Raw genomic sequence first — 72,089 nt, forward strand, 5'->3', positions numbered from 1 at the left:
CCCTGCCACAGAAATTGGATGACCATGCGGGCTGACAGCTCCCTTGTGTTATAAAATAATGCAAACAATATTTTTTCACCCCAAACAAAATTGGTTAAAATTACATTTTCCCAAGTCATATGGAAATGCACTAATTTGTAGCTTTCTAAAGCCAACACATTTATGCTTCAGAGATACATAATTTAGTAACAAACAGCAGACTGAATTTTGATCAGGTTTTAGAAATGGGTACAGTAGCTTTCTCAGACTTCAAATGAGCTCAGAAAGCTCTCTTGGCATTCACTCCCTCATGAAACCGTAGGGGTAATATTCCCTTGAATTTTTTAGCGGTGTGCAGTGAGAAAAAGTGAAATGGTCTTGCATATTTGTATAATATGTAAAGGCTCCTATGATTAAAACAGCCTTCAGACTTGATAGCAAGCATTTTACTTTAAAAGCAATACTTCTCCAAGAACCTGGAGAAAAACATTATTGTGGTTGGCTTTTTGGGAATTGATGGCTACATTATCTAAGGTAGGGGAGGTAATGCATGATAACAAGCAATTCAGAGAGAAAAAAAATAATAGAAAATTTTTTTTCTTCTTTATGTTTTTTTTTAAATATATCTGGATTTGTAGCATAAAAAAAAGAATCACCACATAATGTGCTAGTCCTCCAACTAATAGCACAATATACACATTGATTTTTGTAGTAAAGGTGACCTTGCTAGAGAATTTTGTATCAGCTCTGTAAATTATTTTATAGGATGTACACAGATTGACAAGGCAGGAGTCAACTACAACCCAAGATATTATTTACATGATTCAAACAATAGGCAGAAACAAAGCAACTGCTTAAGGAATTTCTTGTGAATTGTGGGCCCCTGTATTCCTCTGTCCCTTTTCCTTACAGATTTCGTTTATCTTTAAAGTGCTTGCTATTGAAGAAGAAAAACGTATCTGGGTATAATTTATAATTTTAATGTTTCTATACCAGTTAATTTTTTTTTTAAATTGTAATGACTGTTTTGGCTCTTGGAAAAAATCTATTGGTCAAAAAAAAAAATCAATCCATACTCTGTGCAACATTCTATTTTATATGTAGATTTCATAAGTCTTGAAGTTTTATTTCCTTGTTAGATTTTAAAATACTAAATTAAGCAAATTCTATGAAAGCATTATTCTTTTCATTATTGCTCATGAGACTTCTGCAGGATTTGTGCTGTTTCATTTAATTATTAACTGGTAAGGAGTGATTGCAAAGCTCCCACATGAATTGTCCTCTGCTTCCTCCCTGATTCTCATTTTAAATGTGTAAATCTATTTAATGACAGGATTGCAATATTGGTTAACTATTATTTTGATTCAGTAATTGTGCAGAAATTTTTTATTTGCATATCTTCTAAAAAAGCCAATTTGAAGTTCTGAGATGCTGACTGAAGTTGGCCCGGCTCTGTATGGAAAAAATGAGAAAAAAAAACAAAACAAAAAACCTATACATCGGGCACTTTCATCTTCCAATTATCTATCCATCACCCATTTGTGTAGCCAACACACCTAAAGTAGCATATGCATTGGGGATAAGCATATATGCAATGACTTCCAAAGGAAAATTGAGAACTTCTTATCACTTTACTTAATCTGATATAAAATTATGAAATAATATATTTTTTATATGTAGCACAGACATAGAACTGCATATTCAAGGCATTCAGATTCCATGTTACATTTATTCTTGGCAATTTAGAAAGCTTTCCGGATGAGGTCGTGTATTTTCACAATAACTCTGTTAATCCGGACAGTTGTAGAAACCACCTCAAACATGGCCTCCCCACAATGAAGACTTTTTGGTTCACCTCGGAAACTTAAGGATAGTGCTGGCTTTGGGGTTAGCTGTGCCCTGATATGCTAATGTCATCAGAATTCTACCCCTTCCTACCATTCTGCTTTGTTTGTTTGTTTTAGTATACATTTTAAGACAGACCTCATCCAAGTTTGTCACAATCAACTCAGAGCTGGAATCTGGAAGACTAAAGACTACTGTTTTTTTGAAGTCTTGATATTTGTTCTAACTAGTCTTAAAGAAAACAAAAAAGCCCACACGGCAAACCATGATTCTCTAAGTTGACTTAAATAGTGTGGGCGCATGGCAGAAGTGCATTCTGGACATGTCGGGGGGATTTTCTGGTTGCCAGAACTGGGGGAAGGTGACCACTACAGCTAGTCAGTAAAGCTCAGAAGTCAGAGATACTACTAAACACCCTGTATGTCACAAAACAGCCCCACGCGCCAAAACAAAGAATTATGCCCCCTCCCCGAAATATCGAGAGCATCAAGGTTGAGAAATCCTGCCCTAGAAGTTGCATCCGTTCCCGCTGACCCATGATGGATTAGAGAAAGGCAGGAGTTAAGGCACACTTCTCCAAGGAATCTATTCTGTAATTAGAAAAGAAAGGGCGCCCTGGCCGGTTGGCTCAGCGGTAGAGCGTCGGCCTAGCGTGTGGAGGACCCGGGTTCGATTCCCGGCCAGGGCACACAGGAGAAGTGCCCATTTGCTTCTCCACCCCTCCGCCGCGCTTTCCTCTCTGTCTCTTTCTTCCCCTCCCGCAGCCAAGGCTCCATTGGAGCAAAGATGGCCCGGGCGCTGGGGATGGCTCTGTGGCCTCTGCCTCAGGCGCTAGAGTGGCTCTGGTCGCAACATAGCGACGCCCAGGATGGGCAGAGCATCGCCCCCTGGTGGGCAGAGCGTCGCCCCATGGTGGGCGTGCCGGGTGGATCCCGGTCGGGCGCATGCGAGAGTCTGTCTGACTGTCTCTCCCTGTTTCCAGCTTCAGAAAAAAATAAAATAAAATAGAAAAGAAAGGGCAGTAAATGTTGGTTAGGTAGCAACTCATGTCAGTCAGAGGGAGTACTTTTTGCCTCTAAAGTATAGGTAAGAAAATGATAATCATGTAAGAATAAAAATGTATTCAATAATAAATGTTTGCCTAAAACAGAATTGCAAGTTAATTTTTCTGTTTGTTTTCTTTGGGGTGGGGTGGGGTGGGGTGGGGTGGGGTGGGGTATGGGGGTGCACATGATTTGTCCCTGGTCTTGGTTGCATTCCTCGGTGTTCAATCAATCATTTTCATTTTGCTGTGTTGATTTGTGTTAGATATTCTGTGCTATTAACTCATTCGTTTATATCCTGACTTTTATATTTTGAAAAAAATACAAGCTATATTTGAGTTTTTCTATCCATAGATATTTTATTGGCATGCCAAGTATTTTTGCTGAAAAGCATTTTATTATCAGAAGGGGATATATTTCATTCAACTGGCAAATTCTAGTTGTCTTCTTTCTTTTAGTTTTTTTACCCTGAGGACGGCATGCTACTTGATTTTGCTATTATAGTAATTAAATTTAAAATGTTTACATGTCTATAAAATAGGTAATTGGAGTTAAGAGGTGAGAAAAGTTTATAGAGCGTTGCCTTTTTTTGTTTAAATGAACTAAATAGTTTCTTTTGCAAATATACTTTGACTTGAAATATTCTTATCCAAATATTTCCAAAACAAATGTGTTTTTAGATCCATTAATAGTTGTTTAAGGTATTTTCTTTAAGGAAAACAACACCGATGGTGAAGATTGTCTGAACTGTTTCTTCTGTGCGGTGTGTGTGTTCAAGAAAATCATTAGCCCTGGCCGGTTGGCTCAGCGGTAGAGCGTCGGCCTAGCGTGCGGAGGACCCGGGTTCGATTCCCGGCCAGGGCACACAGGAGAAGCGCCCATTTCCTTCTCCACCCCTCCGCCACGCTTTCCTCTCTGTCTCTGTCTTCCCCTCCCGCAGCCAAGGCTCCATTGGAGCAAAGATGGCCCGGGCGCTGGGGATGGCTCTGTGGCCTCTGCCTCAGGCGCTAGAGTGGCTCTGGTCGCAACATGGTGACGTCCAGGATGGGCAGAGCATCGCCCCCTGGTGGGCAGAGCATCGCCCCCTGGTGGGCGTGCCGGGTGGATCCCGGTCAGGCGCATGCGGGAGTCTGTCTGACTGTCTCTCCCCGTTTCCAGCTTCAGAAAAAAAAAAAAACAACAACAACAAAAAGAAAATCATTAAGTCTTTTCATATTACAGGAAAGGTTTGATCCCAAGATTCAGGAACAAAAAGCAGAAAGAACACACCTGCCAAAATTAAATGCTAAATTACTATCTGTTTTACGGTCAGATGTGTGCGCACATAGATGTGCATAGATGTGCACACACATCTGACCATCCATCAAACCCTTAAGCTCCCCGCCAGGAAAGTTGAAAGACTGCATCTCACAGGAGAGGAAAATGCATTTAAAATTACTGCAGCCATAAAATAAACTGACATAACCCAAAGCAACAAATAATAGAGGGGGGAAATCCTTCTGGGGATCTTGCTCTCTTTCAGCAAAGAGTTTGGCTTTCTGTTTTTATTTCCTGTCAGTGATCCTGGGCGAGTTTATGCCCCCGGATTCCAACTGCTTCAGCCCTCCTTGCGCATTCCTCAGTAACATGCAGACTTCTGGAATAGAACAGAGGAAGGAGAAGCAGAATGACAGCCCTTGTGGCATGCTTGGTGGCTTAGAAAAAAAAAATCTCCCAGCAATTTTCTTTATTGCATCATGCCTGAAAAACAGCTTAATTCCTCTGTTATGATTAAAGTTGATTGATTGAATTGATCTGTGCTGTATGCTGTTTCCCTAGTCTACAAAGCTGCTCAGGAAGACTGAGGAAGCTGTCTGAACAGAATCCAAGCGCTTAATATATACTGGGGTTTCACTTAGCATTTATTATGTTATCGGAGGGAGGAGAAAAACATGTAAGTCATACGGATGTCTCTGAGTCAAGGAAAGGGAAAGATAAATACGCAGACGCTCAGTGATTTTCATCAAGCACTTTCTAAAACATACCCTATCTTTTTGTAGAGGTACCAGTAACTTTGGAAGAAGCTTTTCCATTGCTAGGAAGTTAACCTGTTTTTATGTTACTGTTTCTTATTCTAGGAGTATGAAAAATGTCCACCCTGACTCTCAAGGTTGCTCAGTAAGTGTCATTACAATAAATGTAATTCTACCGCCGACTCCAATGGAAGTTAATAATAAAATTTAGGACCCTCTGAAATCTGGGTTCTTTAAAACTATTACCCTCATGAGTTCCCCCCTCCGCAAACTGTAAAAATAAAAAGTAGAAAATCATCAGCAGATAATTCAGCTGCTTAAGGCTAGAATTTCCAGTGTCTATGAAAAATACATGCCTGTGAGGTACAGAATTTACATGGAATCTGTCACTAAATACACTGAAATTTTCTGAAATACACTATTTTTAATACGCATGGGAAAAATGTCAGATTAAAGCAATCTATGAATTAGAATGTGATAACTTAAATCTATTTGAGGAGCTATCTTCTCTTGAACTTACTTAGAGACCCACTGCCAATTATTTTACTAGTTCTTTCCAGTGACGATATATTTATTTATATGGAGGTCTAACATAAAAATAAAATTAGCAAGGAATTTGTAAAGGACAGAAAGTTTTTAAATTTTCTTTACTATTAGGAAGCTCTTGAGGGAGCTGGCTCGTAGAGTCATATATCTCCATAGTTGCTCTTTCTTATTCTCACAGAATCAAAAAACCTGTGTTAAAGAAAGAGCCAGACTTCCAGGTTTTAATCTCAGTGACAGCTATGGCACCTGTAAATGAGATATAGGTGAACATGTTGTAACAATACTAATTAAAATAATGATGACAATTACAAAAAATATCAGTACAACAGCTAACACCTGTGAGCTTTTTGTGTGCCAGTCACTGTCTCAAACCCATTGTAATTGTTAACTTATTTAATCTTATAACAACATAAGGATGGTACCATCAGCATCTCATTTCATAAATGAGAAAAGTAAGTCATATTGAAGTTAACTATTTTCCCAATTCGAGAAGAGTGTTCTCTCTCTCTCTTTCTCTCTCTCTCTCTCTAAGGTTTTTATTGGAACATTTCTTGACTTCCACAGCATGTGGGATGTTATGTGGCCAAGAAGAACAACAACAACGATTTCATTATTTTATTTTAACCTGCTTAAGGTTTGCAAAGAGAAATGAATGCCAAAAAGATGGACCTCTTTTTAAAAAATTCAGCCTTTTGTCAACAACTCCCCTTCCCATTTTATCTTTTCTGATGCAAATTCAAAAGTTTCATATTTGGAATTAAATTAATCTTTGAACTTAAGTAGCTACTATTTTTCTAAAACCTAACACTGTTATAGAAAATATTTTTTTTTTAAAAAAAAGCATTTAGGGTCTCCAGATATAAAACAGTCAATTTGAATTTCAGCAAAAAACAGACAAAATTAATATAACATGTTCCATGCAATATTTTGGCCATACTTATACTATAAAATTGTTTTTTTAATTTAAAATTCAAATTGAGCCATCCTATACTTTTAATTGCTACTTAATGATATTTTATATGCTGACCCGGCAGTACTGTTTAATGGCATTATAAGTTTCCATTTCAGGAACAGCAATTTTCATTGTCATGAATATATTCCCCCTGATATTAAGCATGTATTTGTTTACATAAAACTTACAGAATTGTTTATTTACATGATAGATAATAGCCTAATGTCATCTAATACATGAACCCTTTTCACTGTCTGATAGTTCTTTCTTTCTGCCTCTATGTATTCCTCCCTTCTCTCCTAAATGTAATGCTTTTCTTTATTCTTCACAATACAATTCTGCATTTTATCTAATTTTTTTTTTTTTTTTTTTAGTGGTAAACAATCCTAATTCTTTTCCGCCTCCCAAAGAAATATGTTTAATGGTTTATTTGGGGGATATCTCTCTTAAAATTCCTCAGCTTTTCCCAATATGAGACAGTGATTTCTGCCTTATTTTTTTTAAAGGAAGGCTAAGGAAGTTTTGGCTTACTCCGTTTTCTTCATAGTCCATTATTGGCAATGTCTGTCCATCGTGTGCGCCAGGAGTCACTGCTTTTACCTCAGACACTTACCTTGGTGTATGATACCTGCATTTTATAAATAAATCAGCTTCCTTTCTTGAAAATTGTATCAGCAAAGGTTAGTAGAAGGTCAGATTCTACTACTGACATCCATGGATGATATCAATGAGCAAACACGATTCTATTTCCCAAAAAACAACATTGATACCCTTCCCAATAAATTTCCCGAAAGCTACTATCATTCAGGTGTCTATATGACATTCTGTTGCTCTCCTCAAATGGAAAAGGGCTTTCAGCAAGTGGGACTGATAGGATGGAGCATCCAGGGATCATTTTTGCAATGTAACTATGAGGACGAGTTAAGGAAATATGATAACCTGTCCATTGAGAGAAGCCGATGAGCAGACGATCATGGACCAATTATACCCTCACAAATGTGTTGAAGTGACATGTTGTTAATTCTTCTGGCTACAAGTAGAAAAAAAAATAATAAAAAAAGAAGAAGAAGGAATATAGATTCAGTGGGTTTAAACAATAAGAATGTGTTATATATAATGAGGAACTGAGGAGTGATTAATTCAGTAGCTCAACCATATAACCAAATATCTTTTTTTTCTTTCCTGTGTGCAAAATCTCAACTTTAAAATGGAAATATATTTCTCAGAAGTGTCTCAACTGACACCCTTCATCTGTAATTGGTAAAAAAAAAATGCTTATTATCTTTGTTTAAATCATACATTTAAGGGTAACGGATTAAGCTGACTGGTTTAGATCAATCAGGACATGGATGGCAATTCTATCTGTGTTGACCATGTGAAGGCAGTTACCTAGAAAAATTAGCATTCTCTTATCAAGTAAATTAGTATTCACTCAACAAGAAATGTGGGGGTATGCATTCATGTAAAGTATTACTATATATGGTGCTTCAGGGAAAAGAGAATATGGTTAGTTTTCTAGAAGAGTTTATTGATAATGGTGAAAAAAAAATCCCATGATTGCTTGGCCATCAATTTGTTTACCTATAGAACACAAGGAAAACTTCCTCTGGCTTACCTGTAAATTAAGTAGAACTCCTAATTTTTATTTTCTAAAGAAACTCAGAAGTGAAGCAGTTCTGTGACATTTTGCTCCTGGCAGAGTAGACTATCCCATGGTCGCTGAGTGCCCCATTTATTAAGCAACGTGAAGTTTTCTATGTCTCCAGAATGTGAGTTCATTGCCCAGCTGGCCTAAGGGCTTTGGACTAAATTCCAGCACTCTTGTTTTATAGGAACTACAGCTCTTACTTGGTCACTTTCTAAGTCAGGACTTTTTATTTTCCTTCTCAAATCAGTGACAGGTTTTATTAACATCAAATATGAGCTCTGTGAGCTCTTAAAATAAGCAGCATTGAAGCCATTAGATACTGTTGAACTGTCAAAAGTGTTTCACTGAAAACATATGGAACAAATGGTCATTGGTCATTTAAACACATTTTTAATGAAAGAATTAGGCCTGTCTTATTGATTCTGGAACTTTTGCTACTCCTTGCCCGTCTCTGTTTCTAGGGTATATAGGATTTACATCATCTCAACATGCTATTTTTATTCTTCTAATATGACTTTTTGATGTGTACTTGTCTTTAGTAATATATATGTGGAAAGTGCTTAGCCTGGATTTCTTCCTAATTATTGTTTTATTGTCATTATCTTCATATCTGGGTGGGATGAGAGGATTTCTAATGTGTTTTTCAATAGAGTGAATTTGAAACTCATAGAATACATATTGTAATTTAATTTAATGACTACTTAATTCTCTAACACCCTTTCCTTTTAGGTTACAGTGTTTAAGATTGAGTATATCTTAAACACAAAAGAACTGGCTCTTTCTTTTTTCCTTCATTTCTTTTGGGTTAGCTTTATTGAGATATAATTTATGAACCAAGCAATTCAGTCATTTAAAGGGTAAAAATAAATTATAAATTATTTTTAATATATGCACAGAGTTCTGTAATCATAATTATAACCCATTTTAGAACATTGTTTTTGTTAACCATAAAAGCATCTTTCTAGTACCTATTGATAGTCACATTCCATTTGTCCCATACAGCCCAAGTCCTAGGCAACCGCTAACCTACTTTCTGTCTTTATAGATTATCCTGTTCTGGATATTTTATGTCAATGGAATTTTCCAAGCTATGGCTAGTGGCTATTCCTTTGTGACTAGCTTTTCTCATGTAACATAATGTTTTCAAGATTATTTCATGGTAGAGTACCAACACTTCATTTTTTTGTTGCCAAATAATATGTATATTTCATTTTGTAGACACGATTTGACTCTTTTAAACACTTGCCTTTGAAAGTGATTTAATTATATTTTAACATCAGGATGACTAAATACAAATTTAAAATAAAGTGTGGAAAGTTTGAAGTAATTCTGGCAATCTAGATTGATATCTACCCACTCACACATCCCACCTCTTTGAAAAAAAATGTGGCTGGAAATACATATGCCAGAAATAAGGAGTATACAGATAGTATATAATGGAGTTAAAGTTTATTTTATTAGAATCATTCACTTCATCTATTTTTATCTTATTACTTGCAATCTACTGCCCATAAGTGATTCTTATCACTGGGTTTTTAAAAATGTATTTCACTTCTCAATTTTCTAAATTCTTATTAGAATAGAAAACAGTTTCTCAGTCCCATTCTCTCTTCTAGCTAACCAGACAATATTCATAAGGTCATGTCTTTATGACAAACATATTTAGTAAAGTTCTATTTTTGAGTAATTGAATCTCTGTTGTTTAGACGAATTCTGTAGATAATAAGGTAATTCTTCATCCCACTATCATATATGTGTGTGTTGTTTAGCTACCAATTTCTGTCTCCAAATTTATGGATATATATGTGTTTGGTAAATCTTAATGCCTAACGTGAGGGCATTAGGTAGTGGGGCCTTTGGGAGGTGCTTAGATCATGAGGGTGGAGTCCTCCTGAATGGGGTTAGTGCCCTTATAGGAGAAACCCAGAGAGTTCCCTCAAGCCTTTCAACATGTGAGGACACAACCAGGAGATGGCTGTATATGAACCAGGAAGCAGACTTGTTTAGACATTGAACCTTCTGTCTCCTTCACCATAAATGTCCCAGGTTCCAGAACAGTGAGAGATGAATTTTTCTTATTTATTATATAAGCCACTTGGTCTATGTATGGCATTCAGTTTTAACAGCCTGAGCAGACTAAGGCAATATATGAACAAAATAGATAATGTCCCCCCATTTATTTAAAACAAAACAGAAGGTTATGTGTGTGTGTTTTTTTAATGGAGTGAGCCTATATATTCTTTTCTCTGAATGACATGAAATGTGAAAAGATATAGTATGCCTGTCACATCTATGGTATTTATTGTCCATGTCCCTTCATCTTGCTTTTGTAGAATAATTGTTCTCTCTCCTTGGGACTAATATTTCACAAATGTAGTTTAGAACATGAAATCCAACAACATTTGTTCACAATGAACAAAAGCCTACTTGTGAATGCTTGTCTCAGAAGCTAATTTAATTTGTGAATTTCAACTACTACTCTTTATTAATGGCTAAATATGCATTAAAAATCAAACTTTCAAACTTGTAATTAACATTAGTTTTAGACTCCTGGCAGTGAAATGATTATATTTTAATATATGGGTTAGTAAACAAAGTTCATCTAACATAGGAACGAACAGCAAATATAACTTAGATTTACTCTTTCTCTGCAAATTGAGACAAGGTGTGTTACAAAGTGTGGGAAACAGTGAATGTCAAAGACAATGTGTAGAGATGGCAGTTACAACACCTAAACCTCAATGGACCAAACAGAATCTGAGCTATTTCAACAAGCATTACTTTTCCAGTAAGAAATTTAAAAAAAGTTTTTAGCTTGCCTTGTTACCCTTTTACAGTTTCCTCTATTATTTAATTTTTATATCTGATTTTATTGTGTTCTTAACTGATTACTCTATAAATATCCCTAAATAATGAATTAATATGCTAACATCTTGTTCCTACTCATAGCACACCATATGGTCTGAATGCACTTGCCTGGGATTATTATATTATGTTTATATTGAGAAAAACTGTTTTTGTAATAACACATCACCTGCATGAGGAAAATGATTTTTTATTGAGCAATATTTTATGGACTTTTCCAGCATATTTTTAAAAAAATATCCGTGTTTAGAATGGCGCAAAGTCTGAACAACTGAGGGTGCTAATTGTGATACTTGAACATTTTACAGCACTTCACAGTTTCAGGTGCACAAACATAGGGAAACAACGTAACTCCTTTCTCAGGGGGGTTGATTGTTCAGAGCTTCAAAATGCATAGGTGGCTTTGATATATCCAAATGCACACACTGTAGGGTTATGATATACTAGGATGGCTTCTGATCCAACTCACAGAACTAAAATGAGATAACCGAAAATATGGATTAAATACCTAGTCTAATCTCAGATGTCAGACTACAGAGCTAAAAAAAAGGTCAGATATTAATCATTATGAGGACAAGGTCAAAGTCACCTACAGTTTTTGAAATCTGTCTTCTTTGCCTTTTGGCAGTGGGTAGAATTCTATATTGAATTTGGGGTTAAAGAAGAAACTGATTAGGCACTCAATACAGAGGTGGGTGAAAGTAGGTAAATTACCAGCCATTGGTGCCTAAAAGATAAATCACAAGCAAGGATACAAAATAATAGCAATAATAATAAGAAGAAGACAAACAATACTAATAAGTAATACAAGAATTACTAATACAAGAATAAACTGTGTTTCACATATTTACAATTGCAAACCTGTTTTGCCCACCTCTAGATTGCTCAGAGGCTTGATGGGGACTTTATCAAAGATAATTTAACTCAGTCCTAAACTTATAAATACCTTCTATTCCAAGCAAAAGAAAAAAAAACACACCAAGTTTCAGAGAAGTTAAATGATTTGCCCCTATAACAGAGGCAGGGCCTGAGCTATTATTTTATTGTTGTTGCAAATCAAGTTTTCTATGATACCACACATATTTTTCAAAGGCTAAAAGAAATTGCACATGGTATATAAGGATCTATGTATCTATTTCCTATATGCCCGTTGCCCTTCTAAATGCTTTCTGTGGGTAATCATTTTTTTCAAATGAGGATTCCAAAGTCTAGAGGTTAACCCACTGAGCTCTCACAGCTAGAAAAGAGATTGAGGACATATGTGTCTGACTCTGGCGTGTATTGTGTGTATTGTTATTAACTGTACTTTTTTACTTTCCACCTGTAAAACATTTGGAGCAGGGACAGCAAGTACAATCTTAATTTCCTTTAAATATATGGTTATTATGATGTCTAAAGTCATGATCGAGGCATAATTAGAGTCTTCCTTCTTCATCCCAAAATTATATTAAGTGTGCGCTAGAATTGACTAAGTTGGTTTCCTCTTTTTATTCTTTGTTTTGATTTCATATTATTCTAGTTATTATGATTGCATATCCGTAATCCAGTATTATACATTTTTACATTTACTATTCGTTAAGTGTCAGATTGATCTCTTTTATTAACTTTCAAGATAATCAAGCAGATGGCATTAAGAATACATTAATTAAATTAGGACTTATAATAAAGATATACAATATTATTTTTAATCCCCAGGAAGGCTTAATCTTTTCTTCCTTTCTACTATTTGTGTTCAGTGATCCCAAATGTCATGAATAATTACATGCAGTTATTTAAAAATGAATCCTCTGTTGAAATAAAAATTATATCCGATGCTATTATAATTATTGTTTCTTGTACTTTAACTTTTAGGCAATGGTTTGAAGATAAATTAAAAGAAAATGGACAGTTTTTGTATTGAAGCTACATGTTCTGGGTTATATTTGTGTTCAGATATCTAGCGTTATGTGCCAACTGTTTTTCTTTGATCTTCATATGTGGTGACTGGCAATAATTTTAAACAAAATTAATTTTTGTTGTTAGTCTTGATGACTAACCAGAAGCATTTAAAATGTTTGACGAGACCTTGGCATGAAAATGCTATGTCTCATCATAGTGAAAGTATTCTTTCACAGCTGAAGTAATATATTGATTTCATGAACAAAACAATCAAAATAACTTATCATGTGACATTTCTATCATAAGCTCTCTTACCTAGGTCTGGAAATTGCCATAATAATGACTGAGTTGCCAAGTGCTAATTCTTCAACCTAGATTCAGAGATTCTTATGCTTTATAGTATCTCAGACTTACCTGGAGATGGTGTTAAAAATAATAACCCTCAGGTTTCACTCCCAGAGAGTCTAAATTAGTAGCAGCGAAGTAGGGCCTCTTATTTTTAACAAGCACCTCCACCCTGTACTCCTGACCCTGTTGCTTTTTCTAAAGCAGAAAACCCACAGCTCTTATTTTGAAAAATACAGTAGACCCTGCCTCCATGGGTTTCACATCTGCACACTCAACCAATCATGGATCCAAACGGTATTTTCAATCCGCATTTTGGAATTCACAAACGCAGAGGGCGAATTGCATGCCTTGTTCTGTGTGTAAGGCACTCGAACACCCGAGGATTTTGGTACGGACTGAGGTCTCGGAACCGGTGCCACATGGATACTGATCCTGCGTACTACACAGGATCATGAGGCTAGCCGCTGTGCATCAGAGTTACACGGGCTGATTTGATTATTTGCATGCCCAAGCTCATGGATACTTCATGGAGTTCCAGAGTAGATTTCTGCAGCACCTCTCTGAGTGAGAACCACTGATCCACAAAATTGAAATCACTCATGGCCGTCCAGAGGGACAAACTTTCTCTTTGTCCGGTTCTTTCCCCTTTCTCTCTCTCTCTCTCTTTTTATTTAGCTCTGTCTTGTTTAACAGTACCTTACTACTGGGTGTGTGTGTGTGTGTGTGTGTGTGTGTGTGTGTGTGTGTGTGTGGTTTAAGAGAACACAGTAACATCCCCATGTTTAACTAAACAGTGATTGAAGGTAAAATTGATTGAAGGTAAAATCGGCAGGATCTTAAACACTTTTTTTTGGGGGGGGGGGGTTGGCACAATTCCAATTACTTATAGAAGACAAAGGGCCTTTCCTCTATCATTAATTCAGAGAATAGTCAGTGCAGGATTAATATTCAGGATACTCAATTCATGGAATGAATTTTTCAGGCAGCAAAGATTATCACAAAATTATGAATCCAGTCTCCAGCTCCTCCCCTCCCGACCAGTGAAACCACAGTGTGAATAGAAAGGGGCACCTGTTCTCATTATGATCTTTAGCCTGTCATCATCGGGGCTAATCCTAATGTCACACCATGGATGATGAGTAGTCGAAATCCAATTTGAATGCATAATACCACATTTAATTTGCACTACTCCCTGTCAATAAAAAATAGACCGAGAAAGGCATATCTTCTGAGCTATCCATAGGGAATATTCAATTATAATTACTCTTCCTATTTTTGTTAAATCTTTGTCCTGAAATGGATTGTTTGTGCCATTTCGTAGTCTGGTAACAATCTGTCACTAGAAAGAATCTGAATTTTAATCTAATAGTTGCCGAGAAATACAATAGAGGATGTTTCTTTTCATCTCCTCAGTCCTGCTAGTGCTTGTCTTTTTCACTTATTTTCCATAGGTTAATTATGACTAAGGTTAAAATCTCAGCGCAGGTGTAGGAGACTTCGTCAGACTGAAGAAAATGATGTGTTATAAACCATATTGAATGCAAAACGGATGGCAAATGAGAAATTTCATTCTTTCTAACTTAATATTAATGGGAGGAAAAATAATTTTAGTTCAACTGATGCAATCGAGAGCATCTGAATTCATGCTCTCCTGTGGATAGCTCTATAAAATGACTTTCAAGCAATAATTGACTTCTATATATCATTAAAAACTCTACAAATTATTTAGATGTGATCTCTAAATAATAATAAGTACAAAGGAGAAAAATAGCTTTTGCAGAACATCAGGTACTTGATTTAGGAATGTATCTTCTATTAGGTCAACTGATTGACAGTTGAAAAGTGTTACTTCTATTTCTTTCCTCTCTTTCCCATGACAATTTATAAAATTAAGAGACTGCAGCACTTGCCTAGCCTACTTATTGTAGAGAGACATAAAATTGTATCATGGCGCTTCACTCATGAGGGAGCAGGCCGGTGAGAGCAGAGACTCTGTTTACATCTTAAGAAGCACTCTCTTCACAGGTACAATGCAGGAGGTCAATGTCAATCAACTGTTTTGCAGGCAGTTAGCTGGGCTTTGCAAGCAGCCAGGTTTTACAGACACAGGCATGACAATATCCTTCCTCTGGCACTGTGTGCACTTGAACAAGCCACTAGACTTTTCTGAGTCTTATTTGTATTGATTTCTTAAAAGGAAAGTAAGAAGAATACCAAGCACAGAGAATGGTGTAAGGTTTAAGTATGGTTATGGACTTAGCACCAAGTTCCTTTCTTGAGGAAGCCCTCAAAAAAGGGGATCTAATATTTTACTTCTGTATCATAAACATTCTAATTCTAATTCCATAACATGATTGAATCGGTCTTTTAAGTCTTCTTGAAGGAGAAAGAGGAAGAAAAAGAGAAATCTTTCCACTTCTGATTTCAATGTGCCACACAGTCTTTTCTGTTTTTAAAAAATTTTTATTAACTTTAACTTATTGTGTTAACATGGATTCAAGTGTCCCACTGAATATAACTCCCTCACCCCCACCCCTATGTCCCCCATTACACCTTCTTTCTCCCCTCCCCCTAACATCCTCCCCCCTTCTCTCTGGGATTTGCTGTCCTGTTATCTGTATCTCTGTGTTATATATATATAGTTTCACTAATCCCTTCACCTTCTCTGATCCTATGCCCTCATCCCCCTTCCCTCTGACAGCTGTCCCTCTGCTCCCTGTAACCCCGCCTCTGCCTCTGTTTCATTCCTCAATTCACTTTGTTCATTATATTCCACATATAAGTGAGATCATATGATATTTGTCTTTCTCTGACTGGCTTATTTCACTTAGCATAATACTCTCCAGGTCCATCCATGCTGTCACAAAAGGTAAGAGTTCCTTCTTTTTCATGGCGTGTCGTATTCCATGTGTATGAGCCACACATATCCTTTTCTTTTCTTTCTTTTTAAAATCTAATTCAGTTCACACAATCCTAGGATGAAAAACCCAGCATAAAGCTGAGTGAGAAGAAAGGATCCAGATCTGAATTCACCCAAATTCTTTCAAGAAGTGTAGAATTGACCACCAAAAAATAATTGGTGCTGATTGTGTATTTGAAGTAAAACCGATTATGTAAAATATTCACTAAAACAGCCCCTACAACATAGTATACCACTAAATACTTGGGAACTCGATATGGTTATTTTAAAATATACTTTTGAAAAAGTGAGTCTTTAAAATGCAAATTTAACTCTGTTTAGGGAAAATTATGCCCAAGTATGAAGGAGACAACTGATGATCTCTGTTTTCTTCTCAGAAGAAAGACTGGTATTGTCATGATTTTAGTTATTTGCTTTAAGTGTATTCTTATACAAAGAATTAGAATGGTACAGTACTTTTATATAAGTGAATGAATGAATGAGTGAATGTATAGCATGTAATACTCCAATGACAAAGTCTTTCTAGGAGAAATTGGAAATTTTTGGTACCGAAAAAAGAGAATAACAGAGTATATGTAGCTTCGGTACATGCTACCGGGCCAGCTGGCTTATTGTTTGCATGCGGGCTCCACCTCTTGCAGGTAACTCCCGTGCCTCAGTTTCCTGATCTGTAAAATTGAAAAAGAAAACACTTCTTTATGCATAGATTTATTATGATGATTTAAGTTCTTATTTATGAATGTTTAAGGCAGCAACTGGTACGTAATAAGTGCTATGTTGGTAACTATGAAATGAAAGAAATATACTACCCTTTCTGTTGCAATTTCCTTCAACAGAAACAGATCTTGTCTTTCCCCCCATAATGCAAACCTATTCCTTTATATACAAAGAGTAAAAATTATCATTTGAGTCTATTTCAAGAAGTAACAAGTGACCACTTAGGACTCTGTGTGTACTTTGTCTTTTAAGATTCATGAAAACACTGTGAGGCATGGACTCTGACCCCCATTGTAAGGAATTAGTGACTGATGAGTATTTTGTTGTAGACACTGCCTTGTCACCCTAGTCAAGCAAGTTGTTACCTTCTGCCATGAATTTTAGGTGCATTCTTACCCCAAGATTTAGCATCTTGTGGATTAAGATCATGAAAGGGAGCTTCATTTCTATAGGAGAAGTTAATTCACCTGGTGCATCTCCTGGGATGGCAGGTGCGACTTCACACCACTATCTGCAGTGGCTGTGGTGGTCACACACAAACCGTGTCAATGTTATTTCCATGGAAGCTCAAACTAAAGTTTTCACCTTTTATTCACATAATGGAAATGAAATATAAGGCAGATTAATTGTTAGATATGGCCTGACCGGTGGTGGCACAGTAGATAGAGCACTGACCTGGGATACTGAGGTCTCAGCTTTTGAAGCCCTTAGTCACCAGCTTGAGCATGGGCTCATTCAGCTTGAGCGTGGGCTCACCAGCTTGAGGCTGGGATCATAGACATGACCCCATGGTCACTGTTGTGAAGCCCAAAATTATTGGCTTAAGCCCAGGTCACTGGCTTGAGTAAGGGGTCACTTGCTTGGCTTGAGCCCTCTACCCTCATCAAGGCATGTATGAGAGACAATAAACAAATAAAGTATTGCAACTATGAGTTAATGCTTCTCATCTCTCTCCCTTCCTGTCCTCTCTCTCTCTCACTTAAAAAGAAAAAAAGATATAAATAATAAATTCATCAGAGACATACATGTGTCAATTTTCTGCCAGTAACAATCAAAGCAGATAAAAATAAAAGATGTTTTTGGTTTTGTTTCGAGTTCTTTAAGGACTTGAGTATGATTCTTTATTTTTAAATCTTAGAAAGAGGTTTGAATTTTTCCTTTTGCATCGTTTTATTCTGAGTTTTTGTGACATATTAACCTTCCTTCTTCAAGCAGAGTGCTTCTTTAAGGGAGCGCGTGATTCTTATTTGAATAGCTAATTTATTTATCAGTGTTACCTGTAGATAACTTGTGACAGACACAAGCTGCACATCCAAGAAGGCAGACCCTGCTGTTCCCAAGGTGATTCATATTTATCAAAGCTAAGCTGTTTCTATCTGTATTCACTTTCTTAAACCTGCTACACAGCACAGGAAGACACCCTGCTCTTTTAGATTTTGTCTCTTTTATTTTAAGAACTAGTAGGAACATTTTACCTTCTTAACAGCAAAACAAAACACCAATATAAACTACTGACAATATGTGTTTCTTGATGAAGTAAGTTAGCAATACAGGAAAAGCCAACACATATTCTGCACATAAAAAAACAGATTTCAGGACAATTTAACTCAGTTATTCTGTAGCTGATAAGTCAGAATACATTTTAATGTCCATACATAGCATGTAACATGCATTTAAAGAATCAGTGATTGATAATAATGAAGGGCCTAATAACAAACAGGAATTAAGCTTCACAACGATTGCATCGTCTAAGTGTTAATGATTATTAACTTCTTTTTCAGGCATGGGATGTTTTGAGATTTATGGCTTTATCTATAATCTGCTGTTAAAGAAGTTCTGTCTTTGAGCTACTTTTCATGCAATTTGCCTTCGCTTGAGAACGTAGGTTAAACTTTTTAAATTAACTTTTAAATACTCAATAATTTTATACAAATATATCTACATCAGATAAGTTTTTAATAGAACCTCTTTAAGTATCTTAAGTACTTGAGAAATTGATTTTGTGATCTTTTTCTATAATTCAATAGAGGTTCCAAATGAACATTTGATATAGAATAGCCAGCAATAATTTTTAAAGTTCTATAACTGAAAAGAAAAATCAAAAAGAAAGAATAGTGAATTACTGTGTCGTAATTATAATGGGAAATTACTTTCAGTATTGTAAAACTCAACGACTCCTCAATACTGCTTCAAGATGAAAGTTGATCACAAACAGACCTTGATCCTCTGTTGACAGAAAGCTTTTTTTATAAATCTAATCCATGAATCAAATCACTAAAATTACACTTCTGTTAGGGGATTATACATGGTCTTCTATAATTTTAAACCAAATATGACATTTTAGATATAAAAATATAAAGTTAGTTACTAGCCTCCAATTTATCAGTCAGATCTGGGCAGTTTTCCAGCCTTTTCATCTTAGAAAATGGTATCACCATTTGCCAGTTTGCTCAGAGCAAAAAATATAGATTAACCTTGATTTTTTTCTCACTCTCATATTATTAGTGTGCTCTACAGATTCTCATTCAAAATATGTATAAGCTAGATCTTACTACCTCTCACCATAACCACAGCTGTAATGCTAGTTTCACCGATCATCACCACTAGCCAGGTTAATAATGCAGTCACATTCAAACTCATCTTCTTTCCTTTAGTCTTAAATCCCAGTATCTCTTTCCCATGGAGCAGCTCAAAGGATGCTTAAAACAAGTAAAACAAGTCATGGTTCTTCCCGACTTTGTACCACACCCACCCGTTCCTGTTCCACTACACCCACCTTTCGAGGTCGTTCCTGTGTCGGGGCCTCGGCACTGGCGGTGCCATCCTGCCCGGAATGCCTTTCCCGTCATCTCGGCCTAGCTTACTTCTTCGGTATGTTCAAATCTCTGTTCAAACATCATCTCTGCAGAACGACTTTTCCCGCCCACCATTGCAGAGGTATGCTGGACAGTTGGCTCCCAGAAAAGGGGAGGGGGCTCTCATTTGTACCCTGTGCCTATTTCTAAGGCATACATATTTCCCTCACCGCCATAGCTGATTCAAGTTACCAATGGTTTAAAAGCCAATTCCTGAGTATTCCCGCTGGCTGCAGAGTAACACTGGATCTGAAATAGACAGCTCCCTTACCATCTTTATTTATCCTCTGCCCGCTACCTTGCATATGTGTTCTCTTATTTGTACTGCATAAAATTATGAGCGTTGGGCCCTGGCCAGTTGGCTCAGTGGTGGAGCGTCGGCCTGGCGTGCGGGGGACCCGGGTTCGATTCCCGGCCAGGGCACACAGGAGAAGCGCCCATTTGCTTCTCCAGTGGCTCTGGTCGCGACAGAGCGACGCCCGGGAGGGGCAGAGCATCGCCCCCTGGTGGGCAGAGCGTCGCCCCTGGTGGGCGTGCCGGGTGGATCCCGGTCGGGCGCATGCGGGAGTCTGTCTGGCTGTCTCTCCCTGTTTCCAGCTTCGGAGAGGTGCAGAGGAAGAGAAAAAAAAAATTATGAGCGTTGTTTCTTGTTTGTTTGCTTTGCCTGTTTTCTGATTCTTTCAAGACCATAAATACCATTAGAGTAGGGAGCTTAACATCCCAAACAGTCCCTGGACCATGGTAGACAGTTTATAATAATTAGGTGAAATAATGAATAAATAAATGAACAAGTCTATTTATGACCCCTCAGTGCCCCTGTAAAAACCTAGAATCTAGAGCTCATCCGTTTTAATTCTTCATGACAATGTTTTGTTTTTTTTCTTTTTGTCCTTCACTGCAAGGGAGAGATAATCTGGGGAAAAGATATTCTATGTTTTAAGAGTGTAGAAAACTAAAGGAAGTTCCAATCCTTTATACGTCCTAAAATAAGCTCATGGGAAAGCTCTTTGTTATATAGAAAATATTACCCCAACTTGCTTACAAAATATTATTCCATATGGTTAAAACCACTAATATGTCTGGGTGTTTAGATTTACATGCTCTGGCCCAGTTCTCATTACTTAAAGTCTATCAATGGTTTATACTTGTTCACTTAGATCTGATGATAATTAGCCTATTACATCCATAATCATCCTCCCTGTTGTAGTTAGATTGAAAGAAAGTCTCCTTAACAAAATAAAGGACATTTTGAAATCATTTTCTGCAAAGCCAGCTCCAGTTTTGACAATAGGGTTTATTGCCTTTGAATAACTTCTCCTGTAATAAAGCCAAATGGATTTTCCATTATTGCATAGTACTCACATAATACCAGCAGGGTAAAATAGTGACTCTAAACGGAGGTTATGTAATCAATGACTCAATGTCCCCATTTAAATTAAGAAATAAAACAATTATATTTTTCATCCTTCCCTTCCTGAGGCCAAGGAACAGAATGATCTACTTGATATGTCTGAAATTACTTGTAAGTTAAAAAAAAAAAAGCATCCTCTGAGTGTCTGAGACATCCAACCTCGTTTCACTAAGCACCTCCTGTTTGAAGAGTGTCTTTGCCAATGTACTCTGCCTTCATGAATTGCCAACTTTGATACCTGGAGAATTCTGTTCTGAAATGTGCTCTTTAGCAACATAAAAAACATCCAGCTGTATGATATGTGCTCATCTTGCCTCAAGACAATGACCTTTCCAAGGGTATTTGGCTGGTTCTTTGCTATGCTGGACATTTTAGAATTGGCACCTTAACCAGTTACCCAGAATCACCCCCCCCACTTCCCATAAACAGTAAAGTTGGCACAAAATTTTATTCTCAAGAAAATGAGCCAACGGTGTTTCTTTTTTTTTTTAAACAGAGAGTCAGAGAGAGGGATAGATAGGGACAGACAGGAACGGAGAGAGATGAGAACCATTAATCATCAGTTTTTAGTTGCAACACTTTAGTTGTTCATTGATTGCTTTCTCATATGTGCCTTGACCTGGGGGCTAGAGCAGACCTAGTGACCCCTTGCTCAAGCCAGCAACCTTGGGTTCAATCTGGTGAAATTTGCTCAAACCAGATGAGCCCGCGCTCAAGCTGGCGACCTCAAGGTCTCGAACCTGGGTCCTCTGCATCCCAGTCTGATGCTCTATCCACTGCGCCACCACCTGGTCAGGCCCAACAGTGTTTCTTTAGTCCCAATTTTGCTGCTGTTTTAATAATATTATCACTAAATAATTTCCTATTCATTCTATAAATACAGAAGCATAAATTGTCTTTTCAACTACTGGAATTGTGGATTGTTTAAAATCACTGTGTGTTACCGAGTATCTCTTTTTTCATGAGAGATAACTGACTCAAGTCTCAAATTGCACATTTTAAGAAATGAGCATGTCTTCCCTCTACCCCAAATACACTTGGACATGTTAATAGTCACATTTTGGGATCTATAATGATTCACGGAGACGATCACAAAATAAACCTCTCTCTATTTATATCTGCCAAAAAGAGAATTCTGTTTCTAAGATCTCATCATAGAAACTCAGGCTAAATCCAGCTTCAAACAGAGGATAAGGTTTGCTTTACTACAGGGATTCGAAAGCTGCTACTTCCACATTTACACAAAATAAACTACAGGCAAGTCAGAATTGCAATCCAAGCGGCGACCTCTATCTGAGCCCCCATAAACCAGATAATTCACCTCTGCCCCGAGCAGGCTATAGACTTCGGAGCTGTGTGACGCTGACTGCATGCAGATCTTCTCAGCAAATCTACTCGTAGCAATGACTCCTCTCTGGAAAGAGAAATGCTCAGTGGAAACATAAACAAACCCATCTTGGATTTCCTGAAAGATTAGTTTGCTTTTATAGAACTATCTGCTCACATGATGGTTTTACATTTCGGTGCTCATATTAAGGATGCCTGGCTAGAGGTGGAAAGCTGATATTCATAGCTAGTCTGAAGCTATTACGGCAGTTTATTTTTCTCCTAATGAGTTGAAAACATATTTACTGTGTCAAAATATTTCTAATCAATAGGTACTATTTTAATTGTATGATGTGCTAGCAAAGATAATTACTTCCACGCAGCATTTAGATAAGTCAGCAGTGGAATTATGAACAGGACGGTGGTTTTTGAATCTGTATATGAAGTATGCTCTTTCTTTTAGCGTGTGCATCCTCAAAACACTTTGAAGTAGTTCTCTTTCAGCTTTGTACCAATACACAGAATGATTTCCTATTTACTAAACAGTCTAATTTACAAGATTCTTTGTGCTGCTTTTTCTCTATACATACAGAGATTGTCGGCTTTGTTTTCAATAGAAAAGCTATAAAGTCATTTTGACTTATAATCTATAGACAGAATTAATGTCAATCAAGTGGAATATAGAAGGGGGATTCACTAGACTGTAAAGCCTTTGAGGGGAGTAAACCATGTCTTCTATAAAACACATCTGAAATGGCTTTCCCTCTGCCCTCTACTTACTGGACGTAATGTATACTCAATGGATTTTTGAGGCATGAATGGAGGGTTCTGATTTTTTAGGACCTGAATCTGAAATTTGATCAGTCTTATAAGTTTGGATTCCATGTGATGGTACTGAAAATACCCTGCCAATTTGGAAGTCAAATAAAATGAATAAATATCAGTTGATAAAGTGGACAGATTCTTCACAAATTAAAGGATTAAAAATAGCAGGGCTGTTGTGAAAGCCAGATGGGCAAGCATTGGATGCACACGTGTGCAGCAAAAGCCAATTGGAACTTGAAGATGAATGTCTTACAACCAGCTAGGCCAGTGTGGTCAAAATGGACCATTAATCCAAAAAAGAACAATGCCTGACCCAGTTAGTTGTAAATAGATCATGCCCCCCAATTGTGTGAAATAAATCTCACATCTTATACTCTACCCAAACTTTATCTACTGCTTCCTCAGATATGAATATTGGTTTAAGTGATATACTTGTGTAAATAAAATGATTATTGATATTTTTCCAAAGGCAACATTCACATGGTAATTTTTTATGTTATAGCACTAAACCAAAATGCCATAGTTCCAAATAAATTGTAATTCAATGTGCAAAAATTGGCAGCGCAATCCATGGTCACAAATGTAAGGACATTTTGAAAGAAAAGTCTGCTCAGATGTGAGATATATGATTTGTTCCCATGATGAGGCTTAAGTATTTTATGGAAAAATAGTGCTTTTATTTAGACAAGAAAAAAAAAAAAAACATGTTCAGTAAATATTTGAGGCTCAAGAAAAAGAAACACTGAGAGTTCTTGAAAATAAGTACACCAATATGTCCATTGGCTAGAAAACTACCTAAATATATATTGTTATGTGTATTTTATATAATTATGTAGTTATATATGGATATAATCATTCATCTAAAATCTAACAGTTTAGATAACTACCTGAAATTGAAAACCGAAATGAGTCTTACTTTGAACAGTACAAGCTAATGTAATGGGTGATTGCAAAGCTTGTGATTGTGTCTGGCAGATTCAGTCTTGGGAGAGTATTATGCTCTTTTACAAAGTAAAGCAAAGTGAGAAACAGGTAATTATACAGATCAGTGATTGGAGGAAAAGACAAAACCGGAAAAGGAAGTGCTAGATTAGTGTTAGAACCACCTTTGAAGCTTTTCCAAAGGATTTACCTCCCCAGGTTGCTCTCTTTCAGATTGGACTCCAGAAATTTTTTTTTTTTTTTTTTTTTTTTTTTTTTTTTTTTTTTTTTCATTTCAATGGTTTTAATATATATATTATATTTATTTATTCATTTATTTTGCTTCCGTTGTTTTTATTGGAGACATGGTTTTCTGTCATACTGTAGCTCTTTTTTTTTTTTTTTTTTTTTTTTTTATATATAATTTTATTTTTTTAATGGGGTGACATCAATAAATCAGGATACATATATTCAAAGATAACAAGTCCAGGTTATCTTGTCGTTCAATTATGTTGCATACCCACCACCCAAAGTCAGATTGTCCTCTGTCACCTTCTATCTTGTTTTCTTTGTGCCCCTCCCCACCCCCTATCCCTCTCCCATTCCCCCCTCCCCCCCCGTAACCACCACACTCTTATAAATGTCTCTTAGTTTCACTATTATGTCCCACCTACGTATGGAATAATACAGTTCCTGGTTTTTTCTGATTTACTTATTTCGCTTCGTATCATGTTATCAAGATCCCACCATTTTGCTGTAAATGTTCCGATGTCATCATTTCTTATGGCTGAGTAGTATTCCATAGTGTATATGTGCCACATCTTCTTTATCCAGTCATCTATTGATGGGCTTTTTGGTTGTTTCCATGTCCTGGCCACTGTGAACAATGCTGCAATAAACATGGGGCTGCATGTGTCTTTACGTATCAATGTTTCTGAGTTTTTGGGATATATACCCAGTAGAGGGATTGCTGGGTCATAAGGTAGTTCTATTTTCAGTTTTTTGAGGAACCACCATACTTTCTTCCATAATGGTTGTACTACTTTACATTCCCACCAACAGTGGATGAGGGTTCCTTTTTCTCCACAGCCTCTCCAACATTTGCTGTTACCTGACTTGCTAATAACAGCTAATCGAACAGGTGTGAGGTGGTATCTCATTGCCGTTTTGATTTGCATTTCTCTAATAGCTAAAGAAGATGAGCATCTTTTCATATATCTGTTGGCCATTTGTATTTCTTCCTGGGAGAAGTGTCTATTCATATCCTCTTCCCATTTTTTTATTGGATTGTTTGTTTGTTTGTTGTTGAGTTTTATGAGTTCTTTGTATATTTTGGATATTAGGCCCTTATCTGAGCTGTCGTTTGAAAAAATCATTTCCCATTTAGTTGGCTTTCTGTTTATTTTGTTATCAGTTTCTCTTGCTGAGCAAAAACTTCTTAGTCTGATGTAGTCCCATTCATTAATTTTTGCCTTCACTTCTCTTGCCATTGGAGACTCCAGAAATTTTTGATGAGCCTAAAGGAAGACAGTTCAAGAAAGTACTTCTGACATTTTCCTTTCTCCTTAAACTGAAGTAACAATCCCTGATCTAGATGATGACAATACTAATAGTTATAGTAATAACGTACTGACAACTGACTGATGTAAGCAGTACTTCTGATTTTCTTTATTCAGTTAGTTTTTCTATTACAACATTTACAAAACTAGCTTATTACTGAATAACGTCCCAAGGCATATAAATAGAACTATCTCAAAAAAATAATTCGAAGTTATAAAGAATCACATTAAAATTAGATTTAGAACTATATATTAAGCAAAAGTAACCGGTTTTTTGTTTGCATTACTTCTCAGAGGCTTTAATATGCAAATGTGTTGGAATCTCAAGAGAAAAGAAATAGTGAACAACCTATACTAAATTGTTTGACCAGGACATATTTTATTAATTTATCCTCACCCCACCTTTATTATCCTTTATAACAGTGTGAATTGAGATACTTTGGACGTACCTTCAGTACATTTATTTAACTTATATTGTCTCGTCATGGACATTTATGTTCAGACATCCAGTCTCTTGCTATTCACAATGAAAATATACACTTAAACTTAATATTTGCATAGTGCATACTATTTTGTAAGCTTTCAAAGATACTTACCTTGTGTTTGAGGAAAGGGTTACTTCTGAAAGTAAAAGACAAGTGTACTTTTAGAAATGATATTTGAAATAGTATGGAGAGGCAAGAGGCAAAGTGTTTAATGAGTGGAGCAGAAACAATTAGTAAATTATTACCAATTAATTGTGTATCCTTTGACTTGACTTCTCTGAATCCTGGAGCCAAATTATATAACCCATCTCTGGCCACAGGATAAGACTTATTTTTTAATTGAATTTATTAGGATGATACAGGTTTCAGGTGCCCAATTCTACAACACATCTCTGTACGTCGAATTGTGTGTTTACTTCCAAAGTCAAGTCTTTGTCCATCGCCATTTATCTTCTCTGTACCCTCCTCCACTTCCCCTGAACCCCCACCCCCTGGAAATCACCACACTTTTGTCTGTGTCCATGTGGGTTTTTTTTTTTTTGCCTTTTTTGCTCTATCCCACCAGCACCCTCATCCAACATACCCCCCTAAAACCGTCAGCCTGTTATGGCTTATAATAACTTCTCAATAAATGTTAGTTACAAGTAAATGCTCCTAAATGATACTGATATTGGTGCTATTCCTATAAATATTCAGGTATGCCTATCAGATAAATTTATAAAAGAATATACATATAACATAATTTTGGAAAATGGAGGAGCCATGAAAAAAACAAGCTGTGTAATGGAATAGATAATAGAAGGATGGAAGGTGATATGGTTAGCAAGTGACCTCAAATGATTTGAAACAGAATTATTTTAATACACATGATATCAAGATTTGACCAATGTTACATAGTAATTCCTTATATAGATATATGGATCAATCTGGAGTAGAATTTAAACATAATAAAAAAGAGCTCTTACTCTCAATGTGTTATCATTTATATATTTAAGTAGCATTCTAGTATGCTGTTGCATATAGTTGAAGAGCAATCCCAACAAGTATTAACATGTTGAAGAATTTAAAATAAACATGCTGATTACCCATTAAAGTGTGGCAAGATCATTGTTTCATTTTTATTATAAAATTAATGAAAATGGAAGAATTAAGGTAGCTAAACTCTGTGGGATTAAAATATTTAGAGTACTAGTCATCAACCCAAGTAGAGGGCTCACCTGTATCATATTGTTAGATTTAAGTGAACAAGATATTTACTCTATCATAGTCTAATATTATTCCAGACTGCCTCAGCCTAAATTTGTCTGCACACAGTTCACTATCCAGTTGCATTCCTCACGTTTAGATATTTTGGGACAAAATACACAACAAATATGTTCCCAGTTTCTAAAAATTATTAGGTTTAAACTTACTGGTTTTGCTTTCTTTATTTTTTAAAAAATGAATATAGTTAACTTAGAATTAGATTGATTCTGAATAGTCCATCAATAATATATGACCCACACATTTTAAAAATATTTGTGACATGTAAGCATTGATAATAATGAACTAATGAACATACACATCTTTAAGAAAGTCTAAGAAATCTACAATGAAGAGAATCATAATTATTTAGAAATTCAACTGTTATATTGAAGTAATAATTTCATAGCAGTTTAATTTGAAAATTTGTATGTGTAGGTTCTTTTTTTATATAAATAATTGACTTTTGATGACTGCAAGACATGGTGGTATAATAATTGCATGTCTATTATTATTGAAAGTATGATTTAAAAAAGTCTATGTAAGTAAGGGCCATCCCCCTTAACAATAATTGCACATTCTGTCACATCTGATTGCTTAGGTAGTATAAAAAGCAGGTGGAGGAGGAGTTATATTTGATAGGACACTTGCATCTATGTAAACACAATGAATTAAAATCATTTAAAAAAAAAAACAGAAAAAACAAGTGGAGGCCTTGGCCGGTTGGCTCAGTGGTAGAGCATTGACCCAGCATGTGGAAGTCCCAGGTCAAGTTCCTGGTCAGGGCACACAGAAGTGATTGTCTGCTTCTCCATACTCCTCTCTCTCTCTCTTTCTCTCTCTCTCTCTCTCTCTTTCTCTATCTTTCTCTCTTTCTCTCTCTCTCTCTATCTCCCACAGCCATGGTTTGAATGAGCAAGTTGGCCCTGGGCACTGAGAATGGTTCCATGTCCTAACCCCAGGTGCCAAAATAGATCGGTTGCTGAGCAATGGAGCAGTGGCCCCAGATGGGCAAAACATCAGCCCCAGATGGGGATTTCCAGGTGGATCCTGGCCAGGGCGCATGCAGAAGTCTGTCTCTCTGCATCTCTGCCACTCATTATATTAAAAAAAAAAAAAAAGAAAAGCAAGTGGAAAAATCAACTGCACAAATCATTCATACTCAGAAAAAATGTGAAATTCAATAACAATAAATAAACATTACTAGACTACTCTTATATTTTTCATAAATTGGAAAGAATAAACTGCATATATAATGTTGCTTTACTTTTTTAGCTTGTATTACAATTGGCACCTTACCAAAATATAAAATCATTGTCAATCAATAAAATTTAACACTGCACTGTAAATTTGTGCTATATGAAGAATTTTAAGAAATAATCCCTGCTTTCAAGGAGTTTATAGTTAATTAAAAATATTTTTTTTTGGCCCTGGCCGATTGGCTCAGCAGTAGAGCATTGGCCCAGAGTGTGGAAGTCCCAGGTTCAATTCCCGGCCACGTCACACAGGAGAAGTACCCATTTGCTTCTCCACCCTTCCCCCTCTTCTTCCTCTCTATCTCTCTCTTCCCCTCCCACAGCCAAGGCTCCACTGGAGCAAAGTTGGCCCTGGTGCTGAGGACGGCTCATGGCCTCCACCTCAGGCGCTAGAATAGCTCTGCTTACAACAGCCCAATGCCCCAAATGGGCAGAGCATCTCCCCCTGGAGGGCATGCTGGGTGGATCCTGGTCGGGCACATGTGGGAGTCTGTTTCTCTGCCTCTCAGCTTCTCACTTCAGAAAAATACCAAAAAAAAATTTTTTTTTGTTTCTCTTTAACATTACACGAATGCTTTTTAAAGAAACAGAGTGTGGCATTAAGCCAATTAAAAAAAAAATCATGATTAGCTGTTTAGAAACTATGGCAACAGATGTTTTAGAAATAAAAGGGAAAATGTCCATAAATGTATCAATAGATATATGAACATAAACTTAATTTTCAGAACATTATTGATACTTGAAGTCCAAAGACATAAAATATGACATTTGAACTCTGTTAGAAACATCTCCTTTCTGCTTTGATCATTATTAAAGAAATATCAGCGTAAAATATAATCTTGTTTAGTTTTTACTAATGGGAAAAAAACACCTCATGTCACCCAAACAAGTTCAGTTTTGTGAAACAACATTGATGTTTTCTAATAAGGAATATATATAACACTCATGTTTTCAGATGCAGAAAAAAGTATTTATTCAGCTGAGTTTCTTTTCTTATATAAACTTGCCATGTGTGAGCGTATCCCAACGTGAGAGCCCAGCAGTGGAACCTGCATGGCAACCCATTACAGAAAGAGATGTGCAGTATTAAGGGACGGAGAGCAAAATGAAAATCTCCCTCCGCACTTTCCCTGGTCCTTCGCTAAAATGGAGTCCACCATCTATCAGTGGATTCCTCCTGTCACTTTTCTATTGCTATGAAGCCAGTTCTTAGTGTATACCTTGACAAGATAGAGTAATGGGTCTAAAACCTAATAAAAGACCCAACTTCTGATCGAAAAGAATCTATAAAATGTAATAGGAAGAAAGAGAGCATTCATTTAAACTGAAAAACCCAACTACAGAGTCAGTAAGAAGAAATGTACCCTAAATACACTCACTCTGAGAGGGAGCAGGAGGCACAAGGATGGAGCTCAGCAGAGGTCTTCACTACAGAGCTTCTGGAGATAGTTGCATTTTAACTGCCTTTTAAAACAGGAAGCCGCCTGAGTTCACATGGGATTGAGGTTCACTAGATTCCAGACCAAAGACTAACTACTCAAAATCATCCATATAACAGTGAGGCAAACAGTTTGCATCAAGTGTAGCAAAACTGATTAGGGCTGCTGCTAAGGGGTATTGTGGAGAAGCGAAATGAATCTAGAGACGCAAAATATGAATCAATGTGAAGAACTCTGAGAATACAAATAATACATAGTTACAATAGCAACGGTTTAGTTCTACATTGTCTGATTTTGTACACACAAAACCTTTTGAGACAAAAATACGGCCGCCATTTCATCTTATCGACAAAGGAACGAACACTCTTGTCTCTTCCGTACAATGGAAATAACAACCCCTATTTCCCAGGCTGCTGTAACAATTACATGACGTCATGCATGTAAACAATTTATCAGTGTGCCTGGCTTATTTCAGGTGTTTAATAAATAATTCTGACATTAAAAAGAAAAGAGCACAGAGAGTTTAAAGATACTGTCCCATGGGCACATATAGCTAAAAAGTAACAAGAATGAGACTATATTAAAGACCTGGTTACATGTTTTTCTTATATTCTGTACTTCTGTGTTTATATGAAAGATGGATGCCATGCTTCTTGATTTTTTAAAAGAAAAATGAAACCCCTTACTTTCTTTTTTTTTAATGTCAAGTTTATTTCTATTGCAAGATCCAAACATCCCAAAGGAAAAAAGCATCATTTTTGTGAACTCAGGATAAATCCAGTCAATTCATTGACTTCTTGGGCATGGGAATCTGGTCTCTCTCTCTCTCTCTCTGTTGCTCTCTCTCTTTTTCTCAGATAATGAGCTGATAATAGAGATGGCTACTAAATGACTAATGAGTAGTATTCAGGAATTTTCCATTTAATATTTTTGGGCCACAGTTGACTAAGGGTAACTGAAACCTCAGATTGTGAAACCACAGATAAAGGCAGACTACGGTACACCAGAATGGATGAAATTTTAAAAAGACGGAAAGTGTCAAACATTTCTGTGGATGTGGAGCAGCTGGAGTTCTCATATAATATTGGTGTCTATGTGGCGTGCCAAAAAAAAAAAAATCCTTTAGAAAACTGTTTGCAGTTTTCTTATTTAGTTAAACTTATATCTCTCCTATAACCCAGCAGTCTTTACACCTAGGGATCTACTGAAGATAAATGAAAATTAATATTTTCCAAAATTCTCATACAGAAATGCTTAAGGCTGGTTTATTCTTGATGGTGAAAACCCATAGTATAGCAAATGTTCACAAACAGGAGAGTGGAGAAGGAAAGAATGACATCTTCATCCACTGGAATACTATTCAACGGTGAAGTACAGAGACACATAACAACATGGATAGATCTCAAAAGTATTCTGCTGAATGGAAGAAGTCAGATTCTAAATAGTATGATTCCATTATATGATTTTCAAAAATAGGAAGACTAGTCTCTATCTTGATAGTAATTAGAATACTATTTTTCTAAGTGTGACAAACAGTAATTATAAAAGACATAATATTTAGGGATCTTTATTGGGTATAGGACAAAGATGTATATTTTTGTCAAAACTATTCAAATTCTACATTTCAAATATGTGCATTTTACTATAAAGTATAGCTCAAAATAAAAATTTAATTTTTTGAGTTAAAATGCTTTGGAAAGAAATGTTTGTGAGTCTGGAGAGCCATAGAGTAGATGACTTTTAAGTAAACCTTGGTGATATTCAGTGACTTATTTAGCGATCAAACTTTTTGTTGAAAAACTATTATGACATTTTCTTGACATTTATGCTCTAAAAATTGATCTATGCTTTTTAAAGAATAGTTCATGTAATAGGAGAGCTAGACTTTTTCTATATAGCCCAGGGGACAGAAACTGAGTCAGTGGTTAAGGGTGATACAGTGGTTGGAGAAATGCAACTACATTAATGTAAAAGAATAGAAGAATAGTATTTAAAGCAAACCTTAATGGCTTATTTTGTCTCTAGTGTTCCCTATTTCTGGAAGGGTTCTAGTAAGATACACTTTATTCAGTGAGCCCTCCCCACCCCACCCCCAGAAAGTTCTCACACTGCACAATGCATGTAAATAAATGAGAAGAACACTCAGAATTATGTAATGCTTGGATATGAAAAGGCCACTTGAATTTAGTCCAGGATAGTTCTCTGCATTGACAACCAAGAGCTTTATTTGTTTCAGCACCATTGGCTGATCCTCCATGAAATATGGGTTCAAGAATGTTGAGGTCACCCTGATGTTGAGATTTGAATATAATTATAATCCATTCCTTAACAATGGAATTGGCGAAGGCTCTTCTATTTACGACAACTCAAATAGGATACAAAATGAAATAAAAGCAAAAGGTTGGTTCCTGCCATTGTTAAGCTTCAAGGTCAGAGCTAAATGAAGAAATCACAGAACTTAAGTCAGGCTTCTGGTCTACAGTTAGTCTCTTTTCCTCTTCTTTCCCCTTCCTCCCTTGTCACAGTCCATCTGGCTCTTGTATTTTTTTTTTTTTTTGGTTCTCTCTGTTTTTTGTCATACTTCACTTCCAGAGAGGTAAGAGGAAGGAGTTTTCACATTATTAGATTTGATCATCCAAGAGGAAATAGAAAACGTCTTGCTCTCCTTACACAAATAAAATACCCTAAAGGAGGACTGTATTACCCTGGCTGGGGTCACATGATTATCCCAGAGTTGGTAAATGTGGCCAGAAAGATGAAGAACCGTGATTGATCTAGCCCAGTGGTCAGCAAACTCATGAGTCAGCAGAGCCAAATATCAATAGTACAATGATTGAAATTTCTTTTGAGAGCCAAATTATTTAAACTTGAACTATATAGGTAGGTACATTGTTATTTACTTAATTAGGGTACTCCTAAACTGGCCAAAGAACCGCTCTCAAGGGGCTGAAGAGCCGCATTAAGCTCGCTAGCTGCGGTTTGCCAACCACTGACCTAGTTGGTGTCACAGGCTAACCACGTGAAGGGGAGACTGGGACTTGAGAGGAGAAGGTGGGGTTGGAGTACTGTGATAAGTAGTTGCTCAGGAGCCACAAATATTGGGGGAATGCACTTCCTCAAGTCAGTGAAGTAAATATTATCAGAATAGTTTAGCAATGGATATTGGGTGAATCAGAATTTTATATATATAATATATAGAAACTCCTGTACATTTAAGTAATCCATATCAGATAGGGTTCAGTAAAATGACAAAAACGATGACAGAAATATGAAGGGGAAATTTACTAGTAACAGGGGAATGTCTTCTAAGAAGTCTACAGTCGTAAACATGCAGGAATATCAGATACAAGGAGCAGCTATTCCCTCTAATGTGGAGGCAGAGCACCTAGGGAGGAAAATCAGGCTGGAGGAGGACAGCTTTCTGCTCCAAACTGGGATTCCAGCCTTGTCGCAAGGCATGTGGAACAAGATGGTGGAATTGGCTGCTGAGGTGCTGTAGGCCAAAACGGGCAGCAAGAAATCCTACACGAGGTGTTTGAGATACTTTGGGGCTTCTAGAGACAGTAGCGTTGAAGACTCCCACCGGGGTACTGGTGAGACTTTCTGGGAACCATCCTGCTGGGCTGCTCTTGAAACGGACTGGGAGACTTCCCAACCCGATGCCGGGAGACTTGCTGGAGACGGACTATCCTGCATTTCTTTGTAGGCAAGAAAGCAGCATCTTAGGCGCAAAGAAGCAAGTACCAGACCTGCAAGAGAAGCCCTCCCTCACGCAGGGGCTCTCCCGCATTCTTTGTGGCTTTAACACGACGCCAACTGGTAAAGGAGAATGTAGGGCTCGACTTCAGTTGCACAGAATTGTCCTGTACAGGGTAGGTTTGGAGCTAAGAGATAATAAACTGATAACTAATGTGTCATTTTTGTCTGATCAACCTATTCCTCCCTTGTGGTCACACAACATGGGAAGTCAAATTATACCTTAAAAGCAATTTACTGATCTGCCTTAGGACATTACTGCCATAGACCAGAAAAGTACTCAAGTCTCATGACCTACCGTGACCATTACTATTACTACTTCTAATAATAGCAACAACTACTGTTTAATTATATGCCCATTCTTGGACCAGATATTTTATACACATTACTCTATTTGATATTCAAATCACAGCTATGATCAGCTACACTTATTAACTACAGATTAATGATGAGCAAACTTAGATATGCAGGGTTTGGGAGGAGGGAGTGAAAGAACGAGCATTCGAACATCAGACTGTTTGTGTACTGCATAGTCACGCCCTGTAAATAACTCTCCATGAGAACCCCCTAGATTGCTTGGTGAGTGTGTAACCGTAATGATGGAACATGATACACTAAATGTTAAGCAGCTACCTTTGTGGAAAGCTTAGGCAGTTACTTCATCCCATGGGCAAAGAAGGGTCTGGTAGGGATAGTATTGGACATGTCAGGTGTTACAAAATTACATGCCTAAGGGAGCCAGGCTTCTCACATTTAATATTGAAGTTCTTCTACGGATAGTATATAGAGGAATGAGTTATGAGCCACTCCTGGACACGAGAGAGTGCAGGTCCATGTCTAATGGGCAGCTACTCCTCAGTCCCCTGCAATGACTGCATTGGAAAATAGAACCGGATCATTCTGCTTTTTCAGAAGAGATTTAAAAAAGAGATATTTATGTAAATACTCTGTTTTTTAAATTTGGCAACTATTTAAAACAGGTTTTTTTATTTTTTTATTTATTTTTTATTTTTTTGTATTTTTCCGAAGCTGGAAACAGGGATAGACAGTCAGACTCCCGCATGTGCCCGACCGGGATCCACCCGGCACGCCCACCAGGGGGCGAGGCTCTGCCCACCAGGGGGCGATGCTCTGCCCCTCCGGGGTGTCGCTCTGTTGCGACCAGAGCCACTCTAGCGCCTGGGGCAGAGGCCGAGGAGCCATCCCCAGCGCCCAGGCCATCCTTGCTCCAATGGAGCCTCGGCTGCTGCGGGAGGGGAAGAGAGAGACAGAGAGGAAGGAGAGGGGAAGGGGTGGAGAAGCAGATGGGCGCTTCTCCTGTGTGCCCTGGCCCGGAATCGAACCCGGGACTTCTGCACACCAGGCCGACGCTCCACCACTGAGCCAACTGGCCAGGGCCTTAAAACAGTTTTTAAAAAGACACTGAGACCTGACCTGTGGTGGCGCAATGGATAAAGTGCCGACTTGGAATGCTGAGGTCCCCGGTTTGAAATCCCGGGCTTGCCTGGTCAAGGCATATATGGGAGTTGATACTTCCTGCTCCTCCTTCTCTCTCTCTCTCTCTCTCTCTCTTTCTCTTTAAAATGAATAAGTAAAATCTTTTAAAAAGACACCGAGGACAGATCAGATGTGCCAGCAACAATGGGCTGTGGTCCATCCAACATGCTGATGCTTCTGTGCTTTAGTCATCTCAGGATAGAAACCATCTTGTCATTGGGACAAGAAATATTCAGAATCTGATGTGGAAGACTTCCTGCCATCTTCATAATGTTTGGATGGCACCACCATTGTTTGCCTCAGTGACTCCTCTTAATTCTTCAGCCTTACTTATGAGTGCCATGTTCTTTTGATCTGATAATCCAACCCATCAGGATATATAGTACTCTGGATAGCTTAGAGACTATTCATATATATATATATATATATATATATTTAGTTAGTTAGTTAGTTAGTTGAGAGAAGGGGAGATAGTGAGGCAGACTCCTGAACATGCTTTAACTGGAATCCACTCAGCAAAACCATCTAGGGCTGATGCTTGAGTACTGAGCTATTTTTAGTGCTTGAGGCTGATACACTTCAACAGAGCTATCCTCAGCTCCCAGAGCCACATTTAAATTGATTGAGCCACTGACTACAAGAGTAGAAGAGGAATAAAAAGAGAAAGAGGGAGGGGGAGAGAAACAGATGGTCACTTCTCCTATTTGCCCTGACCAGTAATTGAACCCTGGATGTCCATATGCAAGGCTGATGCTCTGTCCACTGAGCTACCAGCCAGGGCTGGTAATTCATTCTTCTTCTAGTGACTTTTAAAAAATTTGGACTGATTCATTATAGATTGTTCTTTCAACTTACCTTCATATTTTTATTATGAAAAACTTGAATATAAAATGTTAGAAAACAGAACAATGAACCCCTAGCTACTCATATTACTCAGATTCAGAATTATTAAGATTTGTCACATTAAGATGCTTCATGTATGCATCTTTCCTCACTTTGACTGAAGCTTTTTAAAATAAATTTTAGATATGATATTTAAGTCTTACGAATTTCAGTATACATTTCTAAGAAAATAAGCTTTAAATAAAATGTATTGTTCCCGTGCCATTAGCCCATCTATCAAAGTTAACAATATTTCATTCATCCCAGAATGTCCCCTGTTCTGCTTTGTTCTCTTTGCTTCCTTGTGGTGTTATTGACTGTGTTCTCTTTCCCTCATATTTCTTTTTAATGGATGTTAGCTCTAGAAACTTTGTCAGGTTCAGGTTTTACTTCAAGGAGGTGCTGGGTACATTTGGCTTTTAGAAAACTATCCAATTGCTCTCGTCTCCTGATTCGTGGCCCAGTGGTTCAGGGTATCCCCCAATTACTGACAGCCATTTTTGTTGTCTACAACCCTGAGAGTGTCTTTTTTGATATCACAAGCAAACAAAGCAAATCTGCAGGGGACAGTTTGCCTTTGATCTTTTCTTTCTTCTTTTCTATATCCATCCGTCATCAAATGCTCCTTTTTTCAGAGTTGTCTAGGACTGATGCTAGTACTCCCTTAAGAAACTTTTTGAGAATTGTCTTTCTCCATTACCAAATAAAAGGTGCCTTAGGAATAGATGTAACACAGGAATTCTTGGAGAAGGGAATATAATTCAGAGAGATTACCCCCCTCAAAACAAATCAGCACCTATTCATCTGTTTTATCGGAAGTCACCTCTACATCTGCCAACATAGAGGAAAACACTGTGGTGGAGTCCTTCCTTTTACAGTCATTGAAACATCTGGTGGAAAGAAAAATCTGGGAGATGGTTCTGCGTATTTTAATAGCTAAGTTGTTGTAGTACATCAATGCTAGCTAATTCTCAGTAGTTGACAATGAAATTAATTACTGGTACTCATCAATTACCATGGAGGAAGGTTATCCCAACTCTCCCTTCTGGAGATAGTCTTGTTTCTCTGACCCTATTAGGTTAAAAAAACATTATGCTTAAAAAAATATATAAATATATATAATATATATGTATGATATATGTATATATGTATGTATAGATTTATTTCTTATAATGTATATATATGTATTTGTTTATAAATATATAAATTTTTATACTGTATGTATGTTTATGTATATTATATATATTTATATTTTTTAATTTACATTTTTTATTAATTTTAATGGGGTGACATTAATCAGTCAGGGTACATAGGTTCAGAGAAAACATCTCCAGGTTATTTTGACATTTGATTATGTGGCATACCCATCACCCAAAGTCATATAGTCTTCCATCACCTTCTATCTGGTTTTCTTTATACCCCTCCTCTCCCCCCACCCCTGTCCCCTCCCCATCCCCGATTACACTTTTTTTTGTAAGAGAGAAAGGAAGGGAGAGAGTGAGAGAGATTGATTTGTTTTTCCACTAATCTATGCACTCATTGGTTAATTCTTGTATGTTCCCTGGAAGAGATTGAACCAACAACCCGGTGTATCAGGACGATGCTCTAACCAGCTGAGCTACCCAGCCAGGGAAAGAGGACACTGTTCTTGACTTCGCTCTAGGTTATATTATAATAGTATTATGCCATTGACAGACAAAGGACACCATGCATATTCTTCTCTCTCTTATACTTAGGATTTTTCCTGGGTCTTAGCTTAACTCCTTCATATCTGTTGTTCAGAGAAACCAAGAACAAGCATAATATTAGGTTCAACCCAAGAATGATGGGCCCTGACCAGTAGCTCAGTTGCTTAGAGCACCATCCGGAAAACCAAGGTTGCGGGTTTGATTTCTAGTCGGAGCACATACCGGAAGTGGCCAATCAATGCACAAATAAGTGGAATAACAAATGAATGCTTCTCCTTCTCTCTTTCTCTATGTCTCTCTCTTCCTCTATCAATCCCTCTAAAATCAATCAATAGTAAAATAATTATTATACCACAACTACTGAAGGGAATTATTTTAGATCATCATCTCAAGTAGAAAATATTACTATTCTTTTCCAATTGTTTTCAATGATCCACTTTTTTATTTTTAAGTGGCAATTTGAACTGTGTTCTAAAGCCCAAAATACTATATTCTTTATCATCATTTAGGGCATATCTGTCCTTACTGTTAATCTATGTGTATAATCTCTGAAAGGTACAGAAGGTGCCCAAGGAATATTAAGAAAAGAAGTGACACTCTGTGTTAGTTTGCTGGGCTGCCTTTTCAAAGCACCACAGACTGAGTGTCCTAAACTATAGGAATTTCTATTCTCACAATTCCAGAGGCTAGAAGTCCAGGGTTAAGGTATTAGCAGGTTATCTCCAAAGACCTCTCTCCTTGGTTTGCCATGGCCACCTTCTTGCTGTGTCTTCATGTGGCCTGTGCACTGGGAAGTGCATCCCTGATAGCTCTTCCTCTACTTGTAAGAACACCAGTCCCATTGCATTAGGACCCTACCCTTAGAATCTCATTTAATAAGTACCCTACCTCCAAACTTCAAATATAGTCACTTGATGGGTTAAAGGCTTCAACATATGACTTTGGAGAGATGCAATTCAGCCCATGGCACACCCCTGAGAGTATTCTTTCTGATCTATAAATGTTTATATAAAATAAACAGTCTAAACTCTATTGGTTCCACATTTTGAGTACGCATGCCACAGTCAAAATGTATATTTATTAGCAGACTTGGATCACAGCCTATCTAATAGTTTGCAACTGAATCATACTTCCATTTGATCACAGCTCATTGGGGAAATAATTCAGGTGTTCACCCTGGGGTTTGAGTATGTATTTTCATTCATTTAGTTATTTCTGGTTTTAATGATTCAATAAAATCTGCACTGTTACTCTTATGCCCCTCTCAAAGAATAGGCACAACAAATATTTGGATCTGTCCTTTGTCTGGAATCCATGTTTTTATTTTTTAAGTTTAATGTTATTAAAATGACACTACTCTGAAGAAGAGCACATTTTTTAGCCACTTGCCTTCTTGTATAAATTTTAAATTCTTTTCTTAGTGTATATGATAAGTTTAAAAAAAAGTCACTAGTAATTTGTAGCTCTTCGAAATTCAATAAAAACTGTAGCAAAAAATTAAATCAGAGACAGAGACAGAGAGAAATTGAGAATAACAAATAAGATAGGACAGTGACTTCCATATAAAAGTCTGAATGAAAAAAGTTAGTGAATTGATGGTTGAATGTTAACAAAATTATGTTCATTCCATATGGAAGTAATATTCGTATTGAAATGATGAGCTAGAAAATTCAAAATAATAGTTTTAAGGAATGTTTCTATGCTATAATGCAGGCTGTGTATACTGTACATTTTTCATTATTAGCTGCATAAAAATCACTGGTTGTTTAGAGTCAAACTATAATTTTTTAAAAATATTTTATTCTTCCAAAAGCCTCTAGCTGAAGAAAAAGGTCATGTTCATAAATTATGGTGATTGTTTTAAGTTAGCACCTGAGGACAAACTAAATCCTAAAACTGTGTCCTGTCTGCGATAGGTGAAGGCAATTAGCAACAAATTAGAGTACTGAAATTAGACACTACTCAGGATAAATAAATGTCTTTGGCTTGTGTGATAAACTGGGCCGGTGATGAGTGTGCGTCTATGTGCCAGACAGTGGCGAGAGTCACCAGGATTGTTTTTCTAAGTCTGTCCCAGACCAGTTCAGTTCTTAAATTTCAATTAAACTAAATTTGGTCATAAAAACAACAACAATAAGAAAAAATCAGGTTGCAAATTGTAAGTTTTTTTTCTTCTATCTAGCCTGAGCTGTTGGCAAAGCAAACTGGCTTTTCCGTACTTGGCATTTATTAATAATATTTTGAATACCATTGCGCTTTTTAAGCTGAGTGTGGTGCAAGTCTCTGGTGGGATTATTAAATGAGTCGATTTGCATTCTAATGAGAACAAATGTTTGGGATTGCATTGTTAAAATGCTAAAACGATGTGTGTATAATTATTTTGCAGCTTAGATTCGCAGAACTCATTTCCCCAAACTCCTTTTTTTAAATAACTAAAGAGTTGGAGCCCACTGAAGGCTGGAGGGGAGGTGATTAGGGTAATTTAAACTGTTCACAAATGACTTTGCCACGGAATGAAAGCATTTCTTTGACTTTGCCCGACTCCTTTCATTATCTTTAAGCGGCCACAGTGTTGACTCCCATAAGAAGTCTCACCAAGCTCTCTTTCCTTGTACAGTTTCTCATTTGTATTGATTAATCATTTCTGTAATTCCATTCTGGGTTGACTTGCTCATCTTTAAGGCCCTGGGCTGCTTTTTATTTGCTTGTCTATCCTGTAACGGTTATGTTGTCTGTCTAATACCTTAGCGTTATCACTGCAAGTCAAGCTTTAAAACATTAATCCCTTCATGCTTTAATTTCATATTCTATTACCAGAATGAATGCAAATACTGTTTCCTTTTTCTCCTTTTTAATCATCTTTTCTACGGCTTTTGCACATGTTCCAATAGTAAAGTAAGCCTTTATTATTTAGACTATAACTCCTCTTTTTTTTAGTAGTAGTAGTTTTAAGTTCCTTGCTTATATTTTGTTGACAAAATACAGATGTTTGCTGAAAATATCTGTAGCCATAAAGCAATTTGTTGTAGAAATGCTTTATTATTAGATTTTCAACAATTTTGATTGCTAGCCTTGACTAGAGATATTCATTGTGATGGCAAAGTTTTGGGGAATATGGTGATTTTGAATTTCTTATAGCAAACAGTTTTAATTTACCTCAATAAATTCAATTAAAAAAAACACACTGTGAAATTAGGGAAGAACTAGAGAGGAGATAGTCCACACCTTTCTCTTTCTGGATAATGATTGTTAATCTGGAAAAGTTAAATAATTTTCCTATGGACAATAATTCTTTCATGCATGTTGGTTTCCAAAAATCAAATAAAATATAGCCCTGTCTATAAGTTTATATTGTGATGACCAATGCTTTATTAGCTAAATGATACATTATATAATGCATAAAGCATACATTTATATACATATATAAATACATATGTAATACAAATATACTTGTGTCGAAAATATTGACAAGAACATTAATTTGAACAATGCAAAAGTATGAAAAACATGTCCTGAAAAGTTATGACAGTTACTAATTAATCCAGTCGAAGCAGGTGGCTTCACAGTTAAAACAAATGTTCAAATTTGATGCTATTCAAAATAAAGAAAATGCCAGTTAACTAATGCGCTGGTGGTAGCTCCCTGCTTGAGACATTAATTAAAAGCTCATAATAATTGATGTCAAGACTTTTTGTAATCTAAAAATTGCTACTTTTGTTCAGAGTCAATCTTTGAGGATTCTAAGAACTTAAAATGTTTTCAGAACAGGAGCAGTTTTAAAAGAGTACAGTTACGAAAGCGGGGAAGTTTGAAAGTTTTTCATAGCCCCTCATGGAGCCGTTGCTATAGGCTTGGACCTCAAACTGAGTTACATTTGTTGGAAGCAGGTAACAAAAAACATGCTATAGACCAATTTAAACAGAGTGGTGGAATTTTTTTTGGTTTTTTTTTTTTTTTTAGTGCGAATAGATGAAAAGACCAGAGGGGGCACTGATTTCAGCTTTTCATATTGATTCGATCTACATTATTGATCTCACCCCGTGACAGCTTGCTTGGATTGCGAGGTTTTCTAAAGAAAATCAGTAGCCATTTGGGAGGATAGGGAGTCGTTGGTGCAAAAAAGAAACTTGAAAACACCCACAAAATGGAATTATCACCGAAAGTTGCCGGATTGTAACATACGATCCAAATGAGCATACTGAACTCCCCTCTGTCTCTTTCCTCTCTTTCTCTTTTTTCCCTACGTGCTTTCATCTTGGAAATCGCACGATGTGTGAAGGAGAGGGGCCCTGATAAAACGTATTTCAAGAGAATGCGGCAATTGCATCTTCATTCTATTTCCGACTTCCGATAGAGGGCAGATATATGCATCCCGAACAACACCTCCTCTTGGAGACAGAAAATTACAAACTTTATTCTCTACAACTTTGAATCCTTTAATCTTCCTGTGGATGAATAGCTTCCTCCTCCTGCCCCCCAAAGCCTTAGTCTGTCATGACCTTTCATACCTGTTTTGTCTTTAGAAACAGCTTTGTAAATGTCACGAGCTTAGGATTCTTTTGAGAGGCTTTGGGTTTCAGCTCTATAACCACTAAGTAATCAAATTCAGGTTGGTTGTGGTTCATGATATTTATTGACTGCTGGTTTGGCTTTAGGACCCTAATGCCATAGGTTGAAGCGCCATATTGTCCTATTATCAGAAAAAAGTCAAAGGCTATGTATGGGTCTTGTTAGCTTCTCTTTTTACTTTCTTATTTAAAAAAAAAAAAAAAGTAAATTTCCCGATTTATCTACAACCTTCATAGTTTGAACTTTCTGATGTTTCTTCTGTTGATATGTAAGAAAACCAAAAGAAACACAGGCTTTGACCAATCGGCACTAGCTTAATGTCATTCAAAAGTTGAACTGAGGAATAATGACCAAAACTAGGTCTTCCAATGAAATTGGCAAGAGGTAACACTAGTTTGGCATTTCTGCAGCCGTAATAAAGCGTCTAGCTTCTGCAGATGTTGAGCAAAGACAAAACTGAAAATTGAAGCACAATTGGTTGCAGAAACATAGTATCATAGATGATGTTGATATATCAGAATGACTTAGAAAAATGTATCATTTTCAGGAGCATTAACCTAATTTCTGAAATACAATAAATGATCAGATCTTTAACAGTACTGATAATACAGGTAATTGCATCAGATGTGCAGAAAACCTCACGGTGAGAAATTTTACTCAGGAGCCAGAGCCTGTTCATAGTTGGCAAAAACCACATTTAGACAGGAGCAAATGCTCTTGTAGTTGATTAAGCAGCTCACTCATTGTGTGAATGCAGCGAAATAAGTTGCCCTGAACCTGTTTTGCTGGTGCTTTCTAATTGAGCAGGTGTACTGTTCAAAGGGTGTTCATTAAATGGATTTCAGTGTGTGTTTGTGTGTGTGTGTGTGTGTGTGTGTGTGTATTTGAATCTGTATTTCAAGTCTACCAAATGGCTTTCAATAGTTCTGTGTTTAAAAATAAACATAAATTCTCTGGACAACATAGAAATCCTGTAATGCTTAGATAAAAATATATATATTTCTATTACTTTTACACCTAAAAGAAGAGAGGAGCTTCATTTATATTTTTAAAAATCTTACCTTTATTCTTTCTTTTTCCTTGGCTTTGGGACTTTAAAATTTTTGTAATTTTGCCAAAGCAGTGCTAATCAATTTACTAAAATGTTAAAGTGAATTCACAAGTCTGACAATATTGATTTGTAATGGGTGTTAATCTTGGCAATGCTTATTCCTCTAGTTGTAATAAATCCAATTACTCAAAAGTACATTTATTTGCTCTTTTTAAAAATTTCTCTTTGCTTCCCTCTACTCAGGATTAAAATGCTTAGTAACAGAATAGATGTACTTAGCTAGCTTCCACAATCTCCTACCAGTCTGTAATACAGAAAAATAAAGCTACATTGGAGACAAGTAAATTAACATAGTTAGAGGAAATTAATCCCAAGTGGTTTTATAAGTTATTGGACTCAAAACTATAAATTACGTGCTATGAGGGGATTTTAAAAGCCATTGTGAACCTCTGGAACAAAGTTTTACTTTAGTCAAAGGCCAAAACACTTAGGCAGCTTATTGAAAGCAAAACAGAAATATAATATCCATATATTCTTTGTATTTTTATTTATTTATTTATTTTTTTGCTTTACAACTTAGAAGATATTTTGACATGCATTTCTGTAATGTGCTCACAAATACTTCTGTGGTGTGGCAACAAAATAATGAACGTCTTTAGTTTATAGATTAAGAAATGCAGGTATAATGAGAGAAAGTTGCACCTAAAACCATATAGATTGTCACGGGGGGGGGGGGGCCCAAGACTTGAATATGTGTACAGGATGGGCCAAAAGCAGGTTTACAGTTGTTGGTATAAACTTTGGGTTTCACATACTCACAGCTGTAAACCTACTTTTGCCACACCCTGATAAAATTGAGAAGGAAGTTCATGTTCAAGAGAAATGCCATTGGGTATAAAATGTTGTGGTAGAGGTTTGGGGAAGATAAATTGATTTGCATAAACTAGAGTCAGACTATTCAATCCAGTAGTCACTAGTCACACATTGTTATTAAACACTTAAAATATGGCTAATTGAGATGTATGATAAGTATTCAACATATTGAAGCTTTCGGAGAATTAGGATAAAACAAAAATTTTAAAAATACATATATTGATAATGTTTTGTTAATATTTTAGATATATTGGGTCAAATAAAATATTTGTTAAAATTAGTTTCACTTCTTCTTACAAATTTTTTTGAACATGTCTATTAGAAAATTTAAAATTACATATGACTCAATTTAACCTTATTGGTCAGGGGCTGATATAGAGAGAATATGGAGCCCCCAGGGTTGCTTGACAGGAAGAGAAGAGGAGCAGATATGGGAAGTGGAGAAAGGCAAGGTGTCCATGGAAAAGTAGAAGACTCTTGGGGGTTGTGTTCCAAAACTCTAAACCTTCAATCCAGACTATCCAACACAAAATCTTTCTTGCGAACACTTCTTGCGAAAAGGCCCAGTTTTGCATACGGGACAAATGGGGATAAGTATTTGGAGTCATATAACAATTTAGGGATCTACTGCTGATGGGGCTTGGAGAATGTAAACTCATCTCTATTCATTATCTTGAATTAATCAAACTAATAGGAAAAGTTCTGAATTTCATCACGCTATCAAATCCAAGTTTAGTTAGGTTTTACAGAGATGAGGGAACCACTCACAAGTCTCTGGGTGAAAACAAAACACATTTTGCAGCACTATAAACAGCACTCTTAATACCAGGTTAATTGATCCATTCAACAATCTATATTATATACTTACTACATGTTTTGTGCAAATGGGCAGTATGCATAGTAATGAACCCTATATCAGTGGTAACAGGGCACCTACTGAATATTGACCCTAAACAAGTGAGCGTTATTTAATGTAACTCTCAAGGAACTGATAGTGAAATAGAGGAATCAAAGTCGTCCATCTATTTCAGTGACAAGTAGAAAGGGGTCAATTATGAGGGCTTAATGGAGAAAGAATTTCAATCTGTGGAAATGATACAACCCTATAGAGTAAATGGCATTAGAGACAGTTCTTAAGGAAGGGGCTAGATCTAGGTATGGGTAAGTTTTTTAGGGGTATAATATTTTACATATAAATAACAAAAGTAATATAGAGCAGAAAGCTTAGTAGGCATGAATAGTTCAAGATAATGAAAGAGATTTTAAATGAGTGTTCAATATAGAAAAATTAATTCCTTCGCTCCTGTACTCAGTTGAGATGTTGTGCCATAAAGCCTGAAATATGGCGTCTTATGCCTCTGAAGAGCTGGAGGGAAAAACCTGAGAACAGAAAGGCCAGTAAGAAATTGGAGACTGGCAGTGTCCCGGCTGACGCCTCTGCCTTCCTTTCTTCTCTCTGTGTACAGTTTCCAGAACGGTTCTCCCTGCGTTGAACCTTCCATTGGATTCCCACATGATGAGAAGGAGTATTTGCTGCGTGACTCTTTGCAGCTCGCTGGGAAGCAGTGGGCATCGCACTGATGCCGTCCACCCTTTTCCTTGCCTCACCCTCCTGCTCAGGGCTTCCGTAAATAATCAAGACTTGAAGTTTGGCCTGAGTCGGTTAATTTTTGTTTTTAGAAGACTGAGGCTAAGGAAAGCAGGGATGTTGATAAATGTGATTAAGTCACAAGAAGGGCAGAAATACTCACTAAACAGGTTTTTTTGAGCCCTGCGTTTTCAGAAATTCATCTTTAGTACATTTCATAAATTATCTTTAGTAATCCTTCATAACAACCCCATTATTTCCATGTACAGGTGAAGAAATAGGGGTTCAGCTATGGTAAACATATGATTCGAGGTTTAAGAGATTGTGAGGGAGTGAGCAATGGCGCAGAAAGTTTGGTTGAGTTGCTTAAGGTCAGAGAAGTGGAAGAAGAAATGAAGGGTTCAAAGGGATGAAATAACTAGTTTGATCCAAACACAAATTAATCGGGGCAGAAAAGAGTGTCACAGTCTGACGTGCCAGCTCTGTAGATTGAGATCTGAATCGCTTTGTCTCACTCCTTCTCCCAGAGCAAAGAAGGAAGATGAGAAAATCTTAAAAAGAATTAGAATGATTAAGATGCCTACATAGAAGAAAATTTCAAGGGACAAAGAAGCCCTAAAATATGTGAAGTGGTTTCTATTGAAAAAGACATTTTAGACTTGGTCTGTATAACTCCAAGTAGTAAAAGAGAGAAATAGTAAAAGAACCCATTTTGGCTCATTTAAGAAAAAAAACTTTCTGACAATCAGAACTGCTTAAAAATACCAAAGGCTTGTGATTTTTCCCATCATTAATAGGGAGTGGGAAGCATCAAATTAGGTAAGAAAAATTTTAGAAAGATCATGCCATGAGGCAAGTGTCAGAGTAAATTATCTTTAGAAAAATACTTTCTAATGCAGAGATTACATGATTTTGTGATTTTTTTTTTCTTTTGGAGTTTGGCTAATGTTTGAACGCACTAAAATTTTAAAAGCAAGACATTATAAGTAGTTCCTCTGAATAGATACTATGATCATTTGCCCCAACTTTAGGCCAGGCAAAGATCTTCTTTTAATCGTGCTGGAAATGAATACTGGAAAACAGACATCTTATTCACAGAGTCATGAGTTTTTAACCTTAAACTAATACAGTACCACAACATTGTATGACTATATCAGAGAGTATTAATTCTTCATTTTATAAAAATAATTATATAAAGGTCAAGGTAAGGCTTTTATGCATGATAAAAAAAATATGTTGGCATCAACTTTAACCCAATAATTGCTGTCTGTTACAAAGAGTATCTTACAGAAAAAACTTCAGTGACAAGTAGAACATATATCAGCTTTGAGTACGTGGTTAGAATACCCAGGGAGCAGATGGAGCTTTAGAGGTCTAAGTTATATTTAAATGTCTCATTATTTCAAATATCACCTTCCAAGCTGTATTTTTCCATCTCTCTTTATTATGAAACTTGCCATGTAATGTTAAAATTATGATTATCATTAATGTAAAAATATATTTTGTAAACCCCCAAATAAATTAAGGTCTATTCAGTGATAATTATTTCACTTGTCACATAAAAAAATTGAATTTAGTCATGTTGGCTATTCTCAGATCAACAGAATCCTTACCAAGAGATATCTCAGGAAGGTTATTCAGTAGGAGTAAAGAACTTGGAAATAACCTCTCACCACAAAAAAAAAAAAAAAAGGAAATTGATTTGGTTGATATTTTTGGAGACAGCCATAGGCTGATAAAATAGATCTCCATGTTGATGTATCTTGTTTTACACTCATATTTTACAAATATATAGAACTTCAAATAGTAAATGTCTCTGTATGTAGGAGCCTGTATTCAGCAGGATGTAGATCATGGAGAAACACTTTCACCCAGAGTTCCTCTCTAGAAATCATTGAGACATGATCCTTCTCACAATGGCACCATGGTCTATTTGACATAGATTTAAGGTTTTATTCTCCAAAGACTTTGAGAATGGAGATTTCTGTTTGGTTCTAGAGCCCATGTTTAATACCGTCAGAGAGAACAGAACAGTTGAACATAAATGGGTTTGTTGGACTAGGCAACCTGAGGGTGATATAATCCTGCTTAAAATAGAATTTTGGTAACCCACTCAGAAAGTAAAATTTTATTTTCTTAGGTTGTGAAATGTAGAGCTTTTCCTTTTGAGGGATTAACAATATTAAGCGAAAAGCTACACTAACTTAAAGATAAAAATACAGGCCTGACAGGGCGGTGGCACAGTGGATAGAGCTTCGGACTGGGATGCGAAAGACCCAGGTTCGAGACCCCGAGGTCTCCAGCTTGAGCGAGGGCTTGTCTGGTTTGAGCAAAAGCTCACCAGCTTGGATTCAAGGTCTCTGGCTCGAGCAAGGGGTTACTCAGTCTGCTGAAGGCCCGCGGTCAAGGCATGTATGAGAAAGCAATCAATGAACAACTAAGGCAGGGGTCCCCAAACTATGGCCCGCGGACCACATGCAGTCCCCTGAAGCCATTTATCCGGCCCCCACTGCACTTCCAGAAAGGGCACCTCTTTCATTGGTGGCCAGTGAAAGGAGCACATTGACCATCTCATTAGCCAAAAGCAAGCCCATAGTTCCCATTGAAATATTGGTCAGTTTGTTGATTTAAATTTACTCATTCTTTATTTTAAATATTGTATTTGTTCCCATTTTGTTTTTTACTTTAAAATAAGATATGTGCAGTGTGCATAGGGATTTGTTTATAGTTTTTTTTTTATAGTCCGGCCCTCCAACGGTCTGAGGGACAGTGAACTGGCCCCCTGTGTAAAATGTTTGGGGACCCCTGAACTAAGGTGTCACAATGCACAAAGAAAAACTAATGATTGATGCTTCTCATCTGTCTGTTTCCTGTCTGTCTGTCCCTGTCTATCCCTCTCTCTGACTCTCTCTCTGTCTCTGAAAAAAAGAAAAAAAGATAAGAACACAGTATTCTCTATAGCAGGTGGCATTTTGGTTTCTACGATCGTCTCCCTTGCCACACCCCCACCTCTGCCTCTCACATTACTCCTGTGTCTATTACCCTTTGTGGCAAAAGGGACTTGGCAGATGGAATAAATGCTGTGCACCTACCATCGGGAGAAGATCCAGGACTACCAGGTGTGCCAGTGTAACCACATGGGCCTGGAAACGTGTGAAGAGGGAGAAATAAGAAAAGAGTGTATTAGAGAGTCAGAAAGCAAAAGGAGTGGTTAGAGAAGTGTGGCATGAGTAAGACCCATTCTGCTGTTACTGGCTTTGGAGATGCAGAAAAGAGGCCACAAGCCAAGGAATGTTGGAGGCCCTTGAAGACGGGAAAGGCCTCAGCTGACAGCCAGCAAAGATCAGCATCTCAATGCTCCAGCTACATGGGACTGAATTCTGCAACCAACCTAAATGAATAGGGCACAGATTGTCTCCTGGGGCCTCCAGAAAGGCTCACAGCCCTGCGGACACCTTAACTTCTACCTGTTTGACTCTATACAGAGACTCCGCCAAGCCTGCTGGACTCTTGACCCGCAGCAACTCTGAGATAATGAATGGGTATTTTGTTTTGCTTTATTCTTGAGAGAGTCAGAGAGAGAGAGAGAGAGAGAGAGAGAGAGAGAGAGAAATATTGAGCTGTTCCTGTATTTGCCCTGACCAGGAAATCTACCAGCGACCTCCATGCTCTGGGGTGATGCTCCAAGCAACCGAGTTATCTGGCCAGCGCTTAATGTTTATTGATTTTTAGAGAGACGGAGAGAGGAAGGGAGAGAGAGAGGAGGTGAAAAGGAAGCATTTGTTGTTTCACTCAGTTGTGCATTTTTTGGTTGTTTCCTGTGTGTGCCCTGACCCAGGATCTGACCTACATTCTTACTGTTTTGGGACAATGTTCTTAACTGACTAAGCTAACCAGCCAGGGCCATGGGTGTTTTGTTTGTTTGTTTGTTTTAATGTTAAATTTCTGGCAATTTCTTGAGGCAACACTGAAAAATTAGTATACTCTCCTACAGTTTTAGGCACTACTTCTGCACTGAAATTCTGTGTGTGTGTGTATTGGCATGACAGTGCCATCAGATGTTGGTGACCCACATTTTGTGTTTGCACCAGGGATTGGAAATATAATTCTTCTGATTTCTTACCCAGTTTAGATTACTGCTGGGAGCAATATTTTCCTTTAAATATTTTGTGAGAGTGTTTTATAGATGGAGAAGAACAATAATATTACCTTCTTTGTGGCCTGATCTCTCAGTTTATGATCCTTCAAAAATGAAGCAGGTGCACCTAAATTGCCAGCATTCTTTATATATATATATATTAGCGGGACAATAGCAAGGCACATCCACCAAAAGTAATGTTCTTATTTCCTTTTATTTAGTAGTATGGCCCACATATTTACTCAGACATTAATTTGGAGCACTGGATTTATTGTCATGAAGTTATTAGCAATGCATGAAAATCTTACAGGCCTTGTTATAATTCACTAATATTCTCACTATTAGCCAACCACCCTAGAAGAAAATCACCATAAAAAATATTGGTCTTGTTAATAATGCAAGGTCCTGTGCCTATCTTTGACAAAGTTATATGTGTGTCTTTAATATAAATTTACACCAGAAGTTTGTGGACTTAAAGAGAAATAAGGAAAGCCATCGGAGTTGTGAAGCTATAGTCACCTTTGTTTATTTTAGCTCTGGTGCTATGAGCGAGGAACCTCGTGATATCTTTTTCTATGTATCCCCAGCATGTTTCCTGAGAGGTTCTTAACTGCCTTTCAGAGAGGAGGCCAATTCTTCCTCATCTATTGAGTGATTCTGGGAGTCAGTCTTAAGAGGTCTCATTCTGCATGTATTTATTGCCCCTGCCCACACTGATAACTTATCAGGGGCTCGTGGCTTATTATTTAGTCTCATGCGGCTATAATCCACCACAGTATTACACAGAACCATGTTATAATAGTACATTCAAGTAAAACACCAACAGGGTTAAGATCAAAGAACAAGTTCAGTAGAAAAGATTGGGGAGGGAAAACACTTCTTCTTCATTCTCCTGCTTTGTAAACAGCAGGTTGGCTCAAACGTCTGCCTCATTAGTAAACCACCTAAAAACAATAGACTGTAATGAGCAAAGTTAGTGGCTTCCCGTTACAACATAGCTGGGGGGTGCGTGTTCTTTTAGTCGAGGAGTGTATTTTTATAGAAAACAAAATTTAAGTGGCTCAGGTTAAAATCTCAGTGACAAATCAGTGCTAACTAGCACATGTCTGCATGTCACCAGAGGTGGCTGCGCCTGACATTTCCTAGAGGACAGCCTATATTTAAGTAGCATTGAAAGGCACCACAGGCATTAGAGCAAATGTATAGGGGGACAGTGAACAACAATGGGGCAAAATCAAGCTATTGGAACTAATGGCTGATGCTGTGTTCCATGAATTATACTTGTGCCATTCACATCACTGTGGCTAAGGCTGTGTCACTCTTTTCATAATAGAGCTACTATTTTAGAGGTTTATATAGCCTGGGAATAGAAACTGGCTCCCGGCAAACACTTGACACACAAGACAAGACCTCAGCAAGAAAGTGATTTTTGAGAAATCGTGTTTTGTTACGGGGAGAGGGTGTGGATATGTTTTGTTGTTTCAGATGTCCATTTGAGTGTCTGAAACTCAAAATACACCTCATGCTTGGAGAATGGCATTTTGTAAGTTATTAGACTACAAGGAGAAATCAAATTTGTGAAAGCCTGGTCAAACAATACTTATTGTTAGAGGCTTAGCTCAGAACATTCTTACCCTTCAAAATGTTCTTTCCAGACTTTGTATTGTGAGAGCGTGTATAATGATTTATAGTCTTTTATTTTGATATATAGAAAGGCATGGTTGCATGAAGATCAAAGAGTTAAAAGGAGCTTGATTTTTTCAGAGGATAATATATTATACATGGCTTGTTTTTTGGAAGTCAGACTCCTTAATAACACCTAATTTATTAAGCCTAGTATTAAATGTCATGGATTCACAGCATGTAAACATTGGAAGAAATCCAACTTCTACGAAGAAGTGGAAGATACATCACTGTTGTCATCATCATCATCATCATCTTCAGCTGTTCATTGCATCTTCCGTCTGCGCCCGGTAGCATACTGGAGACTCGGGGGTAATCACTTAACATTCAGTGTTTGACCTCACAGATCTTTGATTCACATAGAGAGAGATAGACACAAAGAAGAGAGTAGATAAAAAGCAATACAATTTATAAACAGGTGTGCCATTGCACACTAAAATTAATGATAGTTTTCAGACTAAATATTTTAAAACTTTTTAAAAAATATATTTACATTAGGCATGAGCATCATTAGGTCATAAGAACTGAATTGCAGAGTAAGAGAGAAAACAAAAGTTGTCGAGAGATGAGGACATTAACAAAGTAACGTTTCCTGAGTACAGAAGATGCCCATGGGAATTTTGATGTTTGTGTTATTAATAGCTATTATAAATATTTCATTAATAGTAAATAGTATTAATATTATTAGCAACTGTTTTTACAGATGACCAGTCTGCGTTAGACATTGAGCTGCCTCACAGGCACAACAGGACAGCTATAAACAATTGCAGTTTTCCTACCCCCCCCCACAGTGGACGAGTGGATTAAAAAGCTTTGGTACCTATATACTATGGAATACTACTCATCCATAAGAAATAATGACATCGGATCATTTACAACAACATGGATGGACCTTGATAACATTATACGGAGTGAAATAAGTAAATCAGAGAAAACTAAGAACTATATGAATCCATATATAGATGTGACATAAAAATGAGACTCAGAGACATGGACAAGAATGTGATGATAATGGGGGGGGCGAGGAAGGAGAGAGAGGGAGTGGGGGAGGGAAGGGGACAAAGAAAAACAGATAGAAGGTGACGGAAGACAATTTGACTCTGGGTGATGGGTATGCAACATAATCAAATGTCAAAATAATCTGGAGATGTTTTCTCTGAACATATGTACCCTGATTTATCAATGTCACCATATTAAAATTAATAAATTTAAAATAAAACAGAAATAAATATATATATATATTGCATATTTTTCATTAGAAAACATCAAATTTCAGAGTATAAAATAGCAACAGGTATGTCCAGTGAAAACTGGGAAGTCATGCTAGTAAAAAGCCCTTTGCTTTCCCAAAGGGAAAGGAAGACGTGGAGCGCCTCCCGGAAGCCACACGTCCTGACTTGTAGTCAGAATAACAGAAGTTCCCACAGGCATCAAAGAGCGCATGTCCTCTCATATATGACATGGTGTCACTGTCGGACGCTTTGGCTCGCTTGTTTTAAATAAGGGGCATTTATTAGTCCAGCTTATGTTAATATGAAATAGGAAAAAAAAAATTTAAATCTTTGAAAAGCAGGATGGATGAATTGAGATAGAACTGGGGGAAAAAATTTTAACTTGACCCCTTTTTATATTTATCCAGCATTGTAAGAAGGACTCGACTAAATTAGAGATAACACATTTGTAAATCATTTTCATGAAAGAGACAGAATTATCGCTGAGGTGATAGATTTTTTTTTTCCTCTTCAGTAATGAGAGCCCTCTCTTACCTTCCTTTAAACTTTTCCACTTGCGCAAGTCTTTCAGTGTGACACTTTGTTTAATACTAAATCTCACATCAGACACTTGACAAGTTGAGAGGTGAGTTATCTGGAGAAAAAAAAAAAAAAAGCTTGTCAGAAGCAGTCCTCCCACACAGAATTAAGATAAGATCTCGGATTCCTAAGTTCTCAAGATAATTGTTCTAAAGAGATATTTTTATCTACCCCAACAATACTGAGTAGTAGATTGTGGAAAACAGAGTTTTTTGGTTTTGATTTTTTTCATTTTTCTCCCATGTTTGAGTCACTGCTTTTACAGAGATTCTGATTTTTTTTTTTGTTCACTTTGTCCTAAAGATAGATGTATACTGCAGAGATTCACAGTTATTGAAAAGTCGGAGGCTGTATGGGGAAAATATATTTTCTAACCAACTCTTAGCAGTAGCAAAGAACTGGACGTTTATATTACAGCAGGGATTGAGAAGAGAATGAGAGATTTATTTAAAATGTATTGAGTGCCATGTGAAAATGTGCAGTTCAAGAGGTAAAACAGCAGTAAGAGGTAACCTCCAAGTTCTGGAAGTGAGAGGGGATCTCAAACCCACAGCAGTGAATGAAAGTTGAAGGTGAAAGACCCAGAATCAGTCTCTGACCTAAAATCTGGCTTCTTAATGTCCACAGAGAAACCAGAGCAGAAAAAATAGGCAGTGTGCATAGCAGAAAACTGGAACGGGGCTCCCGACATAAAGGCTGAGATCATATAAAAGTTGGCCTTTTGAGGAGAAAAAAAAAATACAACTACTAGCTGCCAGGTTGGGCACAAAAGCAAGCCACCCATCCTGGGTCTTGAGTACAGTAATGCCGGAGTGTTGTTGTTCTGTGTGCCTAGAACCTCAAGTCTGCCAGTGTGAACATTACATATAAAAACTAAAGCCATGTACTAGTAAAAACCTTAGTGTCCCAGCAATGGCAAATATGAAACCACTTCTATAAAGAAAGGAAAATGGTCGACAGGATACACAGAAACCCAGTAACAGTTTTGTAGCTTAAAAAACCATTTGGAAGGCTCTCAGGTGAATAATTAGTCAATGTCATACATCTTTCATTTCTTTTCCCATAATCCTAAATAATAGGCTATGTTCCTCAAATCTTTCTGTAAGGTCTTACTTACTATACCACCCAAATCAGAAAAGTACATTACAGGAAAGTTACAAAGAAATATCACTGTGAGCACAGATGTCAAAATCTGACTAGCTTTACGAAATAAATTCTTAACAAAGAACACAAAGGATAATATACACCATGACCAAGTCAAATGTAGCAAAGGAATGCAAAGTAAATCAGTCCTTGTAATTCTCATGAAAACAGGAATGAAAAAAAAAATCATGTATAATACCATCTAAATAGATGTAGAAAAAGCATTTTATAAAATTCAACATTTATGCTTGATTTATAAAACTGAGGTCCTGGATGAGTAGCTCGGTTGGTTAAAGCAGAGTCCTGTACTCCAAGGTTGCAGGTTTGATCCCTGGTCCAGGGACATACAGACCTCAACCAATGCATGCATACTTGAGTGGAACAAAGAAATGGATGTTTTTCTCTCTTTGTCTCTCTTCCTTTCTCTCTCTAAAATCAATATAAAAAATTATTTTAACTGATAAAAATCTCAGCAAATAAGAAAGAAGACAGAAATTGTTCATCCTAAATAAAAAGGGGCCCCTATAAAAAAAAAAACTACAGCTAAAAATCATAAGTAATAGTGGAAAACTGAAGTTTTTCTTCTAAAATCAGTGACAAGGCAAAGATGTCTCTTCTCATCACTTCTATTTAACTTTGCTTTAAACATTGTATTTAAAGAAATAAGGCAATAAAGATCTACAAATAAATACACTTATCTAGAAAAAAAGGAATACACTTTTATAGATGACTTGATCATCTATCTATGCAAGTAAATCCAACAGAACATTAACAAAAACTTTCATTTTATTTTATTTTTTTTTGAGAGAGAGAGAGAGACAGAGACAGAGAGAGACAGGAAGGGAGAGCAAGAAGCATCAACGTCATTGCTTCACTTTAGTTGTGCATTGATTGCTTTTCCTATGTGCCTTGACTGGGGATAAAACCATAAAATTGGAGACTGCTAAGCTGAACCAGTGATCCCTTGCTCAAGCCAGTGACCTTGGGGTCAAGCCAGCAACCTTGGGATTGTTTCTCTGATCCCATTCTCAAGCTGGAGAGCCCACGCTCAATCCCATGACCTCAGGTTTCCAACCAGCAACTTCAGCCTTTTGAGTCAAAACTCTATCCACTTAGCCACCACCAGTCAGATACTATCATCACTATTGAGTTTGGTAAAATTATAGATCAATATGATAACAAAAAAAACAATTAAATTTCTATACACTGGGAAAAACAATTGGAAATTAAATTTTAAAACAGTATTTAAAATAGATTTAAATATGTAATATGGATAATATGAAAAAAATGTGAAAAACCAGTACTTTGAAAACTACAAAACCAATGAGGAAATTAAGAATAAACTGAATAAAAGGAGCAATATATCCTGATAATGGATTGGATACCTCAATATTGTTAGGGTATCAGCTATCTCTGAACTTATCTATAGATTTACTCCCAATAAAAATACAAAGGATTATTTTTGGCAGAAATTTACAAACTGATTCTACAATTTCTATAGATACACAAAGGACCATTTCATGACTTTGTAAAAACAAAATAGTGGAGAGCATAAATCTTATTTTTAGTCTTATTATAGATTTACTGATAGATAAATCAAGATAGTGTGTTATTGACATAAAGGTAAACAAAGTGGTGTTTAGAACTGAATAAATCCACTTGTATATGGCCAATTAAATTTCAACAGAAATGTCAAAGTACTTGAAGGAAAAAATAATAATTTTTTTAAGAAGTGGTGTTGAAACAATTTAATATCTGTAATAAAAAAATAAACAAAAACCCTTATCTCACCTATATACAGATTTAACCCCCAGTGGGTTATAGACCTAACTGTAAATCCCCAAACTAACATATACCTAAAGGTAGCACACACACACACACACACACACACACACATACACACACACATACACACACACACACACACTCACACACACGCGTGCGTGCGTGCATAAATATATATATACATATATATTTCTAATAAAAATAATTGCAATAATAAGATAATTATAAAGTCTGAACTATGCTATTTACACATACTAAAACAAATATTTGATAACATAAAGGGTCTATTTTTTAAGATAAAATATAATACTACCAATAGACTAAATGATAAAATAAATTACAAATGGCTAATAAGCTCATGAAAACAAGTCAATCTCTTTTTCCCAATAATTTACTCTAAATATTTATCCTTTAAAATAGTCAAGCATGTGCACAAAGATTCATGTGAATGGAAGTTATCACAGCATAATAATAAAACATTAGATACAAAATCAGCATCTAATTTTATGAGACAGGTAAAACACATTGTGGAGCACCCAACTGAATAGGATAAAGCCATAAAGAAAAACATACATAAAGGGAGAGGTGGTGACTTTTATTTTGGTATTGTTACCAAATATAACTTTAGATACATATAGAAATAAGCAAGAAGCTTGTAAAACCAAATGTTAGTTATATTTTTCTTCTGGTACTGTAATTACGGAAATTTTTACTTTCTTTTATTTATCTTCCACAAATTTCTACATTAACCTTGGATTATTTTTTTTAATAATAAGTAAAGTAAAAATAAATAACAGCAGCAGAAACAAAAGAAGGCTCTAGAGGTTAACAAGTACCAAGTTATGACGTATCTTTGATCCTGTTTAGCAATTGCTCACTACTAAAAGGACCAAAGAAGTAAAGTTTTTTCATAGCTTATTGTCTGATTCTATATTTGACTTTGTATACCGCAAATATGTGACTCTTTTCAGGATGACCACGAGGTCTTTAATCACTGAGAATTGCTTACATGTCATTCTGCACACAGAAACTTATACATAGTCAATGGCTAATATGTACAGCAAATTTTATATAAAAAATGCAAGAACTCTGAGGAAAACGACCACATACCTGCATTTTGCAAGTGCTACCCAGCTCAATACTGAAACAGTGTTGAAATTGACTTAGTAGGTTAAACTTGGAAGACTGCTATGAAACTAATGAGGCTAATAATTTGCAATTATGTTAAGTTGGAATGGTTATAATAAACATTCTAATTAGTAAGGACTTTCTACTTCTAGTGACATTTCAAAATGGATATATGATCATAAACCATGTGGCAAGATACATATGTAATACTGGGGTTAACAGGGTAGAAAGTTCAATGACAAAACCAAATGAAATAAAACCTAAAAATTCATGAGACCAAACTAAAAAAATGTTACTCTACATCCGTGATGGCGAACCTTTTTATAAAAACCGCCCACTTTTGCAGTGCTGGTCAACCTGGTTCCTCCCACCCACTAGTGGGCGTTCCATCTTTCATGGTGGGTGGTAGTGGAGCAACCAGACAGCGCCACGATTGGCCAACACTGCAAAAGTGGGCGGTTTTTATAAAAAGGTTCGCCATCACCGTACTACATGATAACTAAAAAAAAAAGTGAAAATTTTTCAAAAATTATTGGGATAAATGGAGGTGAAAAAGAAAGATATACAGTACACTAGAAAAATAAATCAGGTACTCTAAATTGGGTAGAGAATAAATTTTCCTAATCAGTATTTTCCCCAAGAAAGTCAAATATTATAATTATGGACTTTTAAATCAGCATAGAATATTCTTGTCACTTATCTCAACATATCATGTGCATTGGGTTTAAAATGCAGTCTCAGCAAATAATTCCTCTTTCTCTACATTCCTGCGTAGTCAGGTGACTGAAATGAAATGTCATGGGAGACAGCAAGATGCTGGAGTTTAGCATATTCATCAGTATCTAATAAGGGTCTTAAGAGAAGACAGAAAGTACTCAAGTTAATTTGCAGAATTTCTTATTTGTATTATAGATCAAAAAATGAGAAATATATTTAGTTACCTTAAAAATGGGAAGAGTGACTCATTATAAAGATGTGAATTATTTACCCATAAAGTACAAATAGAATAATTAGGTATACACAGATAACCTTATTCTGTAAGTTTTACTCAAATTATTTAAATTAGTAGTAATAATTACCCTCAATGCTAAAATGTCACACGGTATTTCTCGATGTTAATAGATAGCATCCTCTACTCTTTTACCACCTGATGTCTGTTCTTTAATTCAGAAGACATTTATTATGCACTGATGGCATACTCAGCATTTTAGTAGGTGCTGTTGAAAATGAAAATAGCAGAAGATACAAGAGTTGTCTTAAGTCAGGTTTCTGAGAAGCAGAGACTGGATGTGATTGAGGAATGCTCTTTAGGAAAACTCTCCAAAGCAGAGTAGCGAAAGTAGACATGGTAGGAAAGTGGAATTGAATAGGGGTGAGGTAACAGGTAGCCTTGGCCTGACCCACAGATGGGAAAGCTGGAACGTGGACTGCCTGCAGGGCTGTTCCCTCATGGACAGAGCACGGCTGGCTCTTTAGTCCCAGTGCCTGCCCATCACTGGAAGCTGTGGGAGGGCTCAGTTTCCTGGATGAGGGGATGCCAACCAGTCTCCAGAGGAGGGAGCGGCTGTGAGCCATGAGCGGCTAGAAGAGAGTACACAGCTACTGGAGAGAAGAAGCACTGAAGTATGTTCTAGAAGCTCTTTCCCCCCTTCGCTGCTTACTTAGTCTCTTAACTTCCCAACAATCCCAACACGCACTTTTTAAAAATCATGTCATCAGCTCTGTTTCTCACTACATTTTAATATTGCTCAGTGGAACCCACTGATACCTTAGCGTTTCTTCACTTCATTGATGACACTTAACACCTGTGAGATTGCTAATTAGAGCTACACAACTCACACTAGTTGCCTTCTCTTATCAGAACCTTCCAATGACTTCCCAAAGCTTTGAGAATGGGCTGTAAGACTCGAACCATCTGCATCTCTAATATTTTTCTGATATTCTTTCCTGTCACTCAACCCTACCCCAATACGCCCATTCACTTCTGTCCACCTCAGCTTCTTTGCTGATTCCCACATAGGCTAATATCATTGCCATCGCTGGCCACTCTATCTAGAACATTCTCCTTGTCCAGTAAGTTGACTCATTTATTTCCTTTTGATCCCTGATCAGAACCAATTTTGTCAGTTTTTCTTTTCTGCTTACACAATCTAAAGTAGCCTCCACTTAAACACATTCATCACTACCTGAAATATATATATTTTTGATTGATTGATTGGTTAGCTGGCTGTCTAACCAATCTAGAATATAAGCATACCATAAAGGCGAGGACATTGCTTATTCTGTTGACCACTGGTTTTTCTACACCGAGAACAATCTTAAGACTATAGTAGGTACTCAAAGATTATTTGGTTAATGTATAAACAGATGCTGAAGGAGCAAAAAAGAGTAAAAATACTCTGTGATTATTAGAGAAAGTCATGTTGGAATGGTTTCTGTGCTGAAACTTTATGAAAAGTTAAAGATTTACAGGTGGGAAAATGGACAACTCTCTAGGCAAAGAAATGAGGCAATGTCCCTGAAATAAGAAAGCACAAATGTGTCTGTAATTCTTTGCCATGTTCTCTACTTTGGAGGGTCCATCAATAACCAAGCAGTTTTCTGTATGAGAATACCTCTCAGGTCTATGCTGTACTTTCCATTACAGGGTGGCTTGCTGGCAATTTCCACTTCCATAGTCTATTGTCTCCATAAAGCAGTGCTTTCTGGATTTATTCCTCTCTCTGTGGCTAAGATATTAGAATTATCAGAGACACTGACCAATCCTTTACTCTCTTATACCATCTGTTAATAACTTTTATGGATTCTTTTCTTATAATATTTTTTATTTCCCATGGCCACATTCATAGCCTAGTATGTTATGCTATGTTTACCTGTTGACTGTGTCTCTGACTTTAGATTCTTCCTGTTTAATTCATCCTATCCCACAGAGCCACAGGAATGATTCTGAATTATCCTCTCAGTTTGTCATTCAAGGTACTCCCAGGGTTACCTCCAACGTTTACTTCCAAAGTCAGAGTCTAGTGGTCTAGCAGTCAAGGCCATCCAAGACTTGGCACCAACCAACTTAACCTACTGTTCTCTTTCCTCTTTCTTCCTATGAAAGAGGTTTGTATTCACTTACACTTGTGTACTGTTGTATTTTTATCCATGCCTTCCCACCATCCTGCAATGTCATCCCATTCCTCTACTTTAAAGTTCAACCTGTTATTGGAAACCCAGCACAAGGTTTCCTCTACATACAGCTGTTATGACCAGTTTATTGAAAAGAGTCTTCTAAATAATTTAAATATCTAAAAATTTATATTCTATAGTTCAAATGAAAAGTAATCATTTATTTCCATGTAACAAATTCCTTCTTTTATATCAAAACATTATTTGAATGTATTATTTTTATTTACCATTTTACCTTTAATTTCTTGTTTCTCTAAGAGGATTTTAAGTTGCCTTTGGGGCAAGAATTAAAATCATGATGTAGGAACCTACTGCCTACTCTCTCTTGACCCAAGCCATCTTGTGTAATATTGTCCAATTAACCTCCTAAGTAGGTTCTCCGCCCACACAACCTCAGGACCACTCATAAAATCAAACTGCAATAAACAGTTATTCATGTTACCCTTGCTAGCTAAAGTGTATTTGCTAGCACATAAAATATTCACTTACCCTTTAAGATTTACTCAGGAACAGAATCATTTCAATTAAGACTTAGTTAACCTTTCCAGGTAGCTTTTGTTTCTACTTTCTTTGCATTGGCTCAGTATTACAAGGTTTCTTCTATTTTATATATGAGTGTAGTTTTTGGTTTTCAGAAATTAGGAACATGGGCTTCAGAGTCAGACCTAGAGTCAAATATGACATTGCTCCTTCATTGCCTCAGTGACCCAGAACAACTAGATGTAATCATATGTTGTACTCAGCTCATTTCCCCAAAATAACTTTGTTAAGTGGATAAAATCCAATGTCTTGTGTAGTCACTCTATAGATGCTGTAGATAGAGCCTCTCTCTGTTTTGTTCTTCTTTTAAGTGTAAAGCTATATGCAACCATACAGAGACTGAGAAGAAAATGATGGAGAGGGCGTTGCAGATTTGGATAGCTACTCTAATTAATTCTTCAGGGAAAATACGCTCCCTTTGTTTGACATAATTTTGTTCTGATTAATTTTCATGGCTGTTCATGTGTCTGACACTTGCTTATCTCATAGCAATGTGTGGTCGTTTTCTTCTGCCTTTTGAAAGCTCTCGATGATATCTTGTTTCATTACAAAACTTTCTGACAAAAATAGCATCAAAATACATATTCATATTTAATGTTACAAGAAGCAAACCTGAAATATTATTATTCATCTGGCAGTTACCTTGCAATTAAACATTTATTCTCCTAGAATATGCCAACATAATTTTATTGCACTTTATTTTATGTCATATGATCTCTTTATCTTTTGAGAAATAAACTGCCAACTTCTGTTATCCTAGGTAATACCAATTTCTTCCAAGCATATACAGCTCTAAAAATATTTAACAATGCAACAAATATTACCTGAAAAACGAATACTTCTTTCATCAAATTTAGTTGGAGAGAATTTATTATTTTTGTCAGTTGGAATGCTTCTGCCTTCTACTAACAAAAACCCTGATACAAAAATGATAAACAATAGGAAAAATGTATTCTTGGTGTGATAGGAAGTCTTGATTTATGACGGAGATCTAGGGTGATTGATTTATTGGCACAACAGTGAGATCCACTAACCAAGTTGTTCTGATTTCTGGTCTCTGCCATCATAAACATGTGCTTCATGCAAGATGAAAACAACATTCCTAGAAGTCAAATCCATGAAGAATCACAAGAGGAAGCAAAGTGATCTTCCCTTTCTTCTTTCTCTTCTAAGAAATAGGAAAATTCACAGAAGCCACCGAACATACTTCCTTGCACAACATGCCTCACCGATGAGATGGTGACTCTATAATTATTTCTGAGCGAATCAGGTTCAATCTTTGTTCTGCAACAGATGGAATTCCCAGACCTGACCTCATGGTCATGCAGTTGGTGCAATAGCACAGGACCCATGGCTTAGAAAAGCACCATTCTTCGTTTAATACACTGTTGGCATCATCTTGAAATTCCTAATAAATTTTTATTTTGCAGTGGACCTCACAATATTATGTAGCTGATGCTACATATTTCCCCAAATATGAGCTGTATGGGGCAGGGATGGATACCTATAATCTATAGCACTTGTAAAAAACGAGAATGCGATAGCGGGTAGACAACCGTCAGGTATTATTACTCCATTCATGATTTGCCTTCAGAGCTGCTTGTTCTCAGTCATCAAGAACAACAGGAGGTGAAGTGATCAGTCTGCACAGGTTAGGAAATTGATTCCCCAGACTGAAGAAGCTACTGAATACGAACTGGAAATTAGTGGTGAACTGGATGGATTTCAAGGATAGTGATTACAAGTGGGGGTTTTCTTTCTGCATTATTACTCTTAATGGCATACAATTTTATTAACCAATGTCACCCCAACAAATTCAATAAGAACAATTTAAAAATAATATGAAAGCCATACGTTTAGCAAACTAAGCTGATTCTCTTCCATTGATACTTCTCTCCCATACTTGCCCAATTACCCTGTTTACACACACTCACACATACACTCATATTCTAAAAGTTTACAGTGATTCTTAATGCTATAAAAGAAAAGCAAAAACTCCTTAACCCATATTGCAAGGTCCCACGTGATTTTGCTTTCTGCCTCTCCTACGTTAGGTAGGACTTCCTGCTCCCTGAGTCTCTGATTCCGTCTACTGAGGCGTTTTAGTTTCCTTAGAGTCTCTGGTGTCTGTAGCTTAGGAATCTTTGTCATGCCGTACTGTCTGCTTCCTTTTTCTTCCTTTCTTGAGCATATGAACTTTTACTCATACTTGTGACCAACTTTGGAGTGTCCTGTTATATATATTTCCAGAGGGTTAATTATTAAGAGAAACTATGTAGGGTCATACTTAAGGATAATACTCAAAAATAAGATTTATAGCTCAATATTTGTGAAACGGACAAATTAGCCTTTGTGGATCTCAGTTTCTGATCTGTAAATTATGAAATAATAGAATCCATATCAGTGTCATTATGAGAATTAAAGAAGATAATTTATGGAACACACCTGGCACATAGTAAGTGCTCTCAATAAATCTCAGGTATTATTGCTATTATTTAAATCTTAAAAGGTAGTGACCATGAACTTTTTTTGCACTTGACAAAACCTCTATACACAGAGAATATAATTATGTGGTTGGTAGAGAGTCACACAGTAATTATTAGGTAGTAGCTTTAAGCATTTTGCTAAAAATAATTGTCTTTCTTTTTTCTCAATTTGTGACATATTTTGAGTAGAGTTTGGACTGTTTTGGAACCACTATATTCCACTGTTACGCATCACTATTTTCAGAATTTTCTTTCTATAAATATCCTTTTCACTTGGGATACTAGATATGTAATAAGTCAGCATATTTATTATGTCCAGGGAAGTGAGTATTTCTTGTCTTCATATGGAGGAATGATTGTTTTCATCTGATCCTGTAATCTTAAAGAGACAAGAAAGCATCCCTTTACCTATGCGCTAGGTACTAGACAAATGAAGATAAATGGAGACAGTTTTAAATACTTTGAGCAGTAAGTACAGTTAGGAGAAAAAGGGTCACTTCCATTTCCAAGCTTAAGAAAGCTAGCAAGGCCACAGTGAATAATTATATCCTAAATGAAATGTGCAATTATTAATGGTACTGTCTCACTTTTAGCAATTTAATTGTCTACCAGAGGACTATCCAAAGATACTACATTATATTCTCCAGCTTTTTTACTTCTTTGCCTACTGAAGCTTTTATAATGATTTACGTTAGTAATAGGCTTTCTCCAGTTCACTTAATTTAATCATTCTCAATTTATTCTTCCTTTGATGGAAAACAATTAAAGACAATGTAGAGTTCCCCGAAATCGGAGCCCTTACCTCTGTAGACACAGGTGTGTGATACTGTATACTTATTTCTGTGCAGTTTCTCCAGAAGTTCTGTGCAGTGGTCAGGAACCAGAGTACAGCCCTCCCTTAAAGGCAGTAGAACGATCTGGTTTTAGAATATTAACAAGATACATGATATTAGTACGAGCTAACCTTTCTCAGACACTATTATGTGCCATACACCGTGGCAATGTCTTTATATGGATGTCCTTGTTGAATCCTCATTTCTGAAGTGTGAGGGAGGAATGTGTATGGTCCTCACCCTGTAACTGGGCAGACTGAAGCCTGGAGAGGTGAGGAAGCTTGGCATGGCTATGTAGCCAGGCTGTGTTGGCATGGTCATCCAAACTCACGTTCCTCAGAACCTGTGCTAACCGCCACTGATCAGTGCAAGTCAAATGATTTCCTTTCCGCATGCATGGTTTTCTAAAAGTTTCCCTTAAGACTTCACACTTACTGGCCCCAACTCCCCAATCCCTCTTTTTCCAAGTATTCATGTATTTCACTCCCTCATTTCTTTCAGGTCTTGGCTCACACTGTACCGCCTTAGAAGAGTCTTCCCTGAACATGCTGTCCCTGCCAAGAAACAGCCCCTGCCACTCTGTCTGTTGGCTCCTTTCTTTCTCTTTAGAAGTCTTACCATTACCTGACACCATAGAGTATTGATTTGTTTAGTTAATATTTACTACACTGTAACCATGAGGTTGTTGAAGACAGAGAAAGAACTTGGTAAATATTTGCTGAATGGCCAAATGTGTGAATAGTATTAAATAATAAGCAAGTGAGTGACAGTCCTAAGTGACATCGTTGGTACAATGAAAGCACTCAGTAAAAGTTAAGTCATCTATTTTATTTGATAACAAAATAACGGCAATAACAATTATTATCAAAAAGTAGTGAGACAAAATATATTTTGTCTTGCAATTAGATGAGAGAAGACTGATAAATTATATACATTTTGAAGCATGTATACATCCAAGTCGTGTGGTTAGATAAGGTAAAATATGTAATATAAACTGGGAGATAGAATGACCTATGTGTATTTGTGACCTGTTTTCTTCAACAGAGAGCAGAATTATTCTTAACATTCCTGGATTCTTGAAGAATGGAATTAGTCCATTTGTAATTAAACACAGAGAAAGGCAGCTCACTTACTGAATTACTAAAAGTGATGTTCACACGCTCCAGTTTATGACGACCACACTAATTTTTACTTCACGCATTACTTTTTATAGCTCTTCTGCTGAACAGGATGTCAAGGGGTAGCCCAGCATGTTTTCCATAGTGATCATAAGGAAACCGGGGATATTAAGTTTCCATAATTCTCTGAAGAGTTGATATAAAGCTAGTAAATTTCCTAAACTACAGAAATTTCACTCTGTTTCCTCAATTCAGAAACACACAGAGAGAGAGAGAGAGAGAGAGAGAGAGCAAGAAGCATCAATTGATAATTGCTTCACTTTTGTTGTTTATTGTTCACTTCTCGTATGAGCCTTGATCAGGCAAGCCTGGGGTTTCAAACCAGCAACCTCAGCGTTCCAGGTCACCGTTCTATCCATGGCACCACCACAGGTCAGGTTCTAGTACGTTTTAAACCAATATCTCAATATTCCATACTCCTTTTCTTATTTAAACTAGTTTGAGCTGGGTTTCTATCACTTACAACTAAATAAGCTAAAAATTAGTATCATTAGACCTACTATGCACTGGCTCACATCTAAATGTGAAACTGAAAATTATAAACATCATTAAGAAAAAATTTTTTTTTTGTTATTATTAAGTGAGAGACAGGGATGCAGAGAGACAAACTCTCACTTGCTCCTTGACTGGGATCCACCCAGCAAGCCCCCTACCAGGCAATGCTCTGCCTGTCTGGGATGCTGCTCCATTGCTCAGCAACCAAGCTATTTTAGCACCTGTTGTGAGAACATGGAGTCATCCTCAGTGCCTGGAGCCAACTTTGCTTGAACCTTTGAGCAATGGCTGTGGGAGGGAAAGAGAATGAGAGAGATGGGGGAGGGAAGCAGATGGTCGCTTCTCCTGTGTGCCGTGACCAGAATGAAACCCAGGACTTCCATACACTGGGTGGATGCTCTACCTCTCAGCCAACTGGCCAGGACAAGAAAGGAATTTGAAGTGAAAAGATATGAAACCATTTTTTTCCCAAACACAGGAATCTGTGGGTACTTTTGGCCAAAAATCACAACAGAAGTTGAAACTATTAGTTACCAAAATAGTAAAAACAATAAAGAAATTAATTATGAAAACTAAAGGAAAGTATAAGGCCCTTCAAGTAAGAAAAGATAAATATTAAGATGGAGGATAATTTAAATTTTTAAATTTTTAATGGGGAGCACACTTAATACAAGGAAAACAAAATCTTAAAACAAGTACACTAAGAAAAGCAATTAAAATGAAATTTATTATGAGTTGTAACTAGGTGAGTCTAGTGGATAAGGTACATTATCAAAAATATATATCTACATATGCATGCATGTATTAAGTGAATGGGCAAACAATTTAGTGAATATTAAATATGATGAAGCAGAGTGAAAACAGTTATTGAGGTTTTGGGCATGAGAACTGGGCAAATGGCTGGAGGTTGGAAGATAGTATATACGTCTTGTTGGAAAATATTCAGTTTGAGATGCAGTGGGAAATCCAAGCGGAGAGAACATCCAGCCCAGAATCTTCTTATTCGATCCCCTCTGGCTCAGTTACATCATGAAATAGTCTGCCTCTGCAACTTTACTTACGTGATTCATCCACCTGGAATAACCCTACTTTTTCATCTCTTTGGATCTTTTTTTAAAAGTTCTATTTGTCCTTCAAGCTCCTATTCAGATCTCACATCTTTCCAAATCCAATCCCAGTTCCACCCAATGGAACACATTCTTTCCCCATCTGGACGATGACATATTCCAGACAGGTATTCATAGAAGCCCTCGACGCAGTCTATTCTGTATTAGGTTTCTTTGTACAGGTGCTGTCATCTGCAGTGCAGCCCGGTTTAGTACTGCACAAGTGTATCAGATATATTGGAATGACAGGTGTGGAGGATAGATATGTGTAGAAACATTTGGCTTTGGGAAGTGGCCCGAGTTAGTAACTATGTTTGAGGGATCAAAACTGGCATCACAGGCCCTGGCCGGTTGGCTCAGTGGTAGAGCGTCGGCCTGGCGACAGAAGTCCCGGGTTCGATTCCCGGCCAGGGCACACAGGAGAAGCACCCATCTGCTTCTCCACCCCTGCCCCTCTCCTTCCTCTCTGTCTCTCTCTTCCCCTCCTGCAGTCAAGGCGCCATTGGAGCAAAGATGGCCCAGGCGCTGGGGATGGCTCCATGGCCTCTGCCTCAGGCGCTAGACTGGCTCTGGTCGCAGCAAAACGACGCCCCGGATGGGCAGAGCATTGCCCCCTGGTGGGCGTGCCGGGTGGATCCCAGTCGGGCGCATGCGGGAGTCTGTCTGACTGCCTCCCCATTTCCAACTTCGGAAAAAATACAAAAAAAAAACAAAAGAAAAAAAAACTGGCATCACAGGTAATATAAGTTCTAGTCAGGGGTCTCCAAACTTTTTACACGGGGGGGCCAGTTCACTGTCCCTCAGACCATTGGAGGGTTGCCAAATACAGTGGTCCTCTCACTGACCACCAATGAAAGAGGTGCCCCTTCCAGAAGTGCAGTGGGGGCTGGATAAATGGCCTCAGGGGGCCGCATTGCGGCCTGGTAGTCAAACTTATTTTTTTCTCTTTTAGGTCAGAACGTGTGTGTGTGTGTGTGTGTGTGTGTGTGTGTGTGTGTGTGTGTGTGTGTACACTGCTCATCAGGATCTCAGACAAATATAAGGTTTGAAACTGTCAGATATTCATTGGGTTTTCATATATTCCTTTCTAAGGTTTTTGTTAAAAAGAAAAAGTTTGTTCCCAAATGGTTTATCAAGCTTGGGAGAAAATATTACGCATAATTGCTACACCTTAGATGGCAATATACTATACCAAACTAATCATATATATTTATAGCCTGCATAAACTCTGTTTGCCCATCCATGGCAAGCATTTAATAAAGACAGTTCATCTGGAAAGGAAGTTAAATTAAATAATTCAAAATGAATGCGATGCATATTCACAAAAATGTGGTGTGTAGATTGAGCTAACAGAAGGGAAGTCAAGGACCCAGCAAAGAGAGACAAGCTAAAATTCCAACTTTCCATTACTATACACGAGGCTTTCGCTCTTATCTTTTGTACCCATTCTTTTTAGACATTGTGCTTTGGGCCATTTTTATTAATCTCTCTAATCTCTAATACAGGGTGGGGTAAAGGTAGGTTTACAGTCGTTTGTGTGGAAAATAACATGATAGTAAATAATACAAGAGTAAGCTCCGTTGCACATCCTCACGTGTGTAAACCTAGTTTTCCTCTCTGCCCACACATCTCTATTGTACACTGCCGAGATAGAAGAAAAAATGATCTGCCAGCTGCTGTATACAAATCAAAAGACTATATTATATAGTCAAAAGCTTTTTCAAGGTAGATTGTACTTTCTTAACCTGAGAGCAAATTTAATTTAAGTATGAGGGAAGGATGGTAAATTCTAGTATTTTCATTCTTGAGGAATAGTCACACTATTGTGATGATAATCAACGGAAAAGGAAAAGACCAGGAACATTTAATTGAAGATCATTTTCCAGTGCCAGCCAAACTGAAGAGAAACAAAGCAGCCAATAGCAGTGGTAGGCGGAGCTGTTTTGGCTCTTGAACTGGCTACAATCTTTTATCTGCACTTGTTTTTTTTTTTTTTCTTTTTCTTCTTTTTCTTTTTCCAAGTGAGAGGAGGGGAGATAGAGAGACAGACTCCCACATGCTCCCCCACTAGCACCTACCCAACAACCCCACCTGGGGCCATGCTCCCAGTCAAGCTATTTTTAGGAACTGAGGGGGAGGCTCCACAGAGCCATCTTCAGGGCCCAGGTGGTGCTCCAATCAATTGAGCCATGTCTGCGGGAGGGACAGGGAGGGGGAGGGAGAAGAAGATGGTCACTTCTTCTATGTGCTCTGATCAGGAATTGAACCCAGGGCAGCCACATGCTGGGCCAACGCTCTACCACTGAGCCAACTGCCCAGGGCCCCTTTATCTGCAGTTGTAAAACACAAATTGCCCTGAATGCAAAAATATTTTTGTGAATCATTTGGTGTCAAAACCTCTCTTGACCTGACCTGATACAAAGTGATCCATAGTCTTTTTCTTTTTATATGAGTAGTTGTACATTTTGCTAATGACGTATTAACGGTTGTGTGATATTGTATGTAGTGCTGTCTTTCTATAATCAAAGACACTATGAATTCTAAAACATGTCTGGCCCCCAAGATTCCACATAAGGGATTTTAAAAGTGATGATATTATTTTCCCTCTCAACCCTGCAACGTCATCTGCCTTCTCACTCCCGACGGCACACACAAAATCAACTTTCTGTTTGCATTTCTTAATTTGAGAATAGTTTTGTTTGGGGAGGGGGTGGAGAAGGGAGGTAGAGACATTGGAGAACATTGGAGACAGTCTGTCCCACTGAATCATTAGTCACATGGAGGGAGACATGACTTCGGGGAATCCAAGAAATAAGTAAGTAAGTGGGGATCATTTTTAGGGAGCTAAGTTCTTAAAAAAAGATGGAGCTCAGAGCCTTTCTAATAGGGGAAAGATGTAAAAGTGACATTCAAAGGGCCAGGTAACATTTGAATTATAAAAAGTAGGATTTTGTTTATTTTTACCATCTATCAGCAGCTCCTAAGACTTAAGGTAACATGTTAAGGTCACCAATGCTCCTCAAATTACCATGACTCTTAGTCTTCCACGCATTATTCTCTCAATTCTTCGATGAAAGCCCCAAATCCTTAATTTAATTATGAATTGAAAGGGGCACTGTCAAATGTACTCACTTCTAAATCCGTTAGCTACAAGTCAGAAATGTCTTGTTCATTTGACGGTGGTGTCTGCCCGTATCTCCGCTGCTCCCGCGTGCAGCATTCATTGGCTCACACCTCCTCTGTGGCGACATCCCCCGCCCCCACCACTGTCTGTGCCTCCACTCCTTCTTTCCTCCACTTCCTTCCTCCGCTGTAAAAGTTTTGTCATTAGAGTCAGGTTTAATTAACTTTATTTCTCAGAATTGCTCAGTAGTTCTCAGTGTGAATAGAAATAATCCAAATTTTCATCCTAAGTACTCTCTGGTGCCTTGTAATATCAGCCAGACACATATTTCCCAACCTTATTCTTCTTAATCTCTCCTCTCACCCTCTGACTTCCAGTCAGATGGCTCACCACTGACCATTACTTGGATTTCCCAGTTATTTACCAGTGCCCATTGCTGACCCCTGTGGAATGCATGTCATGGTTTGCAGCTTTCTAGTAGAACAAGTTCATATCTTTGTATGGGTCACCTTGTCCACTTGGGTGTGAATTTATTTTATCTTTTAAAAATCTCCCAAGATCAAAAGAAATCCTCTCAACAGTGATGCCCTTAAACAAGAGGATCTTTAGTACTCCTAAGTATAAAGGAACTCATTTGGTCGGTACATAATAGACATCTGCAGAAATTGGTCTTAAGTTGACTATTAATCACAACTCGTTCTGCCAAGTTTCTTGCCAGTTGCTGAGTAAATATTTCTGGGTTAGGCATCTGAATGAGCTAATACCATATTGTTCTTCTTAGACGCCCCAGGCTCCCTCTGACATTTTGGTGTTTCGTGCTGTGACTTCTCAGAAACTGGTGGTTGTTTGTGAGCAGCAAATTCTCCAAGGGGACTTACTGATACTCATTACATTCTACTGACCATTGTAGGAGCTCTCTTGGTTAAAGGAAACCAATAAAGCGAGTTGGAATCTAAAGTCAGCATCCTATCCTATACATCAGAGACTTAAAAACAAACAAAAAATGTTCTTACCTACATTTCTCCCCACAGGAAGTTTTGCAAGGGAGATTTACTGTATGACTTTAACCAAGGGCCAGAGGAAGAGTTTACTAATTTCAAACCTCAACGAACCATATTTGTTTCATGTAAGAGTTATGAAGAACAGCTATAAAACAGCATGATGGCAAGTGAGGTTGCATCTTCTTGTGGAAACGGCAAATACTCCTTAAACAAATACTTCCATTGGCAAATTGTTAATAAGGCTATCATGAAGGGCTTATGGGATGAAATGTGAGATAATTGAGAAATTGAGGACGCCTGTTCTCCTCTTCCATGTCTGTCTTATGTTATTTCTGAGCCAAGCTGTTGACCTTTTCTTACTTCTTTTTTTAAGCTGTGGCTCCAAAAGGATTATGTATTCAAACAACTTTAGTAAACCTTTTCACCATGAGAAAAGTCGAGGCTTAAAATTATTGAGTGATGCTGCATTTACCCTATTTAATTGGAAC

The sequence above is a fragment of the Saccopteryx leptura genome, chromosome 6 (genome assembly GCF_036850995.1).
Source record: "Saccopteryx leptura isolate mSacLep1 chromosome 6, mSacLep1_pri_phased_curated, whole genome shotgun sequence".
Taxonomy (NCBI): Eukaryota; Metazoa; Chordata; class Mammalia; order Chiroptera; family Emballonuridae; genus Saccopteryx; species Saccopteryx leptura.